This window comes from Centrocercus urophasianus, unplaced genomic scaffold (genome assembly GCF_019232065.1).
Source record: "Centrocercus urophasianus isolate 14NV4802_14NV808 unplaced genomic scaffold, USGS_Curo_1.0 seq_73, whole genome shotgun sequence".
Lineage (NCBI taxonomy): Eukaryota > Metazoa > Chordata > Aves > Galliformes > Phasianidae > Centrocercus > Centrocercus urophasianus.
In genome coordinates, this window is record NW_024885344.1 from 5112942 (window position 1) to 5185030 (window position 72089).

Sequence of the window (72089 nt, forward strand, 5' to 3'; positions counted from 1 at the left end):
ACTTCTGAAGAAATGATGGAGCAGAAGGTTTTTTTTACTTTTTTGTGTTTAGCAATGGAATTGTATAAAAAATTCCTGCCCAATTTTAAAGCCACACTGTAAAATTGTACTGGCCTTATGCCAGCCATACACCAGCTATATGCTGTCCAAGTGCCATCCACATGACAACCACCTTAAAGTTTGTTTAAAGGTATTGCAGATTGAGATATGGAAGAAAAAGAGGGGGGGGAGGGGTGGAGATCTTTTGCATAAGCCACAGATAATTGTTCTTTTAATAAATGAGAGCTTTGCATCCTCTGTAATACCTGCCAAAAAGTGAATAACTGTCTGTACTCTGTATAGCCTCTTACTGTAGCAGTGGCTTTATTTAGTGTAACAGTGAGTACTGGATAAGCAAATTGCCAGAGCCAAGAAGGAAAGGGAAAAGGGCAATTATGTTGGGACTTTGTTCTGATATAATGTGTCTTACAGTAACAAAGAACCAACCCAATCTCTTGAAGGCACATAGCAAGACCATACTGATATACTGCTAATGTCAGTTCTGGTTACTGAGAATTGCAGCCTGTGTCATTTTGCTCAGCATTTGAGACTGTCTGTTTATTTAACTTCTTGTGATGTAGTGTAGTGTCTTATGTCTGTGTACTTCTTCCACCACTAGCTGATAAGTAGGTTTTTGTATTTCTGAGAGCCAGTGTGTAGAATGAGGAGTATGGTGAAACACAGTGCAATATATTTTTCCTCCCTTTGAGCTCATATCGATAATGCTGAATTAACCAAAATGAAGAATTAAGTAAACATAACAGGCATCTTGTGGAAATCTTGAAAATAACATCAAGAAGATATCTCATATGATGAGAGTGAAATACTGTCCGTGTGATCAAAATAGTAATAATAACCTGATGCAATTTTTCAAGACTTGTTCAGAGCGGGCATGCAAGTATTCTGTATCCATCTCCAGTGATTCCTGTAATCCTGATGGTGACAACAAGGAATGACTGGGAAGGGTTTTCTGAAGCCCCTGATTCAGGAATTTTTAAGTGCTTTTAAGAATGTGTTGAATCGTATTCTCCTCCAGGAGTGTATCTGAATGGGATTTAATCCTATTCTCTAGCACTTTTTCTGAAAGTGGTTGTCTTCTGCAATCAACTTTCGTTTCCATCTGTGGCCTAGTGACAGCCCCCACCTGGATTTGAAATGAGGTCATTGGACCTGAAAGGTGGGGGTAAAGGTATCTAAGTAGCTTTCATGGGGACTTACTCTGTTGCCTATAGCTACTTTCATCTGAAATAAGGAAGTGTGGCATGTTTGTATTCACAAATCCCATTGTGCAATGCTCTGTCTCAATTGGGGCTGTCTGTGTCTCCATACTAAGTCTGAGGGCAGCTGCAATTTCCTCCATTTCATGCAAATTACCCTCAGCCTTAAAGCTCCTGGCAGGTCGCCAGCACAGCCCTCTTTGGCAAAATTTGGATTCATCTGGGCAAAGGTATTAGCCCTTTTGCTTCAAAGCCCTTCTTTAGTGAAATATTTCAGTATTTTAAAGACAAATACTTAGGAAAATCTGCACTTTTTAAAACAATACATTCTTTAACCTCTAGAATATTCCTAAAAGTATACAAAGGAATTACAGATAATTAAAATAACGTTGTATGTTCTTGTTGCTTATCTTGAGCATTGCTATAAATGCCACTGCATCAGTTCCATTAAAATGCATGTCAGGAATTTTCCTTGGCTGCCTTTGTGCAGCCTTTTAAGATCATTCAACTACATAATGACTTTTAAGGATATTCTTTTTGAAATTGAAGGTTTCTTGGTTTTGTTTTTTTTTTTTTTTTTTTTTTTTCCACAGTCTAGCTGAAAAAGATATTCCACAGATTTTCAGTGCAGGTTTTAAAGATATCTTAATTCCATCCCTTTGATTTTGGGAAAATAGTTAAATTTTTTAGATTGGACAGTAATTTTGTGTTAGTGTTTTGTTTTTTGCATTTTTTTTGGTTTGTTTTTTGTTTTTGTGACTTATACAGTTATTGTGGGAATATTCATCATAAATGCTCAGTTTTGTGTTTTATTCTGGGTATGTAGTATTCTTTTCTTTTCTTTCTTTCTTTCTTCACTTATTTTAATCCTATAAATACAGTAGAAGTATTTAGGTCCTTTTTCTTTAGTTCATCTCACAGGATTATATTCACAGATTTCCTGGGCACCCTTTATTTAAATTCTAGCTCTATCTGAAGAGTTGCAATAAAAGAGCACCAAATGTGCCACGTTCATTGTGTTTACGCTGATTTTGAATTTATTTGGTTAACAAATAATACCTTTTTTTTTTTTTTTTCAGATATCCCTGCCATATAGTTTCTTGGCCTCTTAGAATCAAGATGTGTTCCTCCTCTATGTATTATCATTAACAATAGTTAAAATCCTGCAAGAGAAAATCAGAGCAGTGATTCCACTTGTACAGGCGTGTAGTTTTTACCTGATATCCTCATAACTGCAAACTTTCTAAAGGACAGTGGAGTTCTGCAAGTATTACCAAAATCACCATCTCAAGGCATTACAATTTCAGGGTTGTCACTGAAATCTCTGACATTTCTTTCTTACTACTGTTGAAGTATATGATTATAAGATTCGTGGTTGTAGCATCTAAGTGTTTTCAAAGGCTGATATTTCGAAAAATATCTCTGTACTTGCACTATAGTAACTGAAAAGAGGCATTTTTTGAATGACTGTTCCCTTGCCCTTCTAGTTATGGAGCCGACATTTGTAACAGCTCCTGATATTTAGGATATTTATTGTTGTGTGCACTTACATCTTTCTGCTCTTAGCTCCTTGCTAAGAAGGAGAATAGCAATCGTATCAGTTAGAATCATAGAACCCCAGAATGGATTGCGTTGTAAGAGACCAAAGATCATCTAGTACCAGCCCCCTGCTATGGGCAGGGCTGCCATCCACCAGCTCAGGCTGCCCAAGGCCCCTTCCAACATGGCCCTGAGTGCCTCCAGAGATGGACAGGTGGACATTTATTTATCAGACATTTAATTATGCAGTGGCTTGAGTGCAAATTATATCAATTTGATCACAAAGAAGCAGAAATTTATTTAGATACTATATAAAGCTCTCAGAGTTTGGAGTACTGAAGAATAACTGTTGACATATTTTCTCACTGTATTTGTGTAGGTAAAAATCCTATTAATGCAAACAATATAATACTTGGATAAGGCTTTGACCAGGTGTGCTGTTGTTCCGCATGTCTGTTGGTACAGTTCATCTTTCTCTTGAATGTTGTCGTAGCACACCTAGTGTTCCAGGTAATTACTGTCTGAGGTGGAGTTCCAAGTTATTTTGTCTGTTTAAAGTCATTTTAATGTAGAATATTTCCCTGACAAGGCACAGCTGATAGTATTGGAAAGACTTGGAAGGCAGTAGCACAGATGAGCACAGAGGATGGGAATGCTTTAAACTAATAGTGTCTGAGTCATGAAAGTATATCCTGGAGCCATCAACGCTGGTCTCAAGCTTGGCCTGAAAATTGAACCAAAGATTCATACCTGAATCCTGGCACTCTGTGTGGACGTAATTCTTGTCTGTGTTCTTTGTATATCATTACTGCCCATTAATCATAATTAAAATATGTTTTCCAGAAGGCGTAAGTCACTGAATAGGGTTCAAAAGACTCAACAGGTACACTGAAAGAAACTACTCACGTATAAAACATGTGAGTATTTTCTATATCAAGGGGCTGCAGAGGAACTTAAGACATCAGTTAAATCAGTTAAATCAGTTATAATTCTGCAGCCCTCTCTCCTTCAAATTTAAAAGTCTTGCTGCAGAAAATAAATATAAAAATATATTGAATAGGTGCCTTAGTCTGCACAGATGAAATCCATTTTTTTTCCCCTTAGGTAATACCACTATTTTAATTAAACACTATAACTCCTGCTTGATCAACAAGGCTTACTGGAGCACCCATCTATCAGAGCGATTTCTCCATTCAATGCTTGCACAAATTAAATTGTGTGGTCACTGCCTGGAACTGCGCCAAAAGGAGTTAAAACTGCAACTGCTATCTTTTCATAAGAATGTGAGAAAAACCCAATCCATTGTCACTACCCATGCATGTCATCTGTGTATGAAGTTTGGGTTTGTCCTGGAAAAAAAAACTGCCTGCCTATTGGGCAGATTGAATACATGGTAAGGTAATATGTGCAGATAGATGTTTCAAGATCTGCCTACTTGTCAGAACTAGAAAGTGAATCCAGATCTGTGCACAGCTAACCTTTGTTCTCTGATTGACCTCTGTGATCCAGAGGGACCATGTGATGCAGGGAAGTTGAATGACTTGCCAAAGGTTGAATCATGAGGTTTGACAGGGATTATAGGATCTGAAGAATCATAGAATCACCAAGATTGAAAAGGATCTCCAAGATCATCCAGTTCAATTGTTCACTTACCACCAGTATTTCTTCACTAAACCAAGTCTCTTTGTACAATACCTAAACATTTCTTGAACACAAGAGGATATGGATTTGCTCTGTGCCTTTCCTTCTGTGTCTTTCATTACTGAAATGAAGTTTCCATGAAGGAAATTGAAGTGTCTTGCTGCACGTACTGTCTCTCATCTTCTGATGAGAAGCTTTTGCTTAACGTGTTATAATCATGATACATATTACAATGTGTATTTCTGTACTATACACAGTGCATTTGCGAGAATTGTAGCTAATTACTAACAGACCAGTTTGTAAATCATTGCTTTTATTTTAAAAGATATTTGGAATGCATTTGGGACCTCATTTATGGCAGAAATTTACAGCCAGAACCATCAGCTTTTCATTATGTGATCAGGATATCTGCATAACATGACGCTATCAAGGAAGGTAGGTTTTAACTAGAGGAGTGGGAAAAAAAAAATACTTTAGGGAGTGAAATATGCTTGGAGGTCTTAGCTGAGCTTTTAAGTTCATTAGGTGAAACCATCAGACATATTTACCAGCCTCAGCCATTGGAGGTGAGTGTTTGCTCAGAGGTCCGGGGGCTTACTCCTCAAGGGGTTTGCACACTGCAGGTATTCAGTATAAATTCATATGCATCAAGCACTCAGACAAAGAGAAGTGTGGAGGAACCTGCATCCTGCCTATGTACACAATGCATCTCGGTTGCCTGAGAACAGAGGATGTCTGTCTGAGAGCTCTGAAATGCCAATCCTTTATTGGGTTCAATTCATCATTTTAAGAAAAGAGAGCGGCAAGATGAGAAGAGCACAACAGTTTATTGCAAAGTTGTTCTAGTGTTTGAGAAATTTGGTTGGACTGTACATTTCAACCATGACTTGATGCTGTCCGTCACTCGGTCCCTTACAAGTCATTGGGATTCTTGTATTGAATGCAACTTGCTGCCTGAAAATCTCAACTTTTGTTAATGTATAGGCATTCATCATCTGCTGTTCATTAACACACATATTGCTAATGCCTGGCAATGGAGCGAACATTTTTCTAGAGTGGGGTCAAAAAACTAATTATTCACCATATGGTGGCCGGCTCAGCAACAATTGCTGAAGCCATGGAAGCAAAAGGAAGTTGGCTGGTTGATTTCTTTGGGCAGTTTGCACAGTGATGACTCTCTTGACACATGCCATTCATGTGGCCGCTGAATAACAGATGGGCTAAGGCTGGGAACTGTGGAAAAATCATGGCAGAGATCTGGTGGCAGCCTCTGTCTTTTTATCCTTCAGAATGACTTTGGGTCACGTGGGCTGTGAAAATAACAAGTAGGGGATTGTGCTCTGAGGATTTCCCTGCTTCTTTCATAAAGCCAGAGCGTAATTTTGACTGCCTTTTCGTATTTTGTTTATTAAAGGGATCAGGGTTTTAGATGAAAGAGATTACTTGGTTTGTGGTAGGGGGCTGTGCGGTGCCCATGACACTCAGCTCATTGTTAGCAGGAAAAATGCTGGCAGTTTGATAAGGGATAAGAAAATGAAGGGGTTTTAAATTAAAATTTAAATTACTCCTTATTTGTTCTTTTCTCATTTGTAAATCTCACATAGGCAAGTTAAGATAAGAGCTGTTTTAGATGCAGAATACTCAAACCTGAAATGAGTTAGTGTTTTTTCCAAGGGAGCCTAGTAAGGGGTGGTAAGATTAATTTGAGCATGCTGCCTTTGCAACTTGTATGCTTTCTGGATTTCATGTTGTCCTAACAGTGCCTGGGTGGGAAAGGCGACAAAAGTTTCCAAGCTGAGATTTGCTGAGCTTTGGCATCATTCAAAATTAAATCAAGTCTGTCTGAGCTATCTGCAAATTAAATTTTAACTGATTGTAGCAAATTGTGGCAGATCAGAATTCTCTCGTGATCTCTTCTCACAAGAGTTGGGAGGAGAAGTTGGCAAGCAGAAAAGGCATTGCTGGATCTTTTTGGAAGCTGTTCAGCATTCCCAGTTGGGTGCTGGTCAGGCTGGGCACAGGGATTAGGAGAAGAGGTGAAATGAGAAAATGACCATGCATCAGGTTGCTCTGCATGAAGGAAAATTTGCACAGGACCCATTCATTTATGACTTGGGTCCAACTCATGCAAAGCAAAAGACGAAATATAAAATATGGTATTTGAGGTCTTAATTCAAAATCTGCATTAAGTAAACATTTCTTAGTGCCATATTTTTATCCAGACATATACAGGGCCAGCCTTCTCTCCACAATCAAAGCAGAAAGAAGTTTATCTCTAACACAGCAGAAATTGACTATATTTGGGACTTCTTTTTACAATTAAAGGGGTGCATGTGGCTTATCATTGTGGCATTCCTGTGGGCTGTTTATGGGGAACACTGTAATTTTTATAGCTGTATGCCATAGTCAGCATCTTGACACTGAACAGGCCATCAGGTGAACACCTCACGTGCTAAAATGTGCTTGAATCAGCTCTTAATGCAAACTTCTCTTTCCATCCTTCTGCATCACAATCAGCCTTTTGCTTTCAACAGTGGTGGTGGTTGCAGGGACTTCTCTGCAGGCTGATGTTCAGTGTTAGGTAGTGAATGTATGGCTGTATCTGGGGCTCTGGTTTCTACCACTGTATTTTTGCAAAACAGTTGCATCTTGGGTGTAGAAAGATAGAAAAATATTTGATACTTACCTCTAGGTCACCAGGGGAATACATTTTACCAACTCTGACTTTGTGGTAATAGTTTTCACTGGCCTATTACACTACCAGGAGTGCTGGAATAGAAATAAACCAGTACATTTTCTTTGATGAATTTTCTCATCCATTTTTTCCCTATTACTAATCTGAGCAAGGAAGCTGTGGAGATGAGCTGCATCCCATTAGCTCTGTCATGCTGGATCTACACTTCTTGTGACTTCCTTGGAGAATGTTAGCTCTTTTGCCCAGTCAGTGCATGCCTTGCCTTGCCTCCCCTCAGTGCTTTCCCTGTCCACTTTCAAAGGAAGAAATATTCTATTTTTTAGCAAAAAGTGAGTCCAGGGGAATATTAGGACGATTGTCTTCTGGCAGATGTAGAAGGTTTCCATGTCTCATTGCAATTCTAGGGTTATACTGGTGGGAATGCTATAGATTTGATTTTCCCATCACTGCTTCTCTTTAGCTTTTTAACTTTTTAGCTTTTTAATCTATTAGCTACTTCAGACCCAAGCACTTAACCAGGGATCCTCTCCTCACCTGGCTAGAAAAAGTCTCTCAGATTTTGTACGAAGATTTGCAAGGATTTCTTGTGATTGCAATTTGTAAACTTGGATGCCTGCAAAATGTGATGACAAATAGTCTCTTTTCCCATGAGAAAAATCCAGAAGAGCATAAATATTTTTAGGAAAATTCAATGAAATATTGGCCTCATGTGAGGTATAAAGGGATTTTGAAGATTTGAAGAAGGGATAAAATGGTGTGGATGTATGTTTTTATACACAAACATGCATTATATATATACATGCACATCACATACATGCATAAACATGTACAATATATACATGCCTTCTTCCATGCTGTTTTCCATCCATCCATATATATGTATGCAAACATATACTGAATAACAATATATTTATTTTTAAAGTAGGAGGTGAATGTGAAAAATATTGGGCTACAAAACACAAAACCAAACAGCTTCAATGTAAAAGCAGTCCTACTTTAGTTTGCAGAGCCAGATGCTGGCTTAAGACAATGATGGAAAGACATTGCAAACCAGCTTCTTTATAAAGTTCTGATCCAATCAATATTTTGCCTGTGATTTCACCATTCACAGCTAATCTCATCTTTGCTGGTTTTTATATACTTATCAGCACAAACATGTTCTTTTTTCTGTAGTGTAATTGGCAAACTGTAATTTATGTTCTTGCCCTACTTAGGAAATACATTAAGCATGCAAGATTATCTTTTATACTTTAAAATCTTAAAAATAAAAACACGGTGGGAAGGAAGTAAACAGCCCAAATATCTGTGTCATGGTGAATATTCCAGACTATGTTTCAGTTACAGAAGACAAAAATTAATTTGCCATCTTCATAGCTAATGAGACTTAACACTTTTTTTTTCTTCTTCTTCTTTTTTTTTCCTGTTATAATTACTTGCAGTGCCATGTATTATGGGAAGCCTCACAGGACTGAATGCACTGACAATTTCACTTGACGTGGCTCAGAAGATTTAAATTTGGCAAAAATGGTTTTAAAATCAGAATTTGCTGTTATTCGCTCAGGTTCCTACAAAGAGTAGAGATGAGGATGGGATATACAACAACTTTGTATATGGAAACTAATCCATTGCTGTACTGTGATAGTTCTGACAGTTGTCGAAGATTTCAGGCTTTTAAAACTGATGACAGATGAGCATAATGTTTTGTTTTATGAATGAAGATTTGTTGTAGGAATAATTTGTTTAATTGTTAGTTTGACCTAAGTATCAACTTCACAAACTGTAGGATTTGATGCCAGGTTTTGTTTAACTCTCCCTTATGTGACCATCAGGATAGGAACTTTGATGCCCCAGATATAACAAAAATCTTTGTTTTGTCTCGAGACCCAATATCTTTCATAACATTCATCCAAGAAAATGGTGAATACCAGTCTGGGAAATATCTCTATAAATTGCCATAACTGATTGGTACAGATAAAATAACCGTTTCTGGCTGGACTCAAGAGCCTGGAGTTTGGTTCTTTATCCACTCCTCTTAAATCACAGCACAGTCCTTTGCTGAGCTAATGTGCTCATCCACTTGGTAGGATATGCTGTTTGTTCTGTTGCTAGGCTAAAATGCCTCTTATTTTAAGAACAGCTGAATCACATTGCTCTCATCCTTGTTTAATACACATCTTATGTAGATTATATGAACCGAATTGGCCTAAGTGAGAGATTAAGCAAGGGATATGCAGTGATTATATGTGTCTCTTAGTATTAGATTGTGTATTTAAAACTGTGCTGTGTATATTTTTCTAAATTCATTCACATACCAACTATTAAAAATCCCCCATCACAATATAGGGATTTTCCCAAGAACAACTTCTTAAATGCTCCTTTAACTAGTTTTGTTTCCACTTTGTCAGTCTTCTTTGCTGAATCATCACAAAGGTTTATTGGATGTTTTTACAACTTTTGGCTTTGCTACCATCTCCATCCTGACAAAGCGAACCATTAAGTCACTGTAGTTTGGGAAATATGCCACTGTCATTCTTCTGTCAGACATCAGCAAGTTTCAGGGCTGTGAACAATGAAAAGAAGAGAAAAAAAAAGAGAGACTGGATTTCTTTTTCTATACTTCTGTGTGTTTTACTTACACAATATGTTTCCATCCTCCAGCAGTTAAGCTCAAGCAGATGGTTTAAGTGGAACATTAAACAAAGAGTGTACTCCCCTTTTTTGGGGTGGAATCTCAGGCCAAACTCTAGTCCAGAAAGCAATTTAATTTGCTTTTAATAAAATTAAGGTGAAGACTAAACCTTCTCGCTGTTAGTCGTAATTCTTCTCAGAAGACAATTTATCACAAAACTGACTTGATGACCAATGAACTTGATTGCTGGAGAGAACCTTAGGGTGTTTGGAAACCCCTCATTTGTCTCACTGTCTTGTGAAAGTCTCCATAGGTGAAGGCTTTGCAGCTCCCCAGGCAGTGTGTTTCCTTGAATGTACCTTCCTTGCTCTAGACTGAGTTCAGTGGGTTTGTGACTATACTTGAAAGCTATCTGGCTTGGAGTCCTGAAAGATTTTGGATTCCAGGCAGCAATGTCTGGGCAGTTGGAGTTTAAAGCAAGTTGCTTCAGATGAGCTAGAAATGGCTTGGCACAAGAGGTGGTTTTTGTGTCACAAATAATGTTAATCCTGTTACCATGCTATCAATACTGTGGCCCCATAAACCTGTGCTCATCCTAATGCTGCAAAATGCCTTGCTGGTTATTTGATCTAGCCACTGCTGCACATATTTCATTTGATGTCTGTGTCAGCCTCAGCTTTTTGGATCATCTGTCAGGCAGAAGATCAGGAAGATCAATAGTAAATGGGTCTTGTGGTTTTCTCCTATTTGCCAGAGCGTGTGTAATGTTATTCCATTTACGATAATGTTCTCAGCCTTTTGTTAAGATTGTATGTTGAATTCTTTACAGATATGAGATCAAGTTAAACTGTATGTTTTTTTGGCAATATGCTTCAACCTGGCTTGAAGTTTGCAAAAACATAAACAAAGGGACTGGTGAGCAGATTGCTTTATGATAAGAGTAAGGGATGTCAGAAAAGAGGTCAGACACTCGTACATATTGCATGAGCCTTTCTTCACATAACCACACAATTAAACAGAGTAAATACTTGCAGTAGGTTGATTTTATTTAGTGTGCAGTTAAACTTGCCAAATGAATTGCAGTGATAGAGATGACAAAAGCACGAGCAATGAGGACGTAGTCAGAGGTGATAGTTTCCTCATAGCTAAAAGGATAGCGGCACTTACCTGGCACAACGAGATCGGATTAGAAGTGTTTGTGCCCTGCAGATTTTACATATTAAAATATTGCTTGTGTCCATCGCAGTTTAGCCAAAAAGGGTGTATTTTCTCCACATATCTTAGCTCTCATGTACATTTATGGGACTCAGTCCCGTAATCTTACATGTGTAAAGATACATAAGTGGATGGGCACTATTAAACTTCCTGCTCAAACCTTATTTATGCAGCTGTATGGTGTGGTTGTAGATTCAAGGTAGGAATCTTATTGTCTCTAGTTACTTAGTGCAGATTACAGTTTTTCATAACCCCCAGCTCTTTCTGAATCTCACTGCTTACTAACGGGATCCTCATGAAACCTACTGTGGAAAAAAAGCAGAAGTTTAGGCAAACATCTTTTTAGAGGGAGAAAATATTTATTCCATCATAATAATGAGAACATTAGTAGGCTTATGTTTTTTTCTTTCTTCTTCTTTTTTTTTCTTTTTAAAAAAAAAGGTTATTTGTTTAGTGTAGACTGATTTATCTGAAAAAAACTATAAAAAAGAAATAATTTGCTTTGACGTCTGCAATGTGTCAATGTCTTTATGTTGCTATCTAATTTTTGTTCTGAGAATATTATACAAACTCGAACACTCACTAATTTGGCAAGTAAGGTCCCACTGCCAAAGCTAATTCTAGCTGTGAACATGTAATCAGTTCTGTGGTTCAAATAAGTGTGTTATGCCTACATTTAATTTCCATGTGCAATTGTCTGTTGGATTGCTCCCTCCACCTTCCAACGAGTGTGGTTTTGCAGTCAACACAAGAGCTCACCCTGTCATTCTAATAATAATTTTCCTGTTTCAACACATGAAAACATTTATTGTTTAGACTTGCTTTTGGGTGTTTATTAATATGATGTAAGTGAAAGCCAAATCCTTGCTCCAGACTCTGTGGGTGTATGCTGACTGGCAAGCAGCTGTCAGCCCAAAAGGTGGGCAGTAGGTTATTATCTGTGATATTTACTTGGTTTTTCTGCATTTGTGTAATGGTAGAGTCTCCAGCCAACACCGGGGCCCTTGAGAACCCAGTGTTGTGCAAACACAAAAATGCCATTATTTCAGTGTGCCAAGAAGCTTGGGACGATCTGTCACCAGAAATGATTAAAGAGGTTAATGATCAAACAGTCCATTTTCTTCCAGAAGACAACCAGAGAGTCAGGAAGAGCAGTGATCAGGAACAACATATGCTGGCTGTGCCTGGCATGTGCCACAGTTCAAAATCACGAGCAGCTTGTATGGCCAGGAACAAGCGAAAGTCCCTGTTAGCCTCACTTCCCGCATTGATTTGGATTTCTCCTTCAGATCCCTGGTTTTGCCACAGAATTATCTGTGGAAAATGGATGTCATCAGTAGAACTTTAAGTAAATTTGGATTGACTGATCTTGATCTGTTTCTTTTTAGATAGTGAAGAAGGATAAATCAGATATATTACTATTTAGCACGGAGACACAAAATTCAATTTCTGTAAGCAGTCAGGCAGGAGAAGTACTTTCAGACACTTATCTGAAATACAGTGGATGAATTAGATTTAAATCCTAGAAGCAGTTGATGTATGTTGTCTGTACGTTATGTCATCCTGCAGCCAGCCCTATGCCTGTGAGAGCACTTTACAGACATGCAGTGTACAGGATATAGGAATAGGCACAATTTTTGGTGTCCAGCACTGAGCGCACAGTGGGACTGAGCCAGACAGCCTGCAAAGCAATGCGCCCAGCCAAGTGTACAGAGAAATGTTCTCATGATCTGGGAGTGGATCTTGACAGTCAGCAGCTGAATCTCACAGCCTTGCCCATCACAGAGCTAGTGGGAGTATTTCTTGAAAATCATTCAGGAAATGTCTTCCCATTTTGTTCTGCTGTGACTGTTGCCATTCTGTTTTGCCTTCCTGGGAAATGTGGTGTCATCCTTATCTTCACGTTGTAATTATGGAGATAAATTGTCTTTCAGACTAATCTTACACTGTCATGGGTACAAATTTCATCCCAAAATACATTAACTCTTGCTGAGAAAAGAAATCAGTCAACCCCAAATTCTTGAAACAAGAATATTAGGAGCATATGTAAGCTTGTTGTTGAATTTGGTCTTGCTTTAACTGAACCAAAAACTTCAAGTTCTGTTTAATTTGTCTTCCAAACTCTGAATTGAAAGCATTTAGCATTTTTCTTAGTTTTCTTTTTGAAGAGAATGTGTAAGATATTGTAGCAGAAATGCTAAGTAACAGCCTGAACCAGTGACTGAGCATTTGGTGGGAAGGCAGGGCCAACCCTGGAGAGCTCAGGAGCATGCAGTGTACCTCAGTGACACATTTAAGGGTTAGCAGTGGAGGTAAGACTATTTGGTTTGAGATCCCTGTGTACCTGAGGCCTTCTGAAGGTAAGCAGCTTCTTCCCTTTGTTTCTGTCCCTATGGCTGTTGCATGTGAGCAAATCCTCACTTGCTGCAGCCTAGAACCTTGATGCTCTGCTGTTGTTGCGGTGCTTTCCATTGCTTTGCAGATATGGTGTAGGTATGCCAGAGCTGTAATAGACTTAATAAACTAGCTTTCATTGTGTTGCTGACATTTCGTTGATCTGCCTGCTTTAATGCCAAGGAACCCACAGTGGATAAGTTTAGTTATGAGTTTGTAAGGAAACAGTCCAACCCCATACCTTTCTCAGTGCAATGTATTATAGCAAGGAGAGATGCTAGAAAAACCCCAGAGTAAATGTGCTGCCTGGAGAACTGCAAGCTGGGCTGAACTTCTCCATAGTGAAGAATAGAGGTCTTCCTCCCCAGCTCTCAAACAGACAGCAAACAGCAGAGCAGTGTGCTTCACCAGGCACGAGGCTGGTGGAAATCCATCCATGCCATTCATGGTGTCTGCTGAAGAATCCCTCTTGATCTATGTTAGGGCAAAACTTTAAAAATGCTCTGAAAGACAAATCCTTCCCCTTTGATGCTGAGTTGCTATGTAAACACTCTTTCCAATTTAAAAATAAAATATTCTACACAGATATGTTGTATTCTGATTCTCAATTTAAATATGCATCTGTACAGTTCGGCTGAACAGCTGACTGAAGCAAAGTTAGAAATAAATGCTATCTTCCTGGCTTCTAACTGTTTAGTGGGGCAGAAGATGATTAGGAAGCCTGTATTTGTTCAGTGAACAAAGGAGTCAAACTATTTAATTTTACTAAATGAATGAGCACTGATAATGGAGTCTTGCTGTCATTTGTTAATTTTACTACACAGACTTCTGAAACGTTTGTAATGGTTTTGTCCCTTCCATGCCATCTAAGGGCCAGACTGTGAATGTCATATCCTAAGAGGCAGTTGCTGATATAAGGAATACAAATGGTATTTAATTGGGATAACATCACTGGCATTAGTTACAACTGTGTTGAAGGATCAGTTCAATATTTTAACCTCCTGTGCTGTATATCCTTTTTATTCTGATTTTTCAAATCCTGTCACAAATGAAAAGCATGCTATTGAGCCTCCAAACCAGAATGTTGTTGCTGACTACCTGTTCCTAGTTAGCCACAGGAAGAGGGAGCAAGCAAGTGGGAGCTCTACCTTATAGAAAGAACTGCTGTTCAGCCTAATTATTACAGATTATTAGATTAATTTTCTAATTGGGTAGCCTAATTAAAGTAGCCCCCCTACTAGCAGTTAAGAAGAATATATCTATTATCTTGTATTCACTTTCTCTGCTGCTGCTGTGTATTCAGCTCCTTGCAAAGTGGCTGCTGAGAAGGAGGGTGACCGCTCAAATGGTTGCTATGCCTGCATCAGTTGCCAGCTTCTAGGCGTATTCTGACAATAACAAGTTTTGACAGAATTTTAAAGCGTTTTGCCCCCCTGTTTTGGGGCGATGATGAATGTGCCATACAGATGACCTTTACACAAGGCCGCATGTTAATATTCAGAACGGTGCTTTTGTTTGTCTTGAACAATGGCTGTCATTAAAAAAGCTTGGTTTGCCAATATGCCCCCCTGGTCCAGCGCTGGACCCTTCCTGATTGGACACCGGGAAGCATCATGTGCCTTTGACTGAAATGACATGGAAGATGTATGGTCCAAGTGCTGTCCTTAGCACCACTGCTGTGATGGGAAGAAAACTACTCTGACCCAAATAGACCCGCGCTCAAACAATGTCGCACCAAACGAAGACAACATATTGGGAAGAAAAATGCTTGTAAATTCTGTGTGCTGGAAGATGTATTGGCCACACGGCCATAGGGCAATCTTTGAACTATTGAAATCTTTAGAAATATTGTTTAGTTCTTGAACAATACTTACAAACCTAATTAATCAAGCATAGATGGTTATTTTCTCTCTTTACATACTGCATCATTTTGGAACAAGAATAGGGCTGTCATATTTAGTTTGCTGACCACTTCCAGGTGCTTGCTGGCAAAAGCAAAGTTTGAACATCCACAGCAATCCTGAAGCAACAGCCCTAGCAGAACTCCTGGCCTGCTCCTAACACCTCACGTGCTTCAGAACTTCCTCTTTGTTTTCATTTTTGTTTCTGCATTTCTTTGACTGTGACACACAATTTTCTTTTTGATTTATAGTCTTTTTATATGTAAGTATTACTAGGAATAAATGTGATGTCTCATCAAGAGCAGTATTTTAAACCTGATGTGATGGAGCAAGGTAACAGCTTAATTTTTTTGATTATCTAATTAATCAGATACATACCTCTCAGGAGACTGGCAGATACAAAGTTCAGCAGATGAACTATTATTAATAGTTTGTAGTAGAAGCAGTAGAACAACAAAAAAAGTGTTTTCTGGAGAATATCATTGAAAAGACTCGTGCCATTAATTCTTTATTAATTGAATGTTAGCTGAGAACTTTGATCTCTTTCCAAAATTCAGATTATTTCAATCTACATTCATACTGATTTCCAGATTCTGGTATGTCCACATTTAGATTATTCCTCTTATAACAAATGCTTATTGGTTTCAACATTTTCCACATATAACTTGTGACCAAAGCCTTCTAGACTACTGAAAGTAAAATAACTTGATACTTCAAAACTAATTTGTACAGACAGTACACAATTTATCAAAATGTTAAAAACTTTAATGCTCAATACAAAACATTATGTACAGCAGGAGCCATAAGACACTGAGTTACTTTTGTAGTAATCAAAGTCAAAGTCACTGAAAGTAAATCAAATTTCCAATTATTACATCAAAAGCAAAAACAAACAAACAAACAAAAAAAAACCCACAAAAAAAACCCCAACAAGTAATTCTATGGCTCAACATGTGATGAGACTGGTGCTATTTAGCATCATAGGTGGCATGAACAGTGAAATTTCAGCAAGTTTGCAGATGACACCAAGCAGAGTGGTGTAGTTGACACACTAGAGGGAAAGGTTCTGGACAGGCTTGAAAGGTAGACCCATACCAACCTCATAAAGTTCAAGAAAGCCATGAACAAGTCCTGTGCCTCAGTCAGTGGCTTGAAAGCAGCCCTGAGGAAAAGGATGGGGGGGTGTTGGATGATGTAAGACTCGACAAGAGCCAACAATGTGCACTTGCTGACAAGAAGGCCAATGGTATCCTGAGTTGCGTTAAGAGAATTGTGAGCAGCAGGCCAAGGGAGGTGATTCTGCCCCTTTACTCTGCTTTTGTGTTATTCTGTCTGGAGTACTCCATCCAGTTCTGGGGTCCCCAAAACAAGGACACTGAGTTGTTGTAGTGGGTCCAGAGGAGGACCACAAAAGTGATCAGAGGGCTGGAGCACTTCCCCTACAAGGACAGTCTAGATGGGGCTCTGAGCAACCTAGTCTAGAGGAAGGTGTCCCTACCTATAGCAGGGGGTTGGAACTAGATCATCTTAAAGGTGCCTTCCTACCAAAACCATTCTATGATTCTATGTTGAAAAACTCTAAAGTAAACTATCATTCAGAGAACTATGTATTTTACATCTCCTATGATCCGGACTGGACTTCAAATGAACAATATTAACCCTTTAAAAGCATTTGAACAGTCCTCAGTGGCAAAATTTTCCCAGTTCAGGGTTGCTCGCAGTAGGAACAGAGCATGTTAAGCACTTTTTGTTGTATTCAAATGCACTGTGGTGAGATATGCTTAGAAAATATGGAACTGTTGCGTGCATCCAGGAACACTTTGCAGTTCTAAATCTATACATATAAATTAGCTACTTCCTTAGTACTTTTCCTTAGACTACTACCCTATAAACCTATTTTATGCTTATTTAATATAATAAGCAGTTCATATAAAAGCATCTCCATCCCAACCAGGCTTGAGGTGTCACAGGAAAATGTTCAGCTGTTGCTTTTCAAGGCCTGCAGCACAGCGAGCAGGAGTGTCCTGTGCTAGAATTCTTCCTATTTGCAGAAATGAATGGAAATAAGCCAAATGCAATTCAGTGTTGATCAGGTTAGAAACACTGAGTTTGTGGGTAAAATAAAAATCAATTGGTGGTGCTTGAATTTTCAGAGTTTGTGCATGCACCGTGATAACAAAGTAAGGATAGCTGTGCAGATCTTCAGGCACTCACTTGGCATTCAGAAATTCACGATCTTTATTCTGAAAGGACTGGAGATGTAATAATTTCATGTGAAGCAGAAGATGTATTGAATTCATAATGTCGTTGCAGCACTGTTAGCTTCAGAAACAAGCTGGTGAAGTGAGGGATTCACCACTGAGATAGCTAATCACCTTGCAGGTTTTGTGCTACTTTACCTTAGTGACTGCTAATCTCATGCATCACATTTTATCTTTTTTCTTCATCTTCTTCCATCCATTTTAGAGGAGAGGACAAACATGTTGTGTCATAAATCTCAATGTGGCTTTGCTAAGCTGTCCTCACCCATTGAATCTTCCTCACTGGACTGAGGGAAAGAGAGAACTCAAGTTACTCAGACCCAGGTGTGGATGGAGATGCTGCTTTAAGTGCACTTGAAGGGCTTCAGGAGACTGCTCTTTCTTGGTGAGAGCAGGGGCCCACCAGGGGGCAATGCCCAGGTTAATCTGCTATAAGACAACACTCAGCAAAAAAGAGTAATTTAAATATTGATTGCACTAGGAAATAGAGGGTGGTTTTTTTTTTTTTTTTTTTTTTTTTTTTCCTGTAGGAAAGTTTGTGTCAGTTTTATGTAGAAGAAGAATTATGTTTTACCCAAAACAGTACAATTGTGAAATGTCGCTGTGGCTGAGCAGTGCCTGATCCTCAGCATAATGAGAGTGACAGAAGGAACTTGAGGAGCCACTGAAGGAACTGGGACTGTTTAGTTAGGGTAGTATGGTTAGGTTGTGGTTGGACTTGATGATCTTGAAGGACTTTTCCAACCTGAGCAATTCTATGATTCTATGATTCTATGAGCTGGCCTGTCTGATGAGCTCATGTGGTGTGAATCAAATCCTGGGCTTTTGATTACTGTGTCTGTATATCCCAGTTAGGATGGTGGTGACTTCTTGGCTCTGCTATGACAGGAAAATATGGTGGCCTGCAGATACCACTGCATCCTGTTCCGTCATTCCCAAACTTGTCTACACCAGTCACCATGGTGTAATGTATCTTTGTATAAGCAGGGAACACGTTGTGCAAAGCTTTCTGGCTCTTTTGGTGTGGGCCTTTATATGTTAGCTCAGTTGCTGAGCCAAATCCTCACATCTCTTTTCCATAGGTTAACTCAGCTTTTTCCACATCTGCCAAAGCTGATGCAGGTGGAAAGGGAGAGAGGCAGCAGCCTGCTGCGCCAACCCATGCAGCGCAAGGACAGAGCCTGGTGGTGAAGGGCATCTGTGGCACTGGCAGCCCCAGCATCCCCTGTTACTAAGGCACTGGGGACATTCTCTGGGCTTCTTCATATTCTGTGGAAAAATGCTCAGGCAAACACCTTATTTCACAGAAATTTGGCATGACCGTCTCCTTCCCCACTGCCCTGTTCTTCCACCCATCTCCCCACAGTGAAGTTAATAAATGTTTACTTTTTTTTTTTTTTTTTTTTTTTTTTTCCTGTTTCCATATGTTTCATTCACAGGCTTTTGCTTGTGTGTGTATGAATGCTCACTTGCACTGACTGCTGTGAGGGAATTGTTCTACTAATGCTGGCCATCTTCAAATCAATGCCAGCACATAACAACAGAAAGTGCCTCAGATGTAGTGGTTTCCACAGGCCTATTGTTAGGCCTTTGTTAAGCATTTTTGAACCTAATAAATAATGTCAAAAGTCTCTATCCTAGCCAAAAATGTTCCTTTTGAACCAGTTCTAATAGCATTTTTGTTCTTCCATGTCTCCCAGTGTTGTGAAGAATTTGTGCCTCACAATAGGAATCTGGTATATCGCGTGCCACATCACAATTTCTTGTTAAATTTATTTTGAGATAGGAACTCTTTCTTTTCTGTGAAGACATTCCCATTTTTTACATAAACATTTCTTTTTCTCAACTGGCCATGTTACTTGGAACTTTGATCTTCTAAATACTACTGAATTTTGCAAAGTACGGGAGGATTGAATCTTAATGATGATGGAATGAAGGAAAGGAAAACAAAATGCTCAGCTTAATTATATGTTATTTCAGTGAAGCCCTGTTGTGTTTTGTTGCGTAACTCATAACTGAATTAAGTCTAAAGCAAGGTTTAACAATTGCTTTATGCACTGAAAAACAACGATAACGATGGTCAAAAACAATCACAGTAGTCCCCTCTGGCTGTAATATCTATTCATCTAGACCTTAATGACTGTTTATTCTGAGAGAAACTCCAATTGGTGACTCACTGTGATTCATTATATTTTATATAGTACCTATTAACAATAAACTTGAGCTGTCCTTAATCTGTAGTTTAATTTGTGGATAATATTCCCATTTCTGCTGTGCAGATCAAGCTACTATGAAGCTTATTTGCAGGACATATTTTTAGTTCAGTGCAGTTTACTTTGTTTATTTTAATTGGACTCCAGGGAAGAATGTCAAAAAGCCGCATTTCTGCGTATTTATATTCTCTTTGGCACCAAAATTTTTGGATTCCATCCGGTTAAACTACTGTTAAGGCTGTAGGTGTTTTTAGTCATCTAATTTCAGTTTAGTGCTAAAACTGACACTTAAGTTTTTCTGGCTATAGTTGAAATAAATATTAGGGGATATACAGTAGGAAGTGCTTAGTTGAGATGTCATGTGAGAGGGCCTGGAAGAAATTTCTCTGCAGTTATAGAGGATGAAACCTCATTTGGGGCACAGGCTTTGGTAAACTGAGCTTCTCGTACTCCTGAAAAAAAAAGTATAGTGGACTTATGTCTGTGTCCATTTCAGTCAATGTCAGGCAAAAAGAAATGCTCTTGAACATACTTGCAGCGTTCTTGGCTGCTGAGCTATGACAGTGGTACGAAAGTAGGGAGTGCCAGCTGTCCTGGCCTCCCCTGGAGAGAGACTACCAGAGCCTCTTGGTGTTAGTTGTCCACATATGAAAACGGGAATGATGTATCCTAGTATGTGGGAAAAATCACTGGAAGAAGTCCCTCTGGAAGTAGAGGTGTGTGTAATCTATTCAGGGAACATGAATTTTAGCAGAAATTGTAACAGTAGACTTTTTTTTTTTGGTAGCTGTCATCTTCCTCTTCCAAATTTGACTTGCAGTCTGAAACCAAAATAAAAAAAAAGGTCTCTTTGGATAAGATTTTAGCCAGGAATAATGGTTTTCAGTTAAAATTTAAGAATAATATCAAAGTGCCCATCAAAAAGGAAAAAAAATCCCACCAAACTGCCCAAATTAAAATGTTGTTTAAAAAGAAGTGTTAAGAACTTCCTTTGACTTTGAAATACAAAGAGAAAGACTTGAAAAAAAAGATTCATTGGTAAGATATGTACAATAGTAGTTTTTGAATGTAGACTCATTATATGCTAAGCAAGAGGGGAAAAAACAGGAGGTTGAACTTATTCCTAATGTTTGAACAATCAATGTAATTTCAAACAGAAGAAATAAGAAAGAGATTCTGGCTTTTGTCTACATGCACAGTGATTAATTCCCACGGTGCATGAAGTGTTGGTCTGCTGCTTGCTTGCTCAGTTGCTAAAAGTTGTTTGCTCTGTTTATATTTAGGAACTGTAAGAGACAACCAGAAAGATCAGTTAGTTTGGTTTACATGGTCTGAAGAAATACACTGATCTCTTGGATGTCATAGAGGACATATCACAAAGTTTTTCCTTTCACAAATTGTAGACTCATGGAATGGTTTGGGTTAGAAGGTATCCTTAAAGATCATTTATCTCCAACTCCCTACCATGAGCATGGGACAACTCCCACTAGATCGGGTTGCTCAAATGCTTGTCCAGCCCAAACACTTCCCGAGATATGGGTGGCATTCACAGCTTCTCCAGGCAACCTTTTACAGAGTGGAACCAAATTTCTTCCTTCTATCCAGTAGTGCAATTTTGGTTTTTTGTTGGAAGAATTATCTTCCCCATCCTCTGCATTTCCATCTTTCCTATCTCTCTTTTTGTTGATGCTGAAAGAAATATCTCTGAGGCAAAGAGCACAGATGCAGAGCAGTCCTTCTGTAGTGTGCAGAAACCTAGCATGAATGACGAGGTTTTGTTCATTAGAAACATGAAGGTTACTTGGTGGATTGGAATTTGCTTCTAACTGCGACTCACTGCTTTTCACCTGCAAACATAAAATTATATTTCCAAGAGCATGATCACACATTTCACTGTATTTTCCTTGAAATAAAATAGGATTCCTGTGAGAAATCTTTACTGATTCTGCTGAGATATTTTTTCTATGCTTCCTTCCTAAGTGAGTAAAACCCATGAAAATTTTAAATTAAAAAAATGCAATGGTTGTTGATGATAATGTGATGAAAACCTAAATCTAAATTCAAGGATTCTTCTAGATGGGTGTTCTTGGTGATCAATATTAAATATTCCTTTTGCTATGCCTGTTTCTGTAATTTGTACTTCCTTTATTCTTCAAGAAATCAAGAAGCCACTTAGTTCTTGTTCTTCCTCTCCTCATTTCTCCCTTCATCACTGTAGAATGCATACCTTCAAATTATTCATTTAGCAGTGTGACTGCCATCTGTCCTTTAAAGCTGCTTTTTTACCTTCCTGCACTGCTTGCAATGACTTCTTAAACTTCTCTGATTTTGAGAGCCTTTGCCTTTCTTTGATGTTTATTAACGTTGCTTTTCAGAAGAGCCCTGAACAAGCACAGGTAATGCTGATGGTACCCCCTGTGATGTAGCTCATCCATCCTGGGCAGGTGTCCCAGTCTTCCCTCCAAGGCCATGACAGAACAGCACGAACCTTTGGCTGGTGCCTATTTTAGTTCTTGGCTGCATGCTTTCCACATCCCTTCTGCTACGGCATGGCTGGGAAGACCTTGCTGTGTGCATCTGGTCTGGCTGCCTTTTGGGCCTGAGATATGAGGGACGTTGTTTGGGACTGCAAAGGGGAAGACTGTATGTGATTCTTTGTTCTCTTTAGGGAATAGAAAGAAATTTATTGTAAGGAATTTCCCTAGAAAATCCAAGGGTTTGGTAGAGGATCAAGTGAAATAACTGGCTTTCAACCAAAGAATGTCTTCTAGGCAACCTTTTCACCTGGGCTGTCCCATCCATCACCAGGCTTTTCTGAGAAGGACTCCAGCTTCAGGTCAAATAACAAATATTAACTGGCTCCTTGAAGCTTCATGTCAGAGTAGGAATTTCCTTCTACTCCTTGAAACAGTGCCATCTGCATAGCTTTTTCATGTTTGATGAACATCTCAAAGCACCTTCAGTCTTTACAGTATAGCCAAGAGGAGTGCAAATGTGTGAACTTTCAGATTCAGGGTTGCTTGGACTCCAATTTCCTGTGAACAGCCTATCAAAGGACTAAACTTACTTGTGAAAAGTTAAAATAACACTGTCCTTTCTCACAGTACTGTTTAGATTTTAGAATAAAAGGTTTTCCTAATCACTACCACTGCTGTGCTTGAAAGAAACTTGAAAATCAAGGTACAACAGTTTTGCTGCCAGTAGTTCACATTTTCCAAAAAGACTCTGGAATATGAATTTAGACAATCATTTAGATGATGACACTTGAAAGAGAACAAAGATAAATTGGATCTTCTAATGACAGTTAGTCAGGTGTACACTCCTGCGATCAGAAGAAATTGAGTTTTTTAGAGAGGAAACCCCCTGATGTCTTACGAAAGCATTGGAGACAGCTATCTGAAGGCAATATTTTTATCTTCTTTTTTTTTTTTTTTTTTTAATTGTCAAACTCAGAAGTATATCTGAAATGCACTTGTGCACTATCTTGCTAAATGATTCATTGCAAATACATTGTCAGGTGAATTTAGCACATTTGCTCTTTACTCGTTACTAAATGGATAGAATTTTTAAGTGTTTGCTACCTGAAACAGATTAAAGTTTGCTTTGGGAAACTTCCACCTATATTTTGTAGGACCCTTTACTTCTTATCTACTGCTAATCTTTATTCATGGAGTATGATGGTTTTTCTCAGTCACATGTAATCATCTCTTTCCAATTATTTGAGGACTGGGTCTTCCAAAACACAACAGTAGTAAACTGAAATTAAAGCTTGTTCTTGGGAGCAGGTTGAATGGGAGAATGGAGATTGCTGGAGAATCGTTGTCTGTGTTAACATTATACAAGCATATGTGAAAAGCTTATACTTGTGGCAAAGATTTTTCAAAAAAGCACATGAATTTACTGTGCAACTCTGCCTCTACAGAGACAAGCAAGCAGAAAATATTACCCAGTGTTTTTCCATTATCCTCTGAATGATATCAGTCACAAGAAAAATTAAATCCTAATTATACTTTAATACGAAAAAAGGACAAAATCTGACTACATTTGTCAAGATAAGTCTTGATACTTGATACTGTATATTGCTGTTTATTCTGCTGTTAGTAATATCTATGCACATTTATCATCACAAAACCTTTTCTCATGCATGTCTCTTAGTTGAGATCATGTTAAAGCTGAAGTGTTTCTTCCAGGTGTCATGGTTAGGATAATTTTTTTTTTAAATATCAACTGATATTTTTCTCAATTTCTGACAACAGGAATAGGTGCAAGGGGGATGTTTTCTTTTTCTTACTTTGAAAAAATATATGTGGATCATGAGAGTAGATAGAAGAAGAGAATAGATAGAAGAAAAGATGTTCTTGTCTATATTTAATAACTGGAGTGTGATGAGGAGGAAGACGTTGTTTCTTCATGTAAAACTAGATGAATTCTTAGATCCTGAAAATAAGAATTTATATATGTGCACAGAATTTACACATGTTCACTATATCTGTGTTAGAGTTTGAAATCTTAGATTTCGTCTCATGCCACTGGCTGACAGTCTGCACAGGTTTCACGTGTTCTGCATGTGTAGCATCCCCATTCCATGATCTCAAAGGCTCTCCTCTTTTGCCCCTTGTTGCAGCAGCCTGCCCTCATACCCAACATCAGAGCTCAGCAAGGGAATAATGGTTCCTCTGTTCTTCAAACACTCTGGCTGCTGAGCCATGGAGGGGAAGAAAATGCAGAGGATGGGGACCGTGGTGTTGTGGGTGATGAAGAAGCAATATGGGAGAGGAGAAAGGATGGAGGAAGAAAACCAGGATAGTAACACCATCTGAGTTGCCAAATACTGCCGAGGGAAGAATTTTTGTACCTTGACATCTGACAAGGCATTTCTTTTGAAGCTGGTTTAGTCAAATACATCTGAATTGCACAGGAGACCAGCAATTTCATAATGATTATTATTTCATCTTTGTTTTGACTGCTGTATTTTAAGATTGGTTTTGCAGAAAGCTTAAAAATCACAACAATAGTTTAAAAATAGTTAATTCTGAAAGAGGTATCAATAGTGTATTATTGTGCCTCCTGTTATTAATGCCAGATATCACTTGCATGAAGTCACAGAAAAAATATTTTTTCTGTATTTTTTTCATAGTCAAGAAAAAAGCTATTTCAGAATTCAGATGTGAAGGATTTGCAGTGTAAGGATAGTCTATGGAACTGTTAACATATTCATACAATTATTTAGTGCTAGGTAAGCACTGAGAAATCAATATTTCTAGGATTTTAATTTTTTGTTGTTTTTCTTTTTAGAATGCAGTGTAGAAGTTCGAAGTAAAGAAGTAGAGCTGATAAAATTATGGTCTGATTTTTGGGTGGTAATATGTGGAGAAAGGAGTTGGATTTGATTTTCCTTAAAAGTCCCTACCAACTCAGGATATTCTATGATTCAATGAAATTGGAATTTTGTTGTATCTTTAAAAACTGTCTGGGGCTTGCTACTTGAAGGGCTTCCAGTAGTACCTCTGGAAAAAAACTTATTAAAAAAAAAAAAAAAAAAAAAAAGGCTGAGAAGTATTTTACGCCTGAAAAAATGACCTTGTAAACTGTTTAAAATGTTGAGCTTTCATTAATATTTTAGCAATAGATTGCTTTGATTTAAAGAAAGTGTGCCAAATATAAGCAAAAAATTAGAAATGCTTTAGAAATGTAAGTGCCTTTTTACAGTGAGAGTTGTACGATGAAGGGTTTGTTACATTCATTGATTCTTAGTCATGAAGAATTGGGCTCCCATTGCAAATTTTGATTCTAAATTTAAATGTGAATTTGAACTTCCTCAAATAATCTCCTTTTTTTCATGATTTTCCTGCTTTGGTGGGCAAGGCCATTTTATGGTGACTAAAAGAGAATACCACAAACCGTGTTCTCAGCAACTGAATGCTGGTCTATTGACCCTTGGGGAGGTATGGAAGTGACACCAAATCAGAGGCCAGTTCTGTATCTCAGCAGATGCATGAAATTGCAAGAAAATTCAGCTCTAGATTCAAGGATTTTCCAAAATTTAACGACTCATCCACTGTTTCAACGATGTTTTTGTCTTCTTACTGTTGTCTTGCCTGGAGGCTGGAAAAGCAAGAAGGGAGAAGCTATCAAATAAACAGCATGTGCAAGACTATCACTGACCTAAATCAGAAGTACAACTGTGGAAAGAGAACTGACTTCTTGCCTCCACTGATGTTATTGGTAGCTTGCTAAATTTGGCAGAGTTGAAATTTCAGGCTATTTTATTGTCTGAATTAGTTCATAATGGAATGTTCCTTTGCTGAAGATGTAGACGCAAATAACTCCACTTAAATTCATGAATAATTTGGAACTGATTTTTCAGGCTTGATGCCTATATTCCTATGTGATACTCGAAGTATCAGAAACAAAAAAAAAGAGATGGATAGGGGATTTAGATTAATAAAAGTAATTAATGAAATTAATACAAATTAATAAAAGTAATGACTGGTTTTAGATAACTAAATGGTTTTAGATGCATCTTTTATTTCACAGAAGATTTACTAGAGAATTTTTTTGTTGTTGTTAAATCTAAAAGGCTCTTTGTAATGGTAACTTTCATGTAGCTGCAAAGAGAACATGCACACAAAGATGTTTCTGTGGTTTGCAGAAGTACTGATGAGAGAATTTGTGAGTAAGCAGAAGCATCTTCATCCTTTGAAACAGTTATTAATGACAAATGATTAAAATTTATTTCATTATCTGAAATGGATCCATGCCCTCTAGCTGTGCAAAATGCAGTGATTTCTGCAAAAAAGTTGTGAAAGTTGAAAGTACACAGATGAAAAAGTCATGGGAAAATTCCATCTGTTTCTCTGAAGGTTTCTGTTGTTTTTACCTTTGCTTGTAAGCCTGTATCACTCTTGTCTGTTCTGCATTTTGGATGCATGTTGCTAAGCACTGCCGTACTTAGACTGGAGTTCACCATTTGTCCATTTGTACTGCTGTTTTTTAATCTTCATTCCTCTATGAGATTACATCAGTATTTTATGTTTTCCTCCCCCACACCCACATACTTCCCCAGTTTAAAGATGTGCTCTTTTAGTTTTTTTTTTTTTGTGTGTGTGTGACTTTAACAATGTTCTGTTCACGTTTCTTTGGATAGAACCAACAATTGCTTGTTGACCCATTTTAACCCCTTTTGAGCATCATCTTCAAAGTGTAACTGTCCTTGACAATGAAAGAGACCTTCCTATTGTCTGGTCCTTCCAGGCAATCTTTAGCATTGAGTTAAATGGCTTTCAGATGGAGGAGTTGGCTGGAAGGAAGGAGACAAAGTGGTCTGTTGTTTCTGAGTGACTTTGCTAGACTTTCTCTTTTTTCTTTTAGAATGGTGCATTTCTATAGAAGATGACAGACGTTTTGACAGGTGCAATATGCTTTGAACTGTTGTGTCAGATAATTCTTTTGTCTTGGTTTTTCCCAGCAGAGTGGTACATCTCCTTAGGATGCTGATATGCATATTGTTTGCTTTTCATTTAGTGTGGTGAAGCCTTCCATCCTCCCTTTCTCTCTCCCTCTCTCACTATTTTAATGGCCCTTTGCATATATGTAGCTAACACAGATGGGAAGGCGGAGTGACCATGGCTTCAACCTCTCTCTCCAACCTTTTGATAGTGGTAACTGACAGTTGTAACTCAGGAAACGATAATGATAATAGAGAAAGAGCTGTCAAAGACACTCAAAAGCATGACTTCAAATAAAATCATGTTATAGCCTCATCTCTGGCTGCAACAAGCTATGCTCATGTGAAAAAAGGATAGTTTCAGGATTGTTACTTCAGAAAAAAGATTTAGCTATGCTATCCTACAGGTTGGCCTACGTTAAAACAACTTGCAGTTCCATCACATAATCAAAACTGGTTTCAGAGGAAAAGAACACCAAGTTAAACAAATTAGAAAATGTTATATTTTATTTCTATTAAGGATGAACACTGTTAAACTGGTCATGTGGAGAAGATGTTGAGATTTGCATATAATAGCATCCTTCTTTTTGTTTCTTTGCCTGCCTGCCTGTCTGTTTGGGGGCTTAAATGGACTTTCTATTACCTTTGATGTTTTTCTTTTACATTTAGTAAAAATGTAAAAAATTTCTTTTACATTTAGTCATATCCATTCTTTGGGTATGACTCTCATTCATTGTGACATGAATGATATCCATGTCACTGAAGGACAATTTGACTCTGAAAAATATAAAGATCTTTTTTCTTTTTTTTTTTTCTTTCTTTTTTTTTTTTTTTCAGTTTCTTCATGTGGCATAAACTCAATGAAGAAGAGAGATTTAAAGGCCACAAATCAAATAGACGAGTGGACAACACAACTTAAGTGTTACTGTTAACAGGGAAAGGTGGCTTGGAAAGCTTTCCTTTATGAATCCTCCCAGAACATTTGAGAACTTGATTTGATAGTTCATGGTGTAAGCAATTAAAATATTTATGCCAAGATTTTTAAAAACTGGGGACTCACAGCTAAATCCCTATAAGTGAAAGCTGAGTGACCTGATAACCTGATTTCTAAAATGGTAAAGACACATCAACTCAGGCATTTTCACAGACATCTGCTTCAGAGTTTCTTACTCTAATGTTTCAAGCTATATAGCAATTTAAAAACTCTATATGCTATAATGGCTTCTAGTGGGTAATCTTGCACTTAAAAAAAAATGTACCTCTTTTGAAACAATGAATTTTATGGAAGCTTTTGACTGGTGATTATGATACCCTCAACAGTGAATGGCTATATTTATTTCTTTACTAGCAGATGCTGTAGTGCAGCAAAGTGTTCTACAGCAGATCTTAAGCATGTGATATCAATGGGATATATAGCTAAAGTGCTGTTTGAAGTGCTGCCTGCTGCGGTAGAAGGGTTCTAATGAATGTTATATTTGATTGTAAACATGTTTCTTTGCATCACTGATTTTTTATGTATCTCCAGTTATTTTTTCAAGTAATTCTAGTTTGTATTTCAGCTCTTTCTTTGGTTAGTCATTCATGCAAAAAAGATACCAAGTCTCTCAATTTCAAGTAGCTCTTCTTCTGAGCTGAAAACACGGTGTTTTTGCTCTCCATGTTCTATACTCAACCACTACCACCAGTCTTTAGTTGCAGGTTTATCATGTATTGACCGGTATTTGTTTGAAACTCCTTATGTCACAACAGTGCAAAATATATTTGCAACACTAGAACATTCAAAGCATATTTTTATAGCTGTACACCTCAGTCAGCTGAAAACAAGTTATGATGAAGATTGTTGGACAGTCTTACTAAGAGGCCTATTCAGTGACACAGTCTCTTAGTATCTACCAAGGAAAGATCTCATTTTAAGAGTTTTGACGTCTTTCAGTGAAGAACCAAATAGAACTGGTGTTAAATTGTTTCAGACTCTTGCAAAAAGAGTACTTTTAAAGCTGGGAGAATTTTGCCAAGGGAATTGCAAGGCAGGACTTTCTTGGGATGATGCGCATCACATTTGGTTTTATGGTTTCTCTTTCACTGCTTGAAGAAATTTCATAGCTGAATAGGTTGAAGGGGAACCCACGCCTTTTTCACAGGAGTCCAGTGAAAGCATGGCAGAGTCCTTGTTATGGTCATCAGTGAGCTGGTTATTTATTACTTGATCAGTATCTGAAATTTCTATAGGGTTCTCTTTAAAAAAATAAAGATGGTTTCTCTTTTGATCAGGTCTAGTAGGAAAATACGCAAGGAGTTCTCACAGGCTGCTGATGTCTCAAAATATGGCCACTGTAACAATTCACAGGCTGTACAAACGTCATGGTTGTCAAGTGTTCTGCTTGCCCTTCCCATATAGACTTCATGGTTGTCACTGGAGATACAGAGCTGTACCTCCTGTTCCAAAAGCATAGACTCCCACTGTCAGGATTGGTATCGTGTTGCGAGAATGGGGACACTATGCAAATTAGATAACATAATGCTGCTCATATGGGAGCTAATTCCCACGTTAATCCTGTGAGTGAATGAACAAGCCACATGTAGGCTCCTAGCCTAGTTGAGACCAAGCTGCATATTCCTGCCATAAGAAGAGGTGTGCCCAATCTGGCTCCTGAGCACTCAGTAAAATTGTACCTGCCACCTCTCTCCTGTTGCTGTTGAAGTGCTAAGTGTGGAAGAATCTGTAAGGAATCCATTGATGAAAAGCTCATTAAAATCTACTGGGACTTTTTCCTCCAATTTGGCAAAAAATTGGATCACACTTTTAACAGGGAAGCCACACTGAACACATCCTTTCTCATGGGAATCTCTTCACCTGTCTGGCAGAATAATAGGCTTTATTAGAGTGACAGCACATGAGAAACCATAATTTTTTTCTCCAGTGGGCATTCAGGAACTGTTTCAGACCTATGGGGCAGGAAAAGTACCACTAATCAGTTGGAGTAGTGCTTTGAACCAGCTCTGGAGACCTCAGTTAAGGAACTGGAAACAGCATCAGCATCATCATGATTCTGGACAACTTTATACTTTTTAGTTAAGCTGATTAAAAATATTTTGTTCATCTTTTTTTCTTTAATCTTTTATTTTTATTTTTGGGAAACCAGTGTGCTCTCCAGAACTGTACTGATTTTATTACTATTTTAAAATGTCCCAATGATTTTTTTATAAGTTCAAATTATTTGTTTCATGTTTTTCTGCTCATCTTCATCTTTTAAATTACATTACTATCGACAAAACAAATTGGAAAGATGAAATATTGTGAAACATTTGATAATGTTAAAACAAAATCCATAGTTGTATGGATGTCTCTGCAATAAAATTTTGTAATGCTGATTACATGGGAAATATCAGCATAACTTACTGTAAGTTAGAAGAATACTGCATGCTGCCTGTCACTTTTCCTACATGTTTTCCTTTGAAGCTTCTTAGACTTGAATATGATACAGAAAATCAATGAATAAGCAGTACGTACTTTGGCATCTCACCAAGATTAATTTAAGTGTATGTTTCTGAGCCAGGATTTCTTTCTTCTTCTTGCTTGACTGAGAAATGAAGTCAGTCCCTTGGCAAGGGTTTCATCTTCCTGCTCGTAGTCTTAAGGGTGACCACTAGTATCAGTAGGGTGAATGATAGGTAAATTAAAGAAATTTAGTTACTTCTCTTTAACTTCAATTTATATTGATAATATTATAAACTTAAAGCAATAGTAGTCCAGATCAACTGATCCTGGAGCATAACTGTACTTGGAATACATTTGCTGGTATTGACCCTAGAAAAAAAGATCACAGGAGTAATCTCAGTACTGTATTGAAAGAGGAATGCAACAATTGTTTTCCTTACATCAAAAACCTATCAATGAAATAAACAGTGAAACATAAACAATTCTAGGACTCTCTTACTTCGCTGTTATCTGCTTTGAGTCAATACAAAGCAAAGCTGGAAGTCAAGCACAATAAAAGCACTTTGCATAAACTACATGACCACAGATGCAGAAAGGTACTGGAGAATCTAGACCCTATACATACTCTTTAGCTCCTGCTTTGCTGTAAAATAATTTTGTGGCATATTTCCTCTTTCTTTCTTAAGAAACTTAAGAAATATCTGTGATACAGCTTCAAAATTTATTCACAGCAAAATGCATGAATCATTGCAAATACCTTTTTGTCCTTCCAGAAATTTTCATTGTAACTAATGCCATTTTTTTTTTCCTGGGCCAAAATGAGAGTTGTGCTTTGGTTATGTTTACAACTTTGAATAACTGCCTGATATGAGATGTTCATTAAACACAGCACCATGAAAAGGACTGGTGGATGGCAAGCTGCACATAAGCCAGCAATGTGCCCTCACAGCCCAGAAAGCCAACCGTATCCTGGGCTGCATCAAAAGAAACGTGGCCAGCAGAGCAAGTGAGGTGATTCTGCTCCTCTGCATTGGTGAGAGCTCACTTGGAGTACTGTGTCCAGCTGTCCTCAGTACTGTGGAGTCCTCAGTACAGGAGAGACATGGGCTTGTTGGAGTGCATCCAGAGTAGGGCCACAAATAGTCCCAGGGATGGAACACCTCCCCTGAGAGGACAGGCTGAGAGAGCTGGGGTTGTTCAGCCTGGAGAAGAGAAGGCTCTAGGGAGACCTGAGAGTGGCTTTTCAGTATCTAAAGGGGGGCTGTAAGAAGGAAGAGGACAGGCTCTTTAGCAAGATCTGCTGTGTTCTTCAGCCTAAGAATGAGTGGAGAGAGTGGAGAGAGAAAGAAGATCAAACAGTGATGGTGGTTTGGGGCTGGAATTGGTTCCAGTATGTCATGAACAGGTTTTGCTGGTTACCAAACAAGTAGAAAGCACAGCTGAATAGAGGAAAAAAAGGATATAGCAACCAGACTTCAAAAATTGGGGATGAGAGGAGAGATTACCAACAGGAGAGTTTGGCCTGTATGTCAGTCGTATCAATCTACAGAGAGCAAGGATTTTCACTGATCTTAGATGTCTCTACTTTTCAGGGAAGCTATTACAAGCACAGTCCTGAAGACCCCCTTGTTATTCTTGTGAATATAGTCCTTGCACAGTGATAACACATACCTCAACAGTTAAGTTTGAGGATGCAAAATCATTATTTCTTTTAAGTATTTATTTACTTTTATTCTAGTTATGAGACCATAATGACGGGCTTATAATATGGAAGCTGGTAATGAACACCTTATTCTCTAAAAAATCCTTAAGCACAAATCTACACTTCAGGTTCTCAATGCTTAGTGTTTTCCTTTGTACGTATATGATAATGGTGTTATGAGATGTTTGTAACTGATATGAGGTCTTGATTAATTTTCACATGCCTATAGTGGTGAGTTAGCTCCCTGATGGTAATAGTGCATTCGTCTTGTTATGCTAAATTCAGACACAAAAAGTATGTAAAGTTTTTCCTTAGATTTTGCCAGTGTCTCACTCTCTCTTTTAGGGAAACTTCTCTAAAATGTGTTATACTGCCCTGAGTTATATTTTATGTTTTGCTGTCTTTGATATTTTACTGTCCACACTGTGTGAGGAATCAAACTAATCATGACACTGTTGTATTTACAAAGAGGAAAATTCCCTTAGTTAAGACAAACTAAGACATGGACAGACTTCATGTGTAACAGTCAAAGCTAGGTTATCATCTACATTTGCTAAATAGTAGTTTCAATATCAGAGCTTATTGAGGGATATGCAACTTGAAAAATCAACACCTAGATGTTTAACTGTCTTTCTCTGTCACATCATTCCTTTGTCTTGGTAGTAAGATGAACAGTTCTAGGAGGAATGCAGATGAGATTAAATAGCATACAGCTTTTCAACATTCATTCTAGATGTCATGCAGTTTTCTGGATACAGTACAGATGACAATATAGATCTTACACAAGCTTTAAAAATGTTTATTCAAATGTTCTCATCTTGCTAGATTTAAGGCGTCTTTTCTTTACTGAGGTGAAGATTTCAGAAGATGAATTGCTTGACTAATGGCCAATCTCAAAATATAAATATTGCCGTAAATTATTATGGTGCAAAAGAGGAATGCCACTGATAATTGGTATTTCAATTTATTTCTAATTTTACTGATGGATGAATGTCAAAAACAGCTCTAGCTAAGGTTTTGTACATGTCAGCATATTAGTAAAAGGATGATGTGGGTTTCCATAGTACCTACTGATTTGGTTGTGATCAGGGTTGTGTGCCCCAAAGCAATATCTCTATTGATATTTTAATTATACAGAGGGAAGAAAGGCAATCACAGGTCTGTGTTCTCCATAGTTCTCAAAATCTTAAATATTTTTAAAATAGTTGATTTGAATAGAAATTCTTAGTGAACTGACTCTATTTGAGCAGGACTAGTTTTGTTTTTGAATGACATGAAAAAATGTTGCGTAGAGTGCAGAATGTTGAAGCCTTTTTCACTGCCAGAGGCAGGTCTCTGGTTATATGTATAGATCTGATCCTGCACCATTGTCCAAATCAAATACAACAAGGATAATTCCAAAGGCTGTGCAGAAAGGCTCCCCAAAAGTCATCAACTCAGAAACTGTATTGTAAACTGACTGATCTTTTAGAATACCTGTAATTTGGCCAGTCAGGAAACAGACAAAAACAGATGGGATACTTCAGATTGCAAAAAGCATCCCTGTTCCTAGCAAAGCACAGTGTCAGCACAGCATCACTGCCTGAAGTTTTGGTGAGAGCATGGTCTTAACTGCTTCTGAAGTCAAAGATTTCAAGGTCTGTAAAATTGGAAACTTATGTTTTCCCCCATATGCATTGTGTGCACAAAGAAGTGAGATATATATTTGCTTTGTGCTTATTTGATGGCATAGGAAAATAGGAAATGTGTATGTGTATAACTTGGCCATAGATAGATAATGATTTCATGGCTGTATGAACTTAGTTCTAATGTCAAACTATAAGGAATTCAGCTTTCCTGAAGTATTTTCTTGACTTTTGGTCAATATGAATGACAAAATTCTCGATCAATCTGTATTTTGTGCTGCATTTAAAGGACTGGGCCCAAAAGTAATGCCTCCTATTTTATGATCTTGACCCATGATGTCAGAGGCAGATGTTGATAGTATGGCAGTAGAGGCTGAACCTTTCTGCAAATGTTCCACTATGTTTTGTTGCTGTATGACAGATGGCAGCAGAGGGGCAGTCTGACAGAGTAGTATCTAACTTAGAAGTGTATATGAAGTAAAGGTGTGTCACTAAATTCATCAACACTTGATGAATGTTTCTGGTGAACAAACTGTGGATGTCTGCACAGTGAAGCAGTGGTTGGTGTGTTTCAGCAGTGATGCCAGTGATGTGAAAGACAAGGCATGTTCTGGACAGTCATGAACAGCTGTCAGATCATGAAATGAGCGTCTAGATCAGCTGATCTATGAGAATTGGTGGATTATGACCAGGAGCTGTGTAAGGAGCTGAATTTTGGCTTCAGTGCACTGGAAATGATGGTGGCAATGCTAGACTATCACAAAGTGTGTGCTGAGTTGGTCCCAGAAATAATACACAGAAATAACATCATATGCAAGTTTGTCAGGACCTATTGAACCAGTACAAGGCTGACGGTGATGGTTTCCTGGATCACATAATTACCAGCGACGAGATGTGATGTCACCACTAGGAGACTCGGTCAAAAGAGCAGTCCATGGAGTGGCAACTTGGGAATTCCCCACTGAAGAAAAAAGTTCAAGATGCAGCCCTCAGGAAGTGATGTGCACTATCTTTTGGGATAGAAAAGGGATGATCCTTCTGGATTTCCTGGAATCTAGATGAATCATCAACTCTGACTGCTACACTGCAACACTGACTAAGCTGAAGTCTTGAAATTGCAGAGTCAGGCCCAAGAAGAAGACAACCTTTCTTTTTCAGTACTATCATGCCAAGCCCCATGCCAGTTTGAGGAGCACATGCAGAGCACATTGCCAACCTTGGCTGGACTGTCCTACCACACCCACTGCATAATCTAGATGTGATGTCTTCTCACTTCCATCTTTTTGGGCCAATGAAAAATGGACTGTGTAGGCAACATTTTCCTAGTAGTTATGCTGTCATAGCAACTGTGAAGCAGTGGGTCAGTTCCACTGGTGCAGATTATTACAAGTATGGTATGCAGGCTCTTGTTCATTGCTGGTGAAAGTGTCTAGCTAATGATGATGACTACATAGAAAAATAGTGTTTCGTAGCTAAGAAGTTTTTCTATCAAATACTGTTATTTTGCTCTTTTTATCCACCGTAATTTCTGGGGAAATAAATAGGAGGCATTTCTTTTAGAGCAACCCACATAACTCATGTGTAGGCACTCAGTTGTGAAGTTGCTGCAAGGTTTGCTCTATTTCTCACATAAATGAATGTAAATCACATAATTTTTTTTTCCCAAGCTAATTTATATCAGATCAAGTTCAGTGCAGAAGAGGCTAAATGAGGAAATAAGGAAACCTGGGACATCTGGGGCTCCCTGTCACTTTCAACTGCACTGTTACTGAATAAATCAGGGGAGTAACCCTAGTGAAAGCTGAAGACCAAGCTTCTTTGCAATTATTTTTCTGCTGGTTTTTTTTTTTTTTTTTTTTTTTTTTTTTTTGAATTATCTTGTTAGCTTCAGGATTACTTCCCTATCAGAAAAGCAACAGATATCATTATTTTAAAATTTCATGGCTTGTAAATCATAGGATGTTTTCTAAGGCTATTTTACATTTTGTGTATATATATATATACATGATAGATATGATATAATGAGAATGCTTTGTTTTAGATAAGCTAAAAATTGTAATGGATAAAGAAAATGGACTCAATCTGTTTATTGAGAATGAAAAGTTATTTTCTTCGTAGTTTCTTATTACTCCACTGCTTTAATTCCTGGCAGTATTGCACTGGTCCCCAGCACTGAGTGGCAATTTATCATCTTTCTTGGCAGGCTTCCTACTTTGTCCTGCACCTGCCTCCTTGAAAGAAAACAAGACATCAGATACTTATTCAAATAATGCAGTAGCTGATCAGCAGAGTATCTACACAATGGTAAGTTATCCATGATAAAAGGACAACTTTTTCATGCATTATATGTGACATATGCGTCCTTTCTCTTAAGATTTATGACATTCATGACGGTTAGTATTGTTACTATAATCAAATCTTTTACAGCCTAGCTGCAGAGGTTCAAAGTATTGTCAATAGAGTTCTATATAAGAGTCAATCAAGCAATTTCATAAATGCTTTGAAACACCTGCACTCTCCTCAGAAGTGTAAAAATAGCAATAGCATGGTCTCATCTTTTAAGTCACGAGGCTACTATGTCTCACTAATTCCTTATTGGCAAATAAAGTGAAAGAAGTGATCAGAACTCTATGTTCATTTGCATTTGTTCCATACAATGCGTATACATCTGTTACATACACATGTGGGTGGGTATATTTGTACATGCATTCACACCCACCTATTTTGTGTATGCATGTGTATATTTAAAGGCTTTCTGAAGAATAGCTAATAGCTTTGACTCAGAAATACAGAAGAAACTAAAGAAAGGCTCTATCTGCAAGTGAGAGCATGAACAGAATAGTTGGAAATGCTTATGAAAAGGAGATATAAAATCTTATTCACAAGTATGAAAAGGAAGTTTGTGTGTTTTACCAGGAATTTGCATTTTACAAGCCTCACGGGAGGCAAAGGGCTTAACTGCTAGGAAGTAGGGTGCTGTGTGCTTGCTGCAATGGGGGGTGGGTCCGTCAGTTGAAGCATTAGGCCATGGTATGGAAACACAAGGCACCAGTCAACTTCCAGTGTTGGATCCAAAGCATTTATAATGTTAGAACGGTTCAGCTGCTTATGGTGGCATGGTGATCAATAAAGACAAGTTATGTTGCACAGAGGAGTACTGTGAGTATTACAGCAACCTATACCTACAAGCCACCATGTTAGGAGTTGTATTAAAAACAAAGAAACAAAGAAACAAACAAACAAACAAACAAAAAAAAAAAAAAAAAAAAAGAGCATTTCCTTCTTGAGATCTGCCAGTTTAATAAGGAAAAAGACATGGGAGGAAGGGGAAGTACAAATGTTCAGCAAAAATGGATCAATTAAGCAAAGGGTGACAAAAATCTGTGCATGCACAGACAAGAGGTACAAGCACAGAAGTTTTTGAATCTTTTAAATATCTCACCATAAACAAATGCAAAGAAGGAAATGAGATAAAAATCCAGCCTCAGAAAATTATCCCTCTGCCATACATTTGCCAGAAGGGGAGAGATATGTGGAACGTCAGGGAAGTAGTCAAGCTACATGGAGTAGTGCAAGAACATTGCACAGGGAGGAGGTCCTGTGTAAAGCTGCTGAAATAATTAAAAGACAGTGTTTCTTTCAGACACCCACCTCAAACAAGGAGCGTGAACTTGGAAATCTCCACTGCAGGCAAATGCTAAAAGGTTAGGAAAGGCCCCTCTCCTTTTCTTATCAGAGCTCAAGTTGCATGTAAAACTTTTGAAGGCACAGAGGGATTATCATCAGGACAACAAAATATTTTTAGGTGAGCTGTTTATTTAAAGACCATGTCATGAAAGATTTTAGCTCAGAACTTCACATATGCCTACTGAAATACCATCTGAAAGAGCTGTTTGATAATAAGGCATAATCTGGTGTCTGTCTCCTCTGTAATAGTTGTAATACTAATATTCTGGTTATGAATTTACATTTGTTCATAACCCAGTCTTCAGCTTCAGTCCTGGTTTGTTTTCTGCCCATGCAAAGGTAAGATTTGCTAGTTCTCTGCAAAACTAATTCTGCATCTATCACACAAAGGGATTTCTGATTTGTCCCAGGCAAATCATTAGAAATATTTGCTAACTCCTAAAAAACCTTGGGGAATGGCAGTAGAGGCTCAGGTTGGGTAGTAGAAAAAGGTTCTTCACTGAGAGGGTGGTTGAGCACTGGAGCACATTCCCAAGGGGAGTGATCCATGGTCACTCAGCTTCTGGAGTTCAAGAAGGTCTCAAAACACTTTCAGGAACATGGTTTGAATTTTGCATGGTCTCGTGTGGAGCCAGGAGTTAGACTTGATGGACCTTGTGGGTTTTTTCCAGTTTGGGGTATTCTGAGATGCTATGATTCTGTGAACTGCAGGTCTGGTTCGGCATTTATCCTCAGGATTAGGAGAGGGCAATGGAATATTTGGCAGGCTTCTTGAAAGACTTTCTCACATGGTAGTGCTTTCTGTGTTGAAAATAGCTGTGTTGAAACGGTGCTGGAGGATTTTCCTGCTGTAACAGTATGGTGGTCTTTGCTGCTGGGCTTTAAAGCTGAATATGAGCTTTTTTATTGCTACTCAGTTTTGAATAGTCAATTGATTTTCATTCTCCCAGACTGGGAAGGTGAATTTTGCTATGTTCATGTGACCCTACTGTTTGACAGCAGCCTCCCTTCCTGTCAGGTGTGCAGAAAAGAGGGTGAAAACTTAAGCACACTAGTCTCTGTAGCATTGCTCTTACCTTGCAATTGCCCTTTAAAAAGAGCCAGTATTCTGTTAACTCCTGGAAGCTGACAGATGGTACTGATATAATGCTTAAACCTCCCTACCAAAGCTCATAGGTCTCCTGGATGGTAATAGTTTATTTTTCTCCTCTTGCTTTAGCGCTGCTGCAGCTCAGCTGCAAAGGGAAATGTGTGGTAGCAACATGCCGTTCCCACTATTCTCCAGTCCTCACAGCGTGACCAAGATCTGAGCTCCTCTGCACAGAGTACAATTGGGGTTGACATGGGGAATTGGAATCCTAGCTGTTGGACCTCATCATTTAGAAGAGCAAAACTACTAGAAATACTCTTTTTTTTTTTTTTTTCTTTCTTCTCTTTTTTTCCCCCTTGTCTTGCTGTATATATGAATATTTTCTTTGATTTCTCAGGTTTCCTTACATGTTTGGGAGTCCTAATTTTCTTAATGTGCCCTCAAGTGCAACTGCTTAGTAAATACCAGCCTTAATGCTTGTGACACAGGAGCTTCGTTCAATAGCAACAAAGGCAGAATAAACGCATAAGGCTCTGTGTATCTGGTTGCTTGGGCAAGTTGCCTTACTTAGCAAATGCAAAGATATTAAATTTCTATTCAGATGATTAAAAAAGAGCTTCTTCACGTTCTACTGCATGACCTGCTGTTTACAGTGCATTAGGCGTTTACCATAGTGATAGAGAAATGGCACCCTCTCTGCTCCCTTTTCTTTTCTAACAGATACTTCTTCAGAAGGACATAAGGATCACCTGTGTCTCCAACTACATCTAACATGCATTTAACAATATATATGCACATGTACCATGCATGCTAGCCTTTATTTTTAAGATGTGATTTCTAAAGGTAACAGCTAGTGTCAGGTTTCTCAAACTGCTCCTTCTAGTTCTTGTTTTCAATTGAAATGGTGTGCTGTGTCAGCAGAACCCACAACACACTGCCACACTCTCTTTTGTTTTGTGGTCATTTGACACATAAAACTAGCAGCTGCTCTTAAAGGACCCTGCAAATTGGCTGCATTAAAGATACAAAACATGAAGGGGTTCTTTTTCATGAGGGTGGGAAGCTTTCTTAACTGCATGTAATTCAGGGCTAAACCTCTGCTAGCATAATTAAAAGAAGTGTGAAATAAGAGAGTGTTTTACATACAACAGAATGGCTAACACTGAGAAGATGGGGTGAGATGGGATCAGAATTGGCTGAGGAGGGGTTTATCGGCTCAGTTCTTCCAGCAATTATCTTGACATGTGAGCCACAGCTGTGTGCACTTTTTGAATCTGATAGACGGTCTCTTGGGCCTGCTGTCACTACAGATGTTTGTGCTGTGTCAGTTCATATGCCTGAGTGCCACTGGTGTGAGAATCTTTGGGAAGAGCTTTGTGGGGCTAAAAGCAGTCTTACATTGCATGGGGCACTCGTGTTTTACAGAGAAGTTACAGAGGAGCTGTGGCTCTGTGAGGCGTATGTACAGATACAGTCTGTGCAGTGTACCAGACATAAGAGGCTGAAACAGAACCCAGAAAGTAGTACTTGGGAAAGTAATTGTTTTTCTGCCAAATTTGGTTAGAATAGAAAAGATTGTTTCTCTGAATACTTCTATTACACTTGCTTCAGATACTGGCAAGGCCTGGCCATAATATCCAGCGGAGAATAGTAAGGAATGGTCTCTGTTATCAAGCTTTCTTAGTTTACATATCAGTCACACACAGCTGAGATATACTGTTTTGTGATCACTGTGAGGGTACAAAATTTATCCAAAGTGCACCAGATCTGAATCAGATGCTGAAGAATGAGCTTCAAAGCTGGTAACATACCTGAACTGCATGCTTCTTCTTATTTGCGAATTATGTTTTTCTTACAGGAATGAATCTGGAGGTTGGGTTTAGCTAGACTGTCTGGGTGGCAAACGCTAAGACTTGAGAAGTCTACCTCAAGAGACAGATGGAAGAAGCCATGCTAGTGTGCAGCTTTTTCTCCAGAAGAGGAACTTTAAGTTTCCATGAGATGCCAAGGGTGCCCCAACTGTACTGGCAGAGTCTTCCCATGCAGCACATCGACCACCCGGCAGTCTGTGCCAAGGGACCTTGACCTCACTGTCCTGAAAGGGGATGAGGTGAAGGAATGTGATTGGCTGCATCTCACCTGACATTGGATTCAGTCTGTCAAGGAAGGAAATGGATTTTGACTTCCTAATAGAGGTGGGATGGATGAGGGAACTAAATCAAGGCAAGTGGCCAGTAAAGTGCAGAATTGTTTTGTGAGATGTTTGCTCATCTTCTCCTCTTAGGTGACCTTCATTCTGGGATAAGGATTACTGTTTCTCCCTAAAGAGAAAAAAAGACCCCTAAAGATGAGCCAGGCAGGATCATTCTATTGGAGTGCACCCTCTTAACATAAAATGCATCTATCTACACTTGGTTCTCAGTGAGAAAGCTTGACTTGGTTTAAGTCAGTTCTTTCCAAACTGTGTTTCAAATATCATTATAAACCACACAGAGGAGATTACAACAATATCTGGAAGTTGAGGCAATCAGGACAAACCAGGTGAGAGGAAGAAACCTAAAGGTAATAAACTAGAGGAGAAAAGGCGAGCCTAGATGAGTACTAGAAAGTCAAACCACCCCCAAAGAAATTGTGGCTGACTGTTTCTACTTCAAGACTTCTGTAATGTGTAATGACACATTCTGTAAAGTGTAATGACATCCACACTTTTCCACTGTGCTTAAATCTGAATATACAGTGAGAATAATTTTCTATGCTTCAAAAGGGAAAAGGGCCACAGGCTCCTTACTAAGGACTTGGCTGCTGTTAATCTGATTTTTTTCATGTAGATTTCAGTTTTCAACACCCCGAAGAGCAATGGGACTCAGCTTTGAAACAGACAGTGTTCTGTTGCTGGAATCATAGGTGAGTCCACCTGTGTGGAAAGTTTTGATAAATATTATATATTTTGAGTGGGAATGGAAGAATTTAGAGAATGCGTGAATACATTATACATTGCTGTTAGAAACTCCTTCCAGCCCCAGTATTGAAGCCTAATGAAGGTGAAAGCCTCACTCTGTTTGTTTAAAAATACTTAAAAATCCACTAACAAATTTTCCCTACCTTGCTGTATTTGCTTTTTCTGGAGATGGTATTTTATCATGGACCTATAATTTAGATAAATATTTTCTGTTTTGCTGTTCTGCTGGAAGCTAGAGAACTTGAGAGGTTAATTCCTCTGGCTTCTTGAGAGTGGTGTGAAACATTTATCTCTCATCAAAAGTGCATAAAGGAGTTTGTTAAATTGTAGTAAGTGATTTTTGTCAACATGACATTTAGTTTGGCTCTGTCATACAAATTATGGTAGTCATACCACGTTCAACACGAAAATGCTTGCCCAACTTCTGTTTTATGAGTGGAGCTTGCAAGTACTAAGCAAAACCAGAATGGTCTTACAAAGGAAATTATGTTTGCAAGGGAATTAGGAAAAAAGACTGATAGTCCACTTTTGAGATATCAGCGAAATATGTCTGCTATTACTACAGCAGCATTAACCCAGATAAGACAGGAGGGATATCTATGTCTGCGTAGAACCCAGAGGGACTAAAAGAGTTTATCTGCTGCTTATCTGCTGGGTGAGGAAAATAGTGGGTTCTAGAGCTATGATAAGTTCCACTCAAACGTGTGAACATAGACTAAAAAAAAAATCTGTGGGAAGTTTCAGGCACTGAACAGCTGAAACAAGAAGAGACTAGGTTAAACTGTAAATAGGCCCAGATCCTGACCATTTGTACTATTTAGCAAATGATATACAAATGAAATACACATTTAAAAATACAGGTTGGCTTTGATGCACTAATAGTTTAATTGATAATGCAGATGGTGAGAAAGATATTCAACGGAATGACAACATTTTAAGTATTTGCAAATCTAAAAATATTTGATAAAAGCATCTGTGACTAGCTTTGAGTAGTTCATAGATTGAATACATACACAGACACTGTCCACAGTGATTCACATAAAAATAAAGATGAAATTCATCAAATACATTGCTAGCTACATGTTATTCTTTCACTGAGTCTAAACGAGGCCACCCATTCCTTACAGCTTTTATTTATTAAAGGAAAAAATGTAGGAGCCCTCCGGTGGTCAAAATATACTCCAGCTAACTCATATTCCCTTTAGCGCTCAGCAACTTAGCTGAAAAAAACTTTACAGACCATTCCCAGTGTAGCTGCTAGTAGACTAGTTACTGACCAGACCAACCTGTGTAATTGAAATCTGCAGACTGAGTGTCCTCACATGTAGTGCAGTGTATCTGCGCAGCACAGTCTTTGTAAACATTAGGAAGGAAGCAGTATACATGTGCACGTCTCACTTTACTAATATCGACATCTCAGATTTTGTTCTTTAAGTAAGATGGTACTGGGTCTAATGTGGCCTTGAACATCTCTTCTTTACCAGGAGATAACTACAAGCTTCAGTGTGCCACAGAAGGTAAATCACTTTTCATTGTTCTTTTGTTTTCAGCCTGCTGGAATAAAATTTCCTAGTACCATCAGGAATGCTTTATCTACTCCTAAAACGTATTGCAAAAAGCATTTGGGAATAAAATTATCTGAATCTTCTTTGGTTAATGACTGCTATTTGCTCTACTAGTTACTAGATAAGTAGGAAGTAGAAACAGGTAAAGTTTAGCGTTGCTGCCTGCTCTTCTTTCCCCTGGGGAAGAGAGAAGAATTCTTCTAGGTAATATGATGACTCTCTTAAAGCCCCTCATGAAAAGATGTATTTTCCTTTCAGCCTATATCCTATCTTCATACTGAGAAGATCACCTTGCTGGGGAAGTTCAACTTCTCATCTTTTAAGCAGGGAAATGTTCTTTTTGCTATAACAGTAAATAAAAGTTAACTCCATAAGATTATTAAACAAAGAGAAATTGTTGTTGTAGTTATTACATCACTTTGAAGTATCACTGTCCATGCAATACAGCTTTCTTTCCCAATGCAGGCAGTAGATTGGTATGGTTTTTATTGGTGTTGTTATTAATAAAGTACTGATATTCTTTTTATATGTACACCTTACATTATTGCTCTCTGGCATTAAAAGCAAAATAACTGTGTTTGAGACAAGTTTTGCCTGCCCAATGCTGTTTTTCTAGAACAGAGTGCAGTCTCTGCTTTTGTTGCTCCAAGTGTCAACCACATGCTTTTCCCTTGGACGAAAGCAGGAGAGAGAGTTGTGGATAAAGGACTGATGCCCTGTGTGCATCTAGAGACATCTGATGCGCAGGTGGGCTTTTGGTTGGCAGTTGTCTTTGAAGACCTAGAGGCTATATCAAGGCTTGTTAGCTGTTAAACTGTCCTCTTCAAGGATAGAAAAAGCAATTGTTTTTGTCAACTAGGTAGTTTTTCTTTTGCTTTACTGAAGTTTTGTAATGAATTTGGCTGCAGGAGGAACATTTGTCTGTTTAACAGAAGAATACACTGTTGTAGGTAGGAGTGGGGAAAGAAGTAGGAGCATGAGAGCTTCCTCTGGATGATATCATATATTTTTTAATGTGAACCTGTTCAAATTACTCTATTCCAACTGACTGCTTACCAGGGGTTGTCTGGATAAGAAATGTGATCCTGTTTGTCACAGACTCTGTCAATGCGTGAATGGAAGTGCTAAACTGATTTACAGTGTTTTAGCACAGCAACTCCTGGACATGTGAGGCTAGAGTTACAAAACAATTAGTGTGAAGACATCAGGGGTATTTTATTTATGAAAGGTCTGCTCATGTTCTGTAATTGGGCCGACCCAACCACAATTATTTATGAGTTGCAGTTAACAAATAAGGAAATCCTAAACCATAAAAGTTTCACAACTAAAACAGTGTAACTTCCATCAGTGTAACATTCAGAGGTACTTCCATCATGAATTTTTTTATATTTCTCCTACTTCTTCCATAGGACATGGAAGGACCACGTGCAGAGCAGATGATACTCAGAGTAGATGCAGAAGGTGAACAGGTGCAAGATCTTAGCCCATCAAAATCTGGGAAGCAGAACAAATAGGCTCAAAGCCCTGCTAAACGTGATTTAAATTAACCTATTCTCTCTTGATTTGCTGTGGAGCAAGGACGTATGTATGCGCAGTGCTGAAGACCAGCAAACACACTGCTCATATTATCTTGAACTTTGCAGATGGTCTTTACACCTTTCTTATTCTTTGGGAAGTTTTGTTTGAATTAAGACCAATCAATCAATTATTATCTCAACACCAGCTTCTCTAAGGTGCCCCAGCAGAGGACCACAATGCAGATTACTATTTTATTCCCTTGAAATGTAGTTTATTCTGCAGATGACGGCATTTGCTGCTGTTTATGCACATAGCATATAATTTTTTTTGAAGACTTTTTCAGAGTTGTCAATTGAATTTAGATATCTGTTCTCAATGGATTGTGTTGTGGAGAGGTAAATATGCTTTTTGTCACTAACAGTTTATTTAAAGGTAAAAGAATCCTGTGTAGGAGCCAAGGCCCTCAATTGCAATATTTTCATTGCCTTTGGCAACAGTGGGACAAAACATACACTGAAAACAAACGAAACTACAGTAAAGACAGCCACTGGAAGCGAGGTGGCCATAGTGATGTTGCTTGCAGGTCTTGTGTTTTGGTTTAGAGGATGTCATTGTCACATGTTTGGCTGAGATTTGAATTTGAATTTGGACTATAGCTTAGAGTCTATCCATCCAGCATCTACCCATAGCCAAGTTGTTGGGTTATTGTGTCCCATAGATTGGATCTTGGGCAAGACAGAGGCCAAGGCCAATATTTTCAAGCATCTCAGCATCTATCTCTTTGGAGGAGGCAAGAGAGAAGTCAGAAATTCATGCCAAGTGATGGAAACCAGCAGGAATACCTTCTGAAATCTGCTTTCCAGAGAGCTGAGGAAATCCCCCTCACTGCAGACTGAGGCAGATTGTCAGGAAGTGGCTTGCACAGCCCTGCTTTTGCACTGGCTGGGGAGATAAGTGTTCGTGGAGCCATGGAGGCAACATGCAGCTGGACCTTCCTTTGGGGCAGGCACTGGGTGGAAGGCAGAAGATTTGCTGGGGCATGAGGCAGCCTGGGCTAAATGTGCACAGTGGCCATCACCCTTGTTAGAGTAATTCTTGCTAGCATGCAAAAAATTGGCAGAGAAAATATCTAGGTCAAAGTTATTTATTTATTTATTTATTTATTTATAGTATTATTATTTTGGTACAATTTTCTTTCTCCTTACCAGTTTTGTTTTGTTTTGTTTTTCTTTTACCTCTTAAAGGACCTTTTAATTATTAGAATATTTTTTTTCATATATCTTTACCTAGAATAACATGGAATACCAAGACAATTATGATAAAATAAGGGATTGATGACTTACTGTTATAAACTTGTTAATAATTGAAATCTGCTAAAAATCTCTTTGCCTTTCTTTAGACTTCTTTATAGCAATGCCTTCTGACAGGTTTGAGTGAAACTGAATCCAAGCCAGAGAGCTAGGACCTTTGTTTTATTGGGCAATTACCTCTAAGACTTGGGATGGTACAGGTAAGCTGAGGATTGCTTCCTTAAAGCATTCTTAGCTTTCATATACTGTGTTTAAATTCTCATTAAAATGCATGAACTTGTATATAGGATAGTAAGTGCTACCAATTCCCTCAATAAACTGCTGGTTTATCTCAATTTTCTAGTTCTTTTCTTATCTGATCTCAGCTCATGCATATGTTTTTTTTTTCTTCTGATTTCTCAGTTTGTCTTAGTTACACATCTCCTGGCTTGCTGAATGAACACTGCCCTTTTTTGCACTTGTTTTTGAAGATTTTATTGCTTGATTTTGGGACCTAAATGCTCTTGGCTAATTAGTAATGCAATTACTGTTTTTTTTCCTCCAATATTACATTAATTTGTGTACACCCTTTCTCTGGGTTTAACTATGGCAATATATTTATACAGAAAAATAGTGTGTTTATAGACACACTACATTGGGGAAATTTGGGTGAATCCTACGAAATACTGCATAAAGATATATGTATATTCTTACAATTTCCAAATAAATCAAAAATTTCTAAAACTTCACTGGGTAGGAGTTTTATTTTTCTGGCAATGAAAGGAAAACCTATGAAGATCCTCCTGACACAAACATTCAGGTTACCATGCAATTGCTATTGGTGAAAACCCTGAAAAAATAAAAATCTGGTATAAACAGCAACTGGAAATATTACTCATCTGTCAGACATGTCAACTACTTTCAAAAACTTATTGTGCTAGCAGTTTTTGCAGGGGCAATTTCCCTGTAGAACATGCATTGAGAAGCAGCTCTACAAGGTGACAGTGGGCAGGAGTGTTTTGATGAAGGAAAGGTTGTGATCTGATAGTTCAGGTTTGGATGTCACTTCTTATGCTGACAAAATTTGGAAAAACAGTGGTGCTCACTATCAGAGATGTGGATGAATAGAGGCCCGGTGATGGTGGTGCTTGGGAGACATCAAGCAATGGTAGGTGAGAAAAAAAAGAGTCAAGAGTGGTGAATTTACTTTGAAATTGATGGCACATATTTTGAACTTTATGCGAAAAGGTACGATGGGACAGCAGCCCCATATGTATAAATCACACCAATATACTTTCAAAGACAGGGCAGATGCAATGTTAATTTAAGAAACAAACAATGCCCAGAGAGGTTGTGGATGCACCATCTCTGGTGGTTTTTAAGGCCAGGCTGGATAGGGCCCTGGGTAGCCTGATCTAGTACCTGATGTAGCAGCTGGCAGCCCTGCATGTGTCAAGGGGATTGGAACTTGATGATCCTTGAGTTCCCTTTCAATCCAAGTCATTCTATGTTTCAATGAAAGCTTTCCTGAGTCTAGAAACATCTAAGATGCTTTAAAGGGAGCTATCTGATCCTTACTTTTGAAATTAGTCCGAAGTGTCCAGTAACTTCCTTATTTATTTCTGATCTGTATATTTACATAATTGTCAAGCAACTTTTAATGTAATTGCTGTTCTGAAAATATTTCCACGACTGTCAAGCTGCATATACCATTTATAAATACAGTGAAACTGCTGAGCAAATGGGAGCAGAATACAGACTCTTAGGAAAGTATCTGAAGCTTAATTTTTTGTCCTTATCTAATGAAGGTTACTGTGAATCTGACTGTGCTAGTACTGAATTACTAGAATGGTGTCTCTGAAAATACATGCTAACAATGCAGGTCCATGGTCACTGTCTCCTATTGTGTTCCAGTTCTTTATGCTGAGGCTGACAATGCAATTGTAAGAAGATGTGAGTATAGTTTTTGTTGAGATTAAACAAACTCTTGCTGGATCTTTTTGACATTCAGCTGTTGCTGAAGATGTTAAAGCAAAAGTAAATGTATTAATCATTTGTAACAAAGCAGCCTAATCCATGCTGACCTACAATTTGTTTAGGATCCTTTGGAGCAACACAGAGATTAAAGTATATAAGAAAGAAGAGGTAAACAGTAGGTCAGAGATTAGAAGTGAAAAAGGAAAAGGCTGGCTTCCCCCAGACCACACACTGATAGTGCATCTTTGGTCAGTGATTGTTAGAAAATGTTTCATGTTTCATTTTCCCCTAGAACCTTAGAAACAGAAGGTTTGATTGGCACTTGTCATGGCTGATAGAGAGACGAAGATGCTTTGGTAAAAGGGAGAGGGAGGCAGCCGTGTCAAAAGCAAAAGTAGTCAAAGGATGATTCCTCCTTTCTGTGGTTTTGTCTCTTTCTAAATTATTCAAATCTGGGTGGCATCTGAGGATAACTGGCATTTTGACACAGCTTAAAGGATTGCCTCACTAACTCCATTGAACTAAGACTGCCATCCTTTAAAAAAAAATTATAAAGAGGCAGATCTTCTATAATCTGATATGTATACAAACTAAAAGCGGCTTGATTCAGATGTCTTAAATATTTTGGAAGGAGAGGAAGTGATTTTATTAATTTTGTGATGGATTGTCTTCTTCATCCATCTGCAAGAATGCTACTTACTGGTTTAAAAAAGCCTTTATTTGATTTTCTTTAGAATATCTATAGTTGATTGCAGTGCATCTGGCGCTTACAAATCCGAGTCAGGCCAGCTGGATTAGGATCAACAAATGTAGGGAATTGTCTTGGTTGAAGGTACCACACCAATTGGGAATCTCCTCTATTGATGGTCCTCCTGATTATGGATTTTTCTTTTAGGGTCAATTTTCTTTCTTTTTTCTTTTCAGAAAGCAACCATGTCCCCCCCCCTTAGTGCTTTGTCTGAACTGTGCTGGCTGGTGTTAATGGGCTCCTCAGGATTAGGAGCTCCTCCATCATTCTAAGTTGCCATTTTATGCTTTGGTGTTGTTTTCACTTATCCATAGCCAAAGCCAAATCCTGCTCACTCTGTTCACAGGAATCATCCCACTGAAATAAATAATTGCATAAATTTAGCAGGATTAGATGTCCAGTGGCATTCTGTGCTTATCAAAATTGTTCACCAAAGCCCATGCTTCCCACACAGTTACAACCATCATAACTCTCCATAGTTTGCCGGAGAACAATCATCTTGACCTTTGTATCAATGAATTTTCTGTGAGCTCCTACCCGGAAAACCATAAGACTTATTGTCTGTTTCAGGGTTTTGTTTTGTTTTGTTTTGTTGTGTGTGTTTTTAAATTCTCAGTAACGAAAGTCTTTGGTTTTCTGAAAAGGCCAAGTGCGTTAGACAGAGTTTTTGCATGTAGGGTGCCTAAGTGTTGCAGAGGTCCTTCATTCCCAACCAGCAAAGATTAGCAAGCCAAAGGCTTTCTGATGGACAGATTAAGGTTTCTTTGTCAAATAAAACTATTTTCTTTGTCATGGCTTTTAATGATAAAAAGCTGAGCTCTAGAAATATCTGGCTGTTATTTATCTTCCATACCATACACTTTAGCCCAGAGGATAGCTCTTCCAGAATTTTACAAGCAGGCATGCACATTTTTTATTCCAATAACATAGACCAAGGTATTTTTTGTGAGGTTTCTAAGTGGACAGTGAAATGAGAACGTTGCCAACACTGAGAATTAGAGGTAAGCACCATTGTACTTGACAACAGAGCTAGGAAAAAAATGATGCTTTGAACTACAACATGGTATATTTCTTAACTATTCACTTGGGAAGGGCCAAAAAAGATACACACTTAGTCTGTGTATTTTTTTTTTTTTTTATTCCTCTTTGATTTGATATAATTCTTACTATTCATTCCCTTACATATGAATTACCTTTTATCTTCTAATCTTGGAATAACCATCTGAAGGTTCTCACAGAGAAAAAGACAGATTATGCACAAGAGGTGAGATTTCTGACCTCTCTAGAATGCTGAAGGGAGTTTCTTTCTGTAGACTCAGGACGCTGTCCCAGCCTTGATCACAGAAATCCCTAAGAAGCACACCAGCAACAAGAAGAAGAGGATGAAGAAGCACAGGTTTATTGAAAACTCAAGAAGGCTCACATCTGCCTTGTAAAAGTACTTAAAATATGGCCATTTCCAGCTCCCCAAGTGGTGAGTTTTTACATCTAAACTTGTCTTAAAACTTTCTAGAGAACAAATGGAAAAAGGGTAGACGCACCCTTTTGTCTGCAACCTACACTGGAAACAGGAACACACTTCTGAAATCATGTCCTCTGTACAACAATATGTTTCAGCATAATCTTCAGTAGAAGGAAAATAGAGTCTATTTTCAGAACTATGTATTATACTCAAAATATAAGCAAGTCGTCCTTTTAAACAAATGAAATAATTGTGTGTATGAAGTAATTGGATTGTCATGTGTGATTGCCCAGAAGAAATCCTGAATCTGCACCTATGATAACCTGAATCTGTACCTATGACATAAAGTTACATTTTTTTTTCATGTGTAGTATAAACTGCTCTGCTGTGTAATGCTTTCAGATACACTGTTTCATCTGGTTAGAACTAAAAACACTCTTGTTGACATCCCTGTCTTTATAGTCTTTATAGTCTCCAGTGTTAGGTCCCAGATTTAAATTAGTCATTGTCAAATAAAGCAAAATGCTGACCCACCAGAATGTCCTAAATCAGAATTACTTGTCCAGATTGCTGAAATCACTGGATTTCAAGTGATGATTGCACGATCTGTATTTCCCTTAAATTGTGAAATTAGATTCCTTTTATGGGCCCATCATGGTAGTATTGAGCCATTAGATACATCATACTGCACTTGTCAGCCAGCCTTCCCTGTTCATCGAGACTGGAAAGCATATTAAGCAGACAATAATAGTACCCTTCAGGACAATTAGGTTGTCACGTTTTGCAGTCTAATACAGTTTTTTGCTTCTATATTCGACAGGCAGTAGAGAGCTTCTTCAGAACCCAGGTCCTGTATGTAACACTTGCAGGGATAATGGTGCCAGGGACCTTTCTTCCTCCTTTGTTTTAGAGTTTCCCTTCTTGATTCTCCCAGTGTGGTACCTATGAAAGTCAGTACAGATGCCTGGTCTTTAGCCGTCCACATTCCATCCTGCAGTGCCAGTTCCTGGAAAAGGCAGAAATGCACTGCCAGGCAGCAGAGTCACAACATGCAGTGAAAAGAGAGTTGTTCAAACACTGTCTAATGGACTTAATCCCCACTTCCTGCCCTTTCAGGATAACTACTTAGTTTCAAAAGCAGTGCAAACTAATACACAACTCCTAGGAAGAGTTAGAAAAAGTTAAAACACCCATCAGACTGGAACTGGTGGCAAGTAAGTCTCTCAAGAGGCCAGAAAGGTAAAAGACACATTTCTTTTGTGAGTGTTTCAGTCTACCCAGTGACCTGCAGCATGGCCATGGCCTGGAGTGAAAATGCAGTCTGCCCAAAGCAGTCCCTACTCTCCTTGTCTCAGCGGCCCAGCTTCCTCACTACTTATGTCAGGGCCTGGATGGCTCTGGAGCTGTTTTGGTGGCATGCAAAGAAAACAGTAACTTGGGCCTGTAGGGTGTTAAAGTTAGTAGGACCAAACTCATATTTGATTGTATATCTTCTTTAACTCCAGAATTTAATTGGCAATTTCAGGTGTAGCATCCTTATGTTCACCTTTTCTTGTAGCTGCTCCCTTGGCTATATTTGTAAAGAACAAGGAACAACCCCTAACCCTCCTGAAATTTGCTACTTCTCTTGCTTTTCAGGAAAGTCCCTCCAAGCGTGGCGGGTGGATATTACTTTATCACTGGCTTGAGGCCACCTCCTGCTGCATCAGAAATGCTATGGCCATGGAGCAAAGCCATGACCTGTGTTGATTAACTTCGTACCTGCAAGTTACGTGCCAGGTGAGTGATGTTCATCTGGACCATTCTGATTTTTTTCCTTGTCTGTCCTTTTTCAGGTGGCATTAAGCCAGCAGAAGGGCATTAATGTGGCATAACTCCTTGCGATATGTTTGGCTCCCTTGACAGAAGTACAGCTGCGTGTCAATGGCTAGCTTGGATCCCATCTGCAGGGCTTGTGAACTGCAACAGCATGTTCTTCTGTTAGCAATCATAGCTTTGTCATGTAAGTCTTTTGAGGTGTCAGCATCAAAACTACCGCAGAGATAGGCATATGTGCAAATGAGCCATGGGGTTTCTTGCCCCATTGTCATCTGTATGGTCTGCCAGCACTCCTCGTCTGGGCAGGGGCACCCTCCTCTGAATCACTGCTGACAGCTCCTAACAGCATAAGCAGCAGCCCTGCCGCTACTTTTCCCATCCATGCCTGCTGTCTTCAAGATTCACGCTGAAAATGCCAACAAAGCAAATTATATGCTATTGTACAATCATGCTATAATCATTTCTGTAGAAAATGTGCCTTTAATAAGTGCACTGTAAGAAGTTCCCTTCTCTTTTGTGCTTAGCATAATGAACCTTCAGACAGCATTTTAAAGAAAGCATAGCAGTCACTGAGCTCCTATTTCTGTGTTTATTTATCCAGCAATTTACATTAAGCGACAAGTATAATTAGCTTTTTTGGATAAACATTAAGCAAACGGGGAGTATTTAAAAAACTTAATAGGGCACCCTGCAGTGGTTATCTTTTTATAATACTTTATTCAGAAAAATATATTCCTAGATGCCACATATTCCTCTCCTGACATTGCTCACTGGCTGCTGTTTCAGGGTCTTTGCCAAGTTTGTCTCCAGGTTGGTGGAGGCCATCAGGAGTTATTGCAAGGTCTTTATCTAGCGTAGGATTTAAAGATTTGCTGCTAGATAGTTTGGCCAAATAAACAGTTTCTAACTGTCTGGGCAGCTGGACCTCAAGTCGGTCTCGTTGTAGGGAGGTTGCTGGTGGAGTAGAAGCCCACAACAGCCCCAGCTGGCACTTGGCAAGAACTACCCCAGCACAGGTGATGGCATCAAGGAATGGCCCAACACTGCTGTATTCAGGTGCATATAGACAATACGGTGCAGCTCCTTGTTGACAAGGTCTACCTTGTTGGTGCTCCTAGGCCTAATTGTCTCACACTGAGGAGCAAACCTCAGCTGTGGACATGCTTGGCTGCACAGGGCTTATCTCTCAGAAGTGAGGACTGATGAGTCTTGTGTCTGCTCAGGCTGTTATAAATGCTTTCCATAAAGATGTGCCCTTAGTTTCATGAGGAGTTTGAAATGAATACAGAGCTGGCTCCTTGCAGCTCCTACATTCTTCCCTGAGCTCCTAAATGTGAGTCAGGTTGCATCTCCCCTTTCGTCCCCAGAACATTTACCTCCTCCTGTTGGAGCCCAGCCCTGGAAAGCAGCGCAATCCTTACAGCCATCCTCCCAGGAGCATCTGTCCCTTGCAATCTTGTGTAGCCACTGCACTGCTGTTCCTCCCCATGGAAGATGGTCAGAGTGGAGACTTCATTTGCCCATGAAATTGTAAGTTGGAAGTGGGTCCTTACAGACTGTTTCATTAGTTTTTCTTTAGCAACTCTTCCAACAAGCAGTTTGGAACACAGAACTTCTATCTGCCTGAAAAAGCTTACTTCCCTCTATTGATCGCAGAGGGAGCCTGATGTGTGCTAATTAAGGCTACGTGCTAACACTGCCTAGTAAGAAATGTGTCCATTCTGCAGGCCAAAAAGAAGCTTTTACAAAGCCCTCTGAGTTGCCTCCTAGGAGCTGTTAGCTTCGCTCTGGCAGAGGCTGTAGTTGGAGCTATGTGTCCTCTCTGGTAGAATAACAGCGCAAGTTCCATGGCTTTGCAGACTTGCATCAACAGAGAAGCAGCTCCTTTCACCAGATCAATAGCAAAGTGAAGTGGGAAGGAGAAACTGTATTTATGCATCAGACATTTCCTCCTCCACACCTCCATTGCGAACATTTGGATGTTGCTTATTTTTGGAACAAATAGAATGCAGGAAACACCATCTGCTTCTGACAAAATGAGCAACACTTGCTAAAACAACAGAGTGCATTACAATACCTCTGAAAGTATATCAGGCCACATAAAAACAGGCTGAATTTTTCTTAGATGTCAAAAATATGGATATAGAATATTTAAGTGTTAAGTATTCAATCTAAAATAGATGTGCATCTAACTGGATCTTAAAGTTAGCCCCCCAGAATACTTTATTTTCAGTGCAAAGTCAGAAAATGAGTAAGTGCTTATGAGTAAGTGAGTAAGTGTCCATCCCAAGGCATTTGGGACACCACACAGAAGTTACAATAACAGGTTGAGCACATCTTGACTACTGCAGTGTTGTGAGTCTGTTTTTTCCCTCACACAGTTTGATCTGAGCCATAAATCCCAAATGGTCCTCTCAGATATTTTTCACTTGCTAAACTTTGTTTTTCTGAAAATGGTGGATGACAGTGAATGTTCAGTCCTAATCTTTGCTCTATTGAAGCACTCCATAAATGGAGACGTCTCTAACTTGGATAGATGCTTCTAAGAGTAGTTTTGATGTTATCATCACTCAACACCATAAAAAGAAACACCCAAGGATGATACAGTGAAGAGTGCATCAGTCTACTTGGGGTGGTGTGGCTCTTCCCTCACCCCTTCTCAAATGAACCAAGAGGATGGAACAGGACAACTTGTCTGTGTCACTGGCATTGATATAGCATATAAGCTATGTGAATACTGCTAACTTCCAAGGGCTTCCTCTGTAAAAACATGCCTTCACCTGGACTAGCACTTTTACAACAATACTTTAGTGTGCCCTCAAACTAATCTAGGTCACTATTATTGTTGGACCATCCAGCTAACAAACTGGTAAAGCAAGTTCTGGTTTTGAAAAACTTTGGCAAATTTACAATGACATCAACAGATGATGTACATCATCCATATGGAGAAAAGAGCATGGAGCTCCTCTTGGGAATAAGAGGAAACCCAGGCCATAGAGTTCTAGAATCTTGGGGAAGGAGAAAATCACAGTAGAATCATGTTCATGAGAAGCTGCACAACCTCCAGAGCAACATGAATGGAGGTGACGTGGTTGTGTTGTGGATATTTTAGCTTTGATATCTTTAGATATTTTAGTGTTGTGGAATCTTGTGCAGTTCCCGGTAGAAATAATACTAGCTGGGTAGGTTGGGCTGATAAGTGAAATAGTTGCCATCCTGGTAGCTCTGCCTTCCATATCACCTGAGTAGTCAGTGTCAAGTGTAAGTCTGTTCAAGTGTATATGGTCAGGAAAACAGACCTTAAGAGCATCTTCATCAACTCTGCTTCTAGCCAGAAGTAACAAATCTAGGTCTCATTCGTATTCTCCTATTTATTCATGTGAAATTGTATTAGAGCCATTGGTCATGGTATTGAGCTGGAAGTTCATGTGTTCATGTTCAGCCGACTGTGCATTATGACCCACGGATCTTTGAATTAGGAAGTCCTTAAATCTAGTCACTTCAAAGCACATACTGATTTCCTGTGTTCAGCCAGCTAAACTATCCAGATTACTTGAGATCAGCCACAAAGCTGCTTAATAATTTATCATCCTCCCAAGTAAGTAGCCCTCTGTGATCTTCCTTAGTGATGAGTTTTTCTTCTGCATCATTGACAAAGATGTTAAATAGTAGTGGGCTAAGATACGGCTCAATAAATATTCTTCATTTGTAATTACATTTTTAGACCTGTCAGCTAGTTTTAAACCCACTGAATAAGTGCCAAGTTACTTCTGTGTCATTCTGGTTTCTTATCAAAATTTGATGTGATACCAAGTGAAATATGCAGTTGAAGTCCAAGTCTATTACCTATATCAACCAAACCAGTAATCTCATCCAAAAAAGAGATCAACTTAGTTTGACAAGATCTATTTTCATAAACCTGTGTTGACTGGCATTAATTATATTTCCCTCCTTCCATTCTTTATTAATCAAATCCCTTATCAGCTGCTGCACTGTTTTGCCTGGGTTTGATGTCAAACTGACAGGTCTATAATTACCTGGGTCGTGCCATTTACCCTTTTTAAAACAGTGGCACAACATCAGCTTTCCTTATAGCTCTAGCATTTGCTCAGTGTTCTGTTAGTGAGGAGCCAAAGAGCTGCTCCATTTTCTGTCAAAACTCTTCAAAATATTTCTCCAGGTTGGCTGATGCCTAACTTTTTTGCCTGCTTTTTAATGCACCTGTGAGCTATTATTGCAATGAAAGGCTGTTCAGGATCATTCTGTGGTGTCATTACATCAGTGAGTTCAGTGTAGCAATTTGTTTTTCTTCAATTAATTACACCAAAGGACTATATACAGAAAATTCCTGCTTTCTCTTTATTGGTATTATTGGTATTTACATCCTTTCTTCTTACTCAGTACACCAGAGCTGCATTTAGGATTGCTTTTATTTTTTATATAATTTTCCATTGTGGTTATTCACTTTGAAGTACTTTGTGAGTTTTAGAGGAGAAGACTTCCAAAGTTACCCACAATTTTCTTAATTTTCTCAGCATCCTTTAAGCTAGCACATTTCCCAGTGTCCATCATAAGACCTTCATGACTCATCCAAAAGAGCCTGAGCAATCTGGTCTTCAGAGGCTCAGCACATGCTGGCTTCAAGAATACTATCCTGGGGGAAAATGTGGTAGTGGTCCAGCTTAATAACTGATCCAAGGCCCAGATAGGTCTTTCCCTCCTATAGAATCTAGAATAGATAACAAGCCTCTAGGATACCCTTTAGAAATGTAACAATGATCTCTTAAAGGAAAAAAAAAAAAAAAAATAGGGGGTGGGATGAGTATTTGATAAAAGGTTTGGAGGAAATTCTTAAATTTAAAAAAGTGGACAAAGGAATTATTTCCTTTTCTCAGTGATATCGGAGGGAGATATGGGAAAGAAAAGCATAAATCACTGCTCACGTTCCTCCTGTTTTATCAAGGAACGCTTTGTTGTTGACATGTTCAAACATTAAAGATGTCTTTTTGGGGAAGAGAGGAGAAAGAAGACAGTCATTTTGTGTGAAGTTCAATTGTTTTTTAGACACGCTCCTGCTTTAGATTACCATTTCATGGTACACTGCGCATAAGAAAGCAACCTGTGTCCTTTAGGGGAAAGTGTATGGGGGTGGGCAGGGTGCTGGCACTGGGGAAGGGGTGGGAGCCAGCGAGCGTTCAGTATGTAATCAGATAAAATGAGCTGTGTGGTATTAGTGTATAAGCATTGTCCGAGCTCCTAGCATCTTCAATGGGCCAAAGCACTCTCTTCATTTGTCACCCCAGCGCACCTTTTGTGTGAATAATTTCCCATTGGTATTACCTAGAGCTTGGAGGCGATTGCTGACTAGCCTCTTTGCTTGTACTATTATTTCCAGCAAGCTTCATACATCTACAATAAATCCAGGAGGATTTGCAAGTGGGCTGAGGAAGTACGAGGGACAGAATGAGCTGATAAGGCCCAAGTCCCACAGAAACAAAAGGCTTCCCATTTTGTCCTGACAAGACAGGCATTGCCTTGGAATTAATTTGATTTGATCAAGTTTTTGCCAGCTGACCCCAAAAGTTTATGCAAGTGAAGAAATAAGCTCCCAAGCATTCTCATGCTCTCTGGTAATCCTTCACATCAGTGCCAGGGATGAGAATATCTGTTGTAGGTTGGGTTGTCTGTTTGTTTTCATAAAGCTGGATCACTGATGTAATAAGGGGCTTTTTCTGCTGATGTGTTTTTTGCAAAGAAACTGCAAAGTGTCCAAAGATCCACGGTGATTTCAATTGAGCATCTTGGAAGAAAACTTTGTTGCAAAGCCAAATAACAGGCTGCAGAACTTTCAAGCATTAATACACCCTGAAGTTTAAGACCTAATGAGGTAAGGCATAATAACTTCCTGTAAACCCTCATTTTTATGCTTGTGCCTAAAAACAAACGCATGAGACAGAAGCAGCACAAATCTGAAGATCTGCCTGACCTTACAGACAATTGTGTTAAAAAATCAGTGGAAAATATTTTGGAGCATGTAAAACACGCAAGTCTACTTTTACTTTAGTAAAACTGAAGACGAGCCTCTGGGCCTCTGGGCTAGCAAAAGTAAAGCTGATGTCAAAGACTACACATTTCACTATCTTGGCATAGTTTTTCCTTCTTGGCCTTTCCTGTTACATGGAATAGCTTTAGACACTGTAAACTGTCTGTCACTAGCTGTTATGATGGTCACACCTTTATTTGCAAAGAATAGGGTAACATTTGGACAACCTAGGACAACCTATCCAAAATATAGGGATATCTGTGTTTGTGTGTCGGTGTGCAAAAGAAAGGTGGAGAAGCATATAGAAACCAGTTCCGAAACAAAGTCCTGATCTTGACTTTATAAGGTGTATTTCTTTCAAGGGGAAATAAATTGAGTTATTTACAATGCCTCACGGACGCCACACCTGGGAGTTACAGGACTGTCAGTTAGGGCAGCCTGTAAAAGAAGGTGCCCTTTGGACACCCTTACCTTAGAAGAAAGGTATTCTTTTTCATATGAAACTGTTGCTTTACTTCTGTAGCATGCAAGCAGAGACTTACTGGACTCTTGAACCTATTCTATACTTCTATCTTCGAGTGGTGGTGAGCTAAATCTACTACGCTGCATACAGATCATGGCAAATATTGAAACCTGTATAACTGTTGAAAAGCATTTTTGATCGAATAAGTTGCCATGATGTTGCATAGCAATATTTCAGAATTACTGCTGAGAACTTGAAGATTTGGGTTCCCAGCCCTGACATTCAAAAGGCCAAGTTCAAGCATAAGTTTCTACTCCAGCAGAGACAGAGAGTACATAGTTCTTCAGCTCCTTGTGAGTGGTGAGCTGGGTTTAGTATTTAATTGAACCCTGATTATTCTTTCCCTAGTAGTTGCCATTCTATCTGTCTCATAAACATCTATGATTGGCCAGTCATCAGCATTACTTAATTGGCTGAAGATCCTAATCCAGCTTTCCTGAAAAGAAAAGCATCATAGACTGAGATGCCAATTATTCCATTATCTCTATTGACAGCCTAGTATAGTTTGATGTCCTTCAAAGCTCTGACACCGATATCCCATGGGAGAGCATTGTCTCCAGTTAAAGCATGATGCTGAAGAGCAGTGATTTTCTGAGTCTGCTATCACTGTGCTTTCTGGCTTTGGAAATGTTACTTAATCTTTCAATTTCCCTATCTGTAAAAGGGGAATAATGTATTGTTCAGCCAAGGTTAAGAGGGCCAATCCATTGATGGTCATAAAATATTACAAGATCTTCTTTACACCTTTAAGAACATACAACAAATGTAACCAAAACTGAGTGGAAGTTATGGAGCTGAGTAGAAATGGAGGCTGTTATTGACTTCCTCCAGTTGCCTCAGTTTTTATCTTGTTTTGAAATGACAAAGCTAAAGTTGTCAGTACAATCTCACTTTTATCCTCCTTCTTGCAGCATGACGTGGCCTTCCAGAGTACGACATACTAGTGTTTTCTTTAATTTCCTCTGAGTTAGCCTCTGAGAACTTGGCTTTTCAATTTTAATAATATTTTAATGTAAGAAATTTGCTGTATGAGATTTTTCATTTACAGAAAAGCAAAGTAAGCCACCTTTCCCCTCCTTGGGGATGGGGCCTTCTGCCAACATCAATGTAGACCATGAGCTCTGCACAGCCATGAGGTCCCCATGCCCCAGCTCTCACCCTGGGTCGGCGTGCTCTTCATCCTCTTTTATTTCCCTGACATCTTGCATGACCTTTTCTGACTACCTTTATCCATACTAACCTGCTGGACACTTTCCTTCTGCATACTTATGCCTGGTTTTGTAAGGCATCTCCTGTGCACTTTATAAAGCAGGCAGAAGAAGTGCAGAAAGCAGTAACACAAAGCTGAATCTGTGGGTGGATCAAATACTACAGGTGGAGCAAATCTTGTAAACAAAGCAACAAATACTAATTATCCTCTTTTCCACCACAGTAATGTATGATATTTTTCTCTTATGTGGCATTTTGAGGTAGGATCTTACATACAGTGGGCTAAAAAAGCTTTCCAGTATTGGCTGCTGTTCCTTTTATTTCTTCTTTTAAAGGATTAAATATTAGTTGTCCATTCTCTCTAAAAATACTTAGAATGATTTTGGTTTCAATTAGAATAGTCTTTATTCCTCAACGTAAGAGAAAAGTACATAATCTTTCCTGCACCAAAGATAGAAACAACCTTGATCATGCAAAGCCAAGGTATTTCTACTCTTTGGAATGAAGACTTGACATTTGGCACAGGGTGACTGACCAGTACAGTATGAAGGATGCACTCTCTCACTGTCCTGTAAGGTTGGCCAATTCATCATGGAAAATGCTTCAGTACAGGTGTGCATCGTACAAGTCTGTTTTTCTTAGATTTTACTCAGCTCTGTGCAGGCAGAACAGTGATGGAGAGAGCATGACTTTGGATGCTCTAGCTCACCAGCTCCAGGCTTGCTGGTAAAGACATGAAGTGGAAAAGCATAGCCCAGTGGGAGGCAAGGCAGAAGAGTGGGACCCATGTTTGGATCTGCAGAGCCCAGAGCAGCCTTTTAGGGGTGACTATTATGAGATGTTCAAAGCACATGGGGCCCAGTTTTCCCTAAACTCAATCTCTGTGACTCCTACTGGGGGCAGTGCAAGCAAGCTTATATTGAAAGCTATGGAGCTGTTTTTAAATGGTTCTTTATGGAGGAGAATAATTAATTAAACAGGTGGTTCCATGAGCGGCGCTGCTAATGATGGCTGCTTTCCAGGGTCTCTCTCTCGTGTGGATTTCGGGGCTGCAACAAAGGTTGAGCTCATGCTGGGGCCTTTCCCTCAATGAGAGAATTAATAGGGCCTCCCTCCCTCCCTCCCTTTACTCTGCTGCCTATTTTCATGAAACTTGTAGGTACTTAATTCCTGTCAAACCTCTACGCCTCTGTCACACTTGGTCAAAATTGATCGGCAATTTCAAAACTTCCTGGGGATGGGAAGGGAATAAACAAAGAGAGAGAAACAGATGCAGGAGAAGTGTGACTGGAGAAAGCTCATTCTCTAAAGTCAAAATTATTGCTGAAAATTGGGATGGAAAATGACATTATTTATTTGCCTCTTTGGCCACACAGGACACTGGAGGGAAACAATAAGAGGAGATGTGTACCACTGGCGTAACTGTTCACACAGTATGAGTGCCTATGTTTTAAAGAGATGTCCTCTTTGGAAGGAGGAAATAAGAGTCACTGAAATTCCTTTAAGGATTGTAGAAAACATATGACAGAACTACTGACAGGGCACGGCATTTTTTTGTTTCTTTTGAGTTTCAGCTTCACTAGAGAGTGTAAGTAAATTTACAGGGAGGAATCATTGGTTATTAAAAGGTTCTTTAACATCAGAAAACTGTTGAGAGTAAAAGCAACTTCAGGCAATGTGTAACCCAGAGGGGGATTTCAGAAATTGGCAACATACATCTGTGTGGAGTTCTCCATGTTCTAGTAGCCTCAAATCAATGCAGGACATTCTTCCAGAAAACTCTGCTCTTGTAAGGTACTACTATTTGGACTAATATGTGACAATATCCTTTGGACCTTTTATGAACCAAATTAGAGAAGTTCTAAGAGCCTAAACTATCCTTTAAAATTGATTCAATATGTTCTTGCCTTTCTCACCCTCTTTTTCTGGGCAAGAGTTCTGTCTCCCTCTTTCCACCCTCAAAATTGTTACAGGGCTATTGTCTTAGGAACACATTTGAAAGTGAAGTGGCAATGTTAAGAAATATCTGGGGAGAAGAAATGTGAAGATTTTATTAAGAGTAAACATGACGCATTTTCTTTTAGTTTGATATTTTCCAGAATCACCAGATGGCGCCAATGCAGATAATTCTATAAGTGATGTTTCACAGAACGTTGAAACATCTACATCTTCCAAACCAATGTCAGTGTGCAAACAAAAGAGGGCAATTTGTGCAAATTTATTATAGTGAACATAGGATTCTGGGGCAGTGCTCAGTACTAAGCGTGGTGCAACTCTTTTTTAGAAGCCATTAGTGTCATTAGTGGGTCTTCTTTGACTTAAATCTTTCTTAGATGCTACCCATAAGACAGGTAGACATGTAAGACAAATTGTGTCAGAAATTAGTTTTACCATTTCTTTAAATGTCATAGTTTAATTTGGAATTCAGAAGTATATCGTGCAGTAACAACAGATCTTAGAGCATCTGTTGATTTGTGCTCAAAAATAGAAAACCCTGCTGCTGTTTTGCCATGGAAAACAATGATATTTTTGCTGTTGTTGTTATCATACAGATTTGCTTCATCTGGAGCAGACGGGATAAGAGAGAGTGGCATTTAGGCACCTTTATTTATCCTTTTGTACTGTTTAGGACACAGTTACAAACAATAAGCCTTCCCCCGCTATAGGAACCTTTATTTCACATGTCCCAGAACACACCCTGAAGACAAATGTACTCTTTTATAAAGAAGCAGAAGATTTATGTTGCAAGCTTGTTTAGATGCCACTCAGAATACCACATTGCTACAATGTTACATACAATTCCCTTTCTTTTTGCAATAAAATAAAATCACTGATAATAATGATGATGATGAAAATTCAGATGTTTTTCCAGGCCCCTATTGAATATTATTAACTGTTTCCCAGTTCTCAATCTCAATGAGCAGGAAATCTCCATGTTTTTCACCCATCAGGTCCTGAATTGGCCAGAAGCTTACCTTGAAGTCAAAATGAAGCCTCTTTAAATGAAGGTGGAAAAATGATGAAATGATAGAAACATCATTCTGGGGCACAGAGAAGTTAGAAGGGAACTGATAAATGTTAAGAGGAGTTTGAACACAGAAGTGTTGTGTTCGATACCATTTAGGGACATGATTGGTTTTTTCATTTTTGAGCTCATCTTGTGTTTGTGTCACAACCTGACATTTCCCTCCTATTTTCTCAACTTGCTATCACACTATGTTTGGTGTAAGGAAATGGGGCCAACTTCATGTAACCCAGTAACTAAGGGTCCTTGACTTCTTAGATGATAGGCTTGGCAGCAAGCCAGGAAAGTAGTGATAATTTAGAGAGGGGGATCATGTACAATATTTTAATGATCCAATATTTTCTACTGCAACTCCATCAGGAGGGAGAAATAGGAAACAGCGAGCCACTTTTAAGAAACAGGTGATTAGTTCTGGAAAAGTTTATGTTGGTGTTGCTGTCTGATCTTACTAGAACAAAACAAGAGGGATTTGGCTTCCATTGATACTTCTGGACTTGGGAGTGCATACGGAGAATGCTGCTCTGCAGAACTCAAGTCTAAAGAGGTCCTTTTCTGGGACAGTTAAAACAAACAACAACAAGCCCTTGCCACGCTCCCAGACTACTGCCTCACCAGGATGGAGCTCTTATGCATTATACATGTTAAACATCTCCTATTCAGAGCTAACTTTGACTTTGTGCCCTGGGCCAGGTGAAAAGACTTTTCCAAATAAGAAAGAATAAAAAAAAAAAAAAAGAGAAACAAAAAACCCACAAAACAAAACACAAGAAGTAAGCCATAAATTGAAATTTCTATAAGAATACGTTTCTGTGAGCAGCATTGTTGTGCCCTTTAAAAAATAGTTTTCTTTACGGTGATTTACAAAAATGCTTAAGGAAAAGTGGGGAAAAGAGTTCTTTTATGGGGTATTTTATCCTTTTTTGTCCTCCCTTGCAGTCGACTTTTTGGCAAAATACTGCATCTTCAGCCAGGAAAAGTTGGCGAAGTACAAAAGGGCTTTTGAAGCGGTAAGTGTAAATTCAGACTTCTTTTCTTTTCTTTCTTCCTTTTTTTTCCCTTTCCCTCTCCCCTCTCCTCCTGTGTCTGTAGACAGTTAAGCAGAAATAATAAGCACCATTGCTTGCAGTACACGTCCCATGAATTACGCTGACATCAAATGTAACTTTAGAATGGAGGCACGCTTTATTCTTTTTGACGAACTGTTCCCCTATCCATTCTTTATTTACATGTCGTGAGCCCAAGCGCTGCACAGCCAGTCAGAACACACACACAAGAGGGGGGAGAAAAAAGGAGGCCATTAAACAAATTAAAAGGGATGGGGATGACTAATACAGTACTCTTGGAATCTGCAATTTGATTAGTCTGAGTTTAATACACAAAAGCAGCGCCGAAGCAGGAGGGGAGTCGAAGTGCTCTTTAATAACCTTCTACAATTAAATTATGGTGATGAATTTAACTATTCTGTGCTTCTAAAGGGGTCTTATTATCTGATTGACTCTGAAAGAAAGTCAGTATTTAACCAGGGTTCTAGAGTCCAGCTATTGGAAGACATACAGTAGTTTTATGCATTAACAACTATTTTGTTTTGCTGTTGCATGCCTCTTCCCATTTGAATTCATCTGTGATTTGAGAAAGATGGCTCTTGTGGTTATTCCCACTGCTTTTGATGGGAGTGTATTCTAGCCCTTTTACTGTACTGCCCAGAGAGTTTAAATGAAAATTGCATGGTTGGGTTTGTCTCCTGTTCTGTATTTTCATTTGTAATTTGTAATTTTCATTTATAATTTTAGACTGCTTCCCTCTGCTGGCCCTCTCCATTGTCTAACAATGCATCATTCAAAGATAGACTGTAATGCATGCTGGGATCTTTGAAAAGGACTTTCACCATTAAATGGCAGTAACATCATTCTGCAGCTTATTCTGACTTCTGGTTTTCTTTCCGCCCTTTCCTTTACGTGCTTTTTCATATGCCGAAGACTGAGTAAGATGTTTCATGTACAACATATTAGTATAGAGAGGAACGGAATGCATTCCTTAAAATAGTGTTTTTCTTCTCTCTCTTTCTCTTTCTCTTTCTCTCTCTTTTTTTTTTTTTTTTTTTTTTTTTTATTCACTAGCAAGTATATTTCCTTCAGTTCTTTGATCTTTTTGAGAGAGACAGGGACAGAGACTTCACAATTAGCCTGAGGTCAAAATCAGAGAGCTGTCTTTATTCAAAATAGAGGGATATGATAAAGGCAGAATCTGAGTGTTCCAGCTTTTACTTTTAATGGCCAAAATGCTGGAGCTCCACTGCCGAGTTTGATCTGAATATTTGGAGAGGATCTAGGCTGAGGGGATGAAAAGAGAGAATTATGCAGAGTACTGACTATTCAGCCAAGGCCTTATTCTGATACCTATTTTCATGCTAAGTTGTATATCTTTCTCTGCCAGTAGTTTCGTGGAAAAAAAAAAAAAAAGAAGAGCTAAAAAAAAAAGATACTATTTCTGGTGCTGTTTGAGTGAGGGTGCTATACCCAGCGCTCGCTTTGTTCCTGCACACGGCGGCCAAGCACAAGGCTGGGTGCTCTGCCCACTCCAGCTCCTCTGGCACGCACAGAGGCAGCGCTGGCCCCGGCTGCTGGGGCCAGATCCTGACATCTCCATTCAGGCTTTACTCAGCTGGCTGGCTCTGGTGAATGAGGTTGGGCAGTAATTTAGACTTCTGTCACTCTGCAGAGGAGGGAAGAGGCTTGCACCCTCTCTTGCTGTATTCCCCAGAGTGCTCCCTTCCCCACTGGCAGGTTTGAATGAGTGAGTCTGGGGGCTGCTTGCTCTCCTTTGGTGGCATTTTGCTGCACTGTTATTTCACAAACTGATTTGAGGACAAAGGCAGCTCAACTCAATGGATAGCAAAAAGTGGTTAATGCAGCTGAGGAGCACACGGCAGTGCTTATAAGTGCAAGCAAGTTCTTTGTCAGTCTGCAGTTGGGTGTCCCAAATGGCTTGAGGAGTTTGAAAATCACTGATTTATGTTGGTTGTCCCTGGGAAATACGAAAGCATCTGGAGACAATTGCTGCAGTAATGAAAAATCACACCCTTTCAGTCCTCTAGAGAGGAGGTGGACACTTGTGCCATGAGGATAGTGGGATGATTTCTGTCCATCCCTGCGTCAAGGTATTTTGGTTACCCTGAGGGCTCCTTTGCCACTGTCAAAGTCTCCAGACACTGGTGATCTCTATAGCTCCATTAACCACAATGCATCCATGGACAGCTTACATGCATTCGGAAGCTCTGCTGTTTATTTTATGGCCGTGACTTTTACTCATCATGATCTATTTTTACCTCTGTAAAAGGGCAGTTAAGACCAAGTACTTTAGATTAAGGACACTGTATAATTGTTTTGATATTGCAGTGTATTGTTTTGTCTTTAACAGTAAAATTCTTCCTCTTACTTATTAAATCACAGCAGAAACTTCCTTGTGAGCCAGTGATGACCAGCAAACATGATATCAGTTTTGAACAAGATGCCAATCAGAGATTTAAGAGAGTTAATTTTCATCAGAAGCTTTTATATGACTTGCATAGCATAAAAATACATTACAAATAGCATCTGTGGCTCTTGCTTGGTGAAAAGGGCAGCACGCTGCATGAGACCTGGGGATGCTGGGCTGAGCAATGCTTCCTTTTAAGAAGATTGTGCTCCCAAATTAACTTGTTCTGATGCTAAGCATAGTAGAAATAGTGCTGCTGCTAAGCAGAACAATTGCTTTTCCTTTGTAGTCTGCCTGCTGGTTTGTTCAGGCCTGCTTTGTGTTCAGCCTTGGCTGGATCTGGGACAGTGGTTCAATAACTGTGAAGCTCTGTGTTTAGATCCTAGCCAAATCAGTGACACACAAAATCAGGGCAGGCAGTGAATCCCGAATGTGCCAGGTTTGGGAAATCAGCCCTCCAAATAGATGAGCCAATATCCTGTATTTATTTTGCTCTTCTCTGTACCCACTGCAATTGCATCTGGGTATTCAATGCATCTTTCCAAACAGCAACACACCAGCCTTAAATTAAATTCCCCGGTGGGGATAGCAAAAACCAGGCCCTTCCTTCCCTGTGCTGTTCCAGCAGCAACCAAACACAAAACCATGCTTCCCCCAATCTCCTTCCCTCCTTTCTCCCTCCCCAAAAGCAATTTGACTGAAAGCAGCATTTGAATGAGGATTTCAAACACTGACTCAAGCTTTCTCTTTAGCTCACCATGTGAGAAAACCGCACAGAGTAAATGGTCAATTGCAGTGAGCACACCGGGTGTAATTAGGTCCAGTATTTGCTGGGTATTGAAGAAGAGAATGAACCAGATGCACCTAAAATAAGTGCAGTAGCACCATGTAATAAAATATGGGTTTAAGATGAGTAAGAATTTTACCAAAAAAAAATAAATACTTCTACCTCTTTCCCCTTCACTGGCCTTGACAGTCGTGAAGCTTGGAAGTGTATTCATTATGCAGAAAAAGAAGCAGGGAAACATGGCACAAATGGTGTGGTAAAAGGACAAGTCACAAGAAGCAGTTTGATCTAAGCAGGAATCCTTCATTTTCCAGCCCCAGGGGCACCCTGTACATCACTGTGCTCCTGTGGGTGTTGCACAAAAGGGACCTTGGATCTGGCCCTCTCTCTGCCTATGCCATACGATCTCCTCTCTGAGCTGCTCAGACAGGTTTTCAGAACCATGATTTCTTTGCAGGGAAGAAATCTTTGTCTAATTTTCAGATTACTTTTGTTTTTCTGCCAACGTTGCCTGTTAATTTAGCTTTTTCCTCTTTACCATTTCTTACTTTGTAGTAACAATCAAGGCATATATACATGTTTACTTCAGCCATGGTTTTGCCTGGTTGACCAAAGCAATCTTTTCAGCCTCCTGGCACTGTCATGCCCTGCTACAGGTGGAGGATTTCCTCCTTCTATGGGGCACAGTGCGGGCAAGGGAACAGGGTGAGAAGGGTTGGGGCTTGACTAGGAAAGCCCTGTCCCAGGTCAGGTCAGCACAGTCTCCAGACTGACACAGCCCAGTGACTGCAGACACATTCACAGTAATGAGGCTGGTTTGAGGTCAAGCCAAAGAGTCAGTTTGTAAGTCAGGGTCAATGATGTAGCTCGGGCAGAGTCCAAGGGTGAGTGCTGGAACTTAAAGCAGCTCCTGGGCCAATGGGTCAAGGCCCTAAAGAGTCTCCTCGTGGCTCCTTCCATGAAGTCTGATCAGCAAAGTTAACCAACCAAGCTGTGTCAGGCCTTGATAGTTGGAAGGGGTTAACCAGAGCTCCAGCTGTAATTACACATCAAGTCTTTTCACTGCTACTTATACTGGTTCTCTTCTGTAAATACCATCCCCCACCCCCAACAAACCTTATATCACGTTTTCCACATTCATATCGTATTACTGCCTCATAGCTTTCCTTTTCTTGACTGGATTCACATGAACTTCCACCTTCTCTGTCACTGCGATTTTGCGTGTCTCTGCCTAACAGTGGAAACAACTATTATTAATCACAAAATAAAAGCTGTTAGATATTCATCTCCAAGTTGCCCCTCCATTCCTCAGTAAATCCCAATGCTCTGAGATGCAGATTGTTCTCTGGTGCTTTTTAACCTTTTGCTAAATGAAAGACTGCTTCTTCTGTCAGCTGTTTGCTCATCTGAATCTGGTGTTGCTGTCTGAAGGAGAGAAGAGACTACAGGACTCTGATTTCAACAAATCTGCAGTGCACTGTGACAAATTATAACTTGCTTTATTTGCTTCTATTTCCTTCCATGTCCTTCTTTTACCTTGTCCTTTCCACCTAGTCTTTCAAAGATGAAATAATAATAATTCTGGGAGTCATTTTTAATTCAGAACGTTGCATCTGGAATTGAGTTTAGATAATGACTCTTGTCATTTGGGCTGTGCTTTTAAGAAATTGTGTTGGTAAGCAAAAGTTGTCTCTTTTACATTATGCTGTAAGCACTCTGTTGATTTCTATTTTGAGTAACAAAGGTGTCTTGCCTTTCTGCATAGATAAAAGGCCTTTTGGCAGAAGAGCAAAGATATCACAGTTTGGTTTAATAAACTAACCTTTCAAAAATGCAAGGTTCTAAAATTTCAGTTGTTGAAGACATAGATCATTTACATAATATTTTTGTGTTGTGGGTGAACTGTTTTGAATCCAACAAAGTTCTTAGCAGATGAATGCTTACTTGCTTTATCTTACCCTTTGAAAACCTTGACTGACATGAATTTGGGCACCAGTTCCACATCCCAGACATACAGACACCCCTGTGCTTTGTCGCAAATTGCACGTTCCTTTGGTGATAATTTTTCCTCATTGCCTGATAGATTTGTCACATTCCTCTTCCCAGCAGTTCCCAAGTAAAGTCAAACAGGATAGGAGTTCAACAAGGGAATGAGCTTTACAAGAACTGGAGAGGTTAGGGGCAAGTGAAAAGTTCTATACAGTGTCTTGTAGGGCCAAAGTGAGCTCTTTTGGTTGGCATGAGAAGCAGCTGGGTTAAGACTGTCTTGGAGGAAGGATGTGAGGTCCTACTATGGGAACAGTGAAAAGATGGGTTGGAGCCAGAGACACTGCTATTTTTCACAGATGAGGTGCCTTTGCAGAACAGCTGGGGTTTTCTGCCTTCTGGTAATGCTTGCAGAAAGTGTAAATGTTGGGTTTCCCAGGATAAACGTTTGTGAAACAGATCGTCCTGGTGTCATATTACTGAAGTTGTGAAAAATGTGTATTTGAATGTTTGACTAAGAGAAGAAGTTAAATACATAAAACTAAATATAGTGTTACACTGGTACTTCTACCTGCTACCTCCATGCTACGAAGCTGCGATGTTCAAAAGATTTCTGATTTTGCAGGGTCTGCATTATCACTTTCGAGTGTTTAAGACCTGGCTAACTAGTCCTAGTCATTTCCTATGCTCCTCTTCAGTTACTCTCTTTCCATGCTATTTTACTGCAAAGCTCTTCTCCAGGACACATTGAAAGGCAGCATAGGGACTGCCTTTTCCTGTCACAGTTACATCAGTTTCCTGACTGGCAACTAAACTCACTCAAATGCACTTCTAAACAACGAGATCTTTGTGGCAGAGTCTAACAAAAGCCTTAGTTCCTAATGTGCTACCAGGCCCAGATCATCTGTGCACAAATGACACTTTGGTGCTGCCAGTGTCAGTTAGACCTGTGTCAACCTGCAGTCCAAAGGCTGTCTGAACAAATTGTCTAAATAGAGAAGTCAATTCTGTGCACTTTCCTTCTCCTTCAAAGTTTCTAAGCGGGTAGTGCTTGTGTTGAGCCTCATTCAGTGCCTGCCATGCTGGTGCACAGGGAGTAGATAAAACCCCATGGGAGCACCGCATGGTTCCTCAAGCTCCTCTAGTGTAGGATGCACCTGCCTTGTTTTTTAACCTCTCACCTTTCTTTAGGTGAAAACTAATCAGAGCAGAAGGTAGTTTATGCAGCAGTGCCAGAGCTGTCCATCACAGGCTGTGACTGTGTAGCATGTGCTTTCCCCTATAAAAATAGATAATGAAATAATTAATATTGGCAAGGGAGGTAAATGTGTGGCAAAAACCTGAGCTTATGATAACCTGAGGGTAAGTATTGCATCCTTTTTTTTTTCTGGTGCTGTGCTTTCTTTGTTGAGAGTTTGCAAAATTCACTAGTAGTCATCCATCAGAAAATTTACTGGCTTGAACAGGAAGGGATACCTGCATGCATGTTCTGTAGGCAGTGAATGAAGAAACTGAGCTTCAGTAATTGGAGGTACAAAAATTTTCTCCTCAAAAGAAGGAAATTGTGTCCATTAGAGAAACTTCATGGAAATCTTAGCTACTAGCAACAGACTACTAGCATTGTTTGTAGATAAAACTGAACAGAACCAATTTTGTCCTTGGTGAGATCTAGAAAACACTTTCTATTTCCTAGCAGTCTCATGCTCATGTGTAAAGAACAGTAGCACATTGCCTGAGAGGAGTGTCCCTGTCCATCTCTTCTGTACAGAAAGCAGGAAGTCACAGTTCCCTGGTGATTCTCGATGTGCACCTGTACTCTGATGTGCCTGATGCTACTACAGTGTGCAGAAAGCAAACAAAAAAATCCTTGTTGCTAAATTACCAACCTCTGGAAGATAAATTTTAACCAAAGGCTGTGACCCACTGCTTATCAAAGCTCTGCTTTTGAAAGTCCATCACTTTCCTCCAGCTCCATTTGAACAATTCTACTCACCCAGCTGGGAAGGCCATAGCTTGCTGCCTTGGGGCTGCCTGCCAAGGGTGGGCTGTGGAGCAGTGCTGGTAGTGGTCACCTTCCTCCTGCCTCTCCTCTTGCTGTCTTTCACTTTCTTTGGACATGAGGTACAAAAGAAAACTGCACTTTTCAAGGCTGTTCACTTTGCTTTAGGCTGAAATGTTTTTGACTGAACAATCACTTTCTGTGCAGACAGTGACAGCTCAATTGGTTCAAGGAGGGGGTAGGAAGGGGTGCTAAGGTTTTCTTTCTCTTCTTATAATGGTAAACCATGTCAGATGAGAAAGTCAAAACAACTTGCAGCCTGGACCAGAGTGTGAAATACTGGGACAGCAGCAAAGTGTCCACATCTCCCCACAGCTGGAGAACACTTCCCACATAGTCTTTGCCCCTCTACTCATTCAGTGTGGATATGTGGAGCACTTTTCTCTGCCTAATGGCTCTGTTGGGTGCCAGGTTTCAGACTCTGGGCTCTCACTTGAGCAGATCAAAGGCATATTTGAAGGATTTTGCTAAGCTTTCACCTTTAAAATTTCCATACGCAGGATATAAAGTTGAAAGCAGTATGATACTCAAGTTTCAGGATATTCTGGTGCTGTTCTTTCACTCTAGGCTTCTTTTCCTTGTTTCTTTCCCTTAATGCTATTGCTAAATTATGGTATTGATTGAACCACAGATGCAAATTAATGCAGCTGGTGAACTTGAGAGCAGGGGAGGGAATCAACGATTTTGTGGTTAGAAGTGTAGAGTACCTTCATTTTTCCTTCTGAATCTCTCTTTCTCCATAAAACACAAAACAAATTCTTCTTGTTCAGTCTCTGCATCATGGAAGCATTTTATACTCTTCCTAATTCGTGAACAAGAACAGATTTTAGTATGGAGTAAGGTCTTTCAATTTTTAAATGTTGCCATTACAAGTTATTTTGGGAGATTATAAGCAAAAATAAGGGCTGACAAA